Source organism: Cervus elaphus, chromosome 12 (assembly GCF_910594005.1).
Source record: "Cervus elaphus chromosome 12, mCerEla1.1, whole genome shotgun sequence".
NCBI lineage: Eukaryota > Metazoa > Chordata > Mammalia > Artiodactyla > Cervidae > Cervus > Cervus elaphus.
In genome coordinates, this window is record NC_057826.1 from 53,822,200 (window position 1) to 53,883,374 (window position 61,175).

General features: G+C 41.6%; 1 protein-coding gene and 2 long non-coding RNA genes across 5 annotated transcripts; all 3 read left to right on the plus strand.

Annotated features, from left to right (window-relative positions):
• The first annotated feature begins 2,995 nt into the window (after nt 1-2,995).
• Nucleotides 2,996-7,997, plus strand: LOC122705607. Its single transcript, XR_006344157.1, has 3 exons — nt 2,996-3,189; nt 6,757-6,920; nt 7,572-7,997. It is a non-coding gene; the product is annotated as an uncharacterized LOC122705607 (long non-coding RNA).
• An 885-nt stretch (nt 7,998-8,882) lies between these two features.
• On the plus strand, nt 8,883-39,980 carry LOC122705606. Its single transcript, XR_006344156.1, has 3 exons — nt 8,883-9,596; nt 20,648-20,780; nt 39,688-39,980. It is a non-coding gene; the product is annotated as an uncharacterized LOC122705606 (long non-coding RNA).
• Nucleotides 39,981-44,670: 4,690 nt separating this feature from the next.
• On the plus strand, nt 44,671-59,159 carry LACTB (lactamase beta). 3 transcript variants are annotated; one of them, XR_006343840.1, is made up of 6 exons: nt 44,672-45,121; nt 45,533-45,599; nt 47,121-47,311; nt 47,590-47,941; nt 48,822-48,983; nt 58,358-58,543. XR_006343840.1 is itself a non-coding variant. In XM_043918877.1 (6 exons), the coding sequence occupies exons 1-6, from the start codon at nt 44,759-44,761 to the stop codon at nt 58,887-58,889; spliced, it is 1,671 nt and encodes a 556-aa protein (XP_043774812.1). In that variant the 5' UTR covers nt 44,677-44,758; the 3' UTR covers nt 58,890-59,159. The 3 variants fall into 3 exon arrangements, 2 of the variants coding, with proteins under 2 accessions (XP_043774813.1, XP_043774812.1); XM_043918877.1 differs by having other exon boundaries at nt 44,677-45,121; nt 48,818-48,983; nt 58,358-59,159; XM_043918878.1 differs by lacking the exon at nt 58,358-58,543 and having other exon boundaries at nt 44,671-45,121; nt 48,822-49,152.
• The last annotated feature ends 2,016 nt before the right edge of the window (nt 59,160-61,175 follow it).

Here is a 61,175-nt window from a genome sequence, read left to right on the forward strand (position 1 = left end):
GAATGGAATTTTTAAAAATTGAGATATAGCTTATTTACAATGTTGTGTTCGTTTCTACTGTACAGCAAAGTGATTCAGTTATAGATGCATATATAATTTTTTTTTTTCATATTCTTTTCCATTGTGGTTTATTACAGGATACTGAATGTAGTTCCTTGAGCTATACAGTAGGGCCTTATTGTTTAGCTTATTTTATGTATGGTAGTTTGTATATGCTAATCCCAAACTCCTAAACTCCACCCCACCCCCACCCCCGCCATTGTCTTAGTTTTTTTTTTTTTTTCCCCATCTTACTTTAAAATAGTAGGGCCATAGGGAAGGGAAAGGATTAAATCAGCCAAAAACAAAACTTTGCCTTCATTACATTTTTGCGTTGGGAATTTTTATAAATCAGGCAGACTATCTCCTGTGGGCACTCTTCAAATCACAACCTGTTTTTATACAGCCTGAGAGCTAAGAATGGCTTTTAAATTTTTAAATGCTTGAAAAAAGCTTGAAAGAAGAATAAAAGTTCATGACATATGAAAATTATGTAAAATTCAAATGTCAGCAGTTTTAAGTAAAGGTTTACTGGGACACAACCACGTTCATTAAGTTCTGTGACGTCTGTGACTGTTTTGTGCTACAGTGATGGAGCGGAGTGGCTGTGACAGAGAGTTACCGGTCCACAAAGTCTAAACTGTTTACTATGTAGAAGAAGTTTGTTGACTCCGTACTCTCAAAGGAGGCTGTTTCTACTCCTATACTTAATCCATTTAGCTTGTTCCAGTACTTTTTTTTTACAAAATATATAAATATACAAATATATCGATATCACTAGATATAATCTAATTTTAGTGAGGAATCAACACTCATTTTAGAAGCTACATAGATTACGAAAAAGTTATGTGTAAGTAGAAATCTTATAAATAGACTCATGGTTTAAATTTTTTTTTAGTTTAAAAAAAATTTAAATAATAATAATAATTTTTATTTATTTGTTTTTGGCTGTGCTGAGTCCTTTTGGCTGTGTGGACTTTTCTCTGGTTGTGGTGAGCAAGGGCTACTCTCTAATTGTGGCTTCCCATTGTTGTGGCTTCTCTTGTTGCAGAGCACGGGCTCCGGGGAGCAGTGGGCTTCAGCAGTTGCGGCACGTGGGCTCAGTAGTTGCAGCTCGTGAGCTCAGAGCACAGACTCAATAGTTGTGGTACATGGGCTTAGTTGCTCCACCACATGTGCGATCTTCCAGGGTTAGGGATGGAACCCTTGTCTCCTGCATTGGCAGGTAGATTCTTTACCCCTGAACCACCAAGGAAGCCTAGTTTAAGTGTGTTTTATACTTCTACCTTAAATGGTTATTTAGGTGTAGAGAGAAGAAAATGTTCTGTGTCCGATTTTAGTGTCAGGTTGGTCTGATGCAGGCACTGCCTTACCGCTGAGGCACTTCCTCTTCATCGTGTCTTTTCTCTGCTCATAATTCTTGGAGCTCAGGCCATCGGCGCTGGTTGCACACCTCTCAGCTCCCTGGAGGCAGACTGCTTGAATTATGCTCCTACAGGAGAGGGACAATTTTTCTCAGGGTGGAGGAGGAAGTGATTTATTCCATGTACTGCCAACAACATGCCTGAGAAATCACCTGTCTGCAATGAAATGGTTTCCATAACTGCAAAAAGCAGGGTGGGCAGGAACAGGCAAGGATAGGAATTCCAGAATTGGTGTCCCGTGTCCCCTACCCCCCACCCCACCCTCCAGGTTAGCAGTCGGTATGAGGTGGTCGTACTGGCCCCACATCCTCACGTGGACTCTCTCCACAAACTTACGGTTTTGCAGCTAGTCGCCTGAAGGAATGTGAACTTGGGCTGAGTTGGTAGCAATGGGATTTTCAAGTGTGACGTCACCTCCCAATCGGGAAAGTTGATGAAGCCTGATCCCAGCCTGAAAGCCGTGATCGCCCCGGGCTCTCGGGAATCCTCCGTGTTCCTCGATTTGCCTTGGGGATTGTGTTGCTCTCAGCAGTGTGAGTCTTAAAGCTCCATTTTCCCTTCTCATCTCAGTGCCCTATGAGAATTCGCAGGACACTAGTAGCACGGGAGCCTTCTAGCCAGGCTCTGGATTGTTGGTGAGCAACTTGAAACCCAATTCCACCTTCAGGGTTTGAACTGAGGGAAGTTAATAGAAGGCTCCAGCCTTTCACTCTGCCTTTTCCGGTGAATTTTTCCATCTCCCATTTTTGTAGTGTCATGCTTCCCAGATGGCTCAGAGGGTGAAGAATCTGCCTGCAATGCTGGAAATGCAGGAGATGCAGGTTCAATCCCTGGGTCAGGAAGATCCCCTGGAGAAGGAAATGGCAACCCACTGCAGTATTCTTGCCTGGGAAATCCCATGGACGGAGGAGCCTGGCAGGCTACAGTCCATGGGGTCACAAAGGGTTGGACACAACTGAGTGACTGAGCATGCACACACCTTTAAACAAAGAATCCCCAATCTTTTCTTTGTGTAAAGAAATTTTGCCTTTGCCCAGAATCATAAGATCCAAGCAGTTACCACACTCACAACACTTCTGACACCAGATGAGTGGATTCTTCACTACCACAAGCTGATTGGCACTGGCCGAGTGGCCTACAATTCAGTTCAGTTCTGACACAGTCCACTTGGAGTTAGCATCAGATCTCGAAGGTTAAGGGCTCAGTCCCCCCAAAGGGAGAGGGTATATGTATACATAGAGCAGATTCATTATGTTATGCAGTAGATGCTAATGCAACATTGTAAAGCAACTATTCTGCAATAAAAATTAATTAATAAAAAAATTAAAATGCAAAAATAATTTTTTTAAAGACTCAGCTCCACAAGACTGCTCCCACTTCAGGTGTTAGTCCCAAGTCCCAGGCTGTCACCTGTACTTCTGACTCACCACTGGCTATAAATTAGATTTCCTTTGACCCCTCTTTGGGTTAAAATATTTGCTAGGATGGCTCACAGAACTCAGGAAAATACTTTCTTTTGTTTACAGGTTTATTGTAAAGGACACAATAAAGATTGAATGAACAGCCAGATGAAGAGATACAGAGGGTGAGGTCCAGAAGAGTCCTGAGTACAGGGGTTCTGTGCCCGTCGAGTGGCAACATGCCACTATCCCAGGATGTCAATGCTCACCCCAGAGCTCCCCGAATCTGGTCCTACTGGGATTTTTATGGAGGCTTCACCATATAGGTATGTGTGCGCTCGGTCGTGCCTGCTGTTTGCCATCTCTTGGACTGTAGCCTGACAGGCTCCTCTGTCCATGGGATTTTCCAGGCAAGAATACTGGAGTGGATTGTCATTTCCTCCTCTAAGCGATCTGCTCGACCCAGGGATCAAACCTGCATCTCTTGTGTCTCCTGCATTGGCAGGCAGATTCTTTACCACTGGGCCATCTGGGAAGCCAGGTTGATTATTAACTCCATTTTCAGCCCCAGAGAATGAGGGGTTGGGGCTGAAAGTTCCAAGATTCTGATCATGGCTTGGTCTTTCTGGTGATGAATGCTCATCGAGAATTTGACCACAGGTCACCTCATTAGAACAAATGACACTCCTATCACTTAGGAAATTAAAAGGTCTTGGAAGCTCTATGTTAGGAAGTAGAATCAAAGACTTAAGTATTAGAACAGAAGATTTCCCTAGGACCTCTGTTTTACAAGAGTTTTAGGAATTCTTTGTCAGGAATCAGGTATAGACATATATATTTATTTATTATTTCACAGAGGGTACAGATATGAAACTGAAGACCAAATTGTTGGAGCAAGTTGCCCAAGATTCAGCAGCTCAGGGGCAGCAGGGTTCACATTATAATTGAGGGTCCCTGAGCTCTTACCCAGATGACTTCCCAGCACACCACACTATCTTCCCTTGGCTAGTAGAGGTGGGTGGCAGACAGAACCATGAAGGCAGATTATTAATGGATAGGATTAGGTCATTAAAAAGGAGTGAGAAGAACTACTGTATGCCAGAGGAAGAACTGTCTTTGCTGCAGAAAGTATGAAAACACAACTTTAAGACATATGCCCTAGACTCTACTATCATGCTGCCAACCCTAGGCTCCCACTGGGTCCTCGGACTTTGCACAGGTTCTCTTGTTCAATACTTGAAATAACTGTATAAATAGGCAATGTTATCTCCATTTTAATTGAAAACAAAATTGAGGCTCAGAAAGCACACAAAGTTGGCAAGTACAAGAGCTGGGGTTGGAATATGGGGCTGACTGTATTAGAGTCAAGTATATGACTGTATATGAAGCAAAGTTCAAGCTGTTTTTTACCCTTTTCTGCCACTTCTCTGCTGAGAATGCTAATAAGCTTCAGGGAGGAGAGGAGGGGCCCGGTGGGAGTGGCTGGTTTGAGGATGGGCCAGGCAAGGCTCCAAGGCCTTCTAAAGGACGGCCTACCTGACCTTCAGGGAACCCTGGGTTGAGCTGTAACTGGAATGAAAGTCCAAGAGAGGAGACGAACTTCCCCCAGATGGAGAAAGCTGAGCCCCTGCCCCCAGAGAATGGTCCATGGCTTTACAACAGGATTGGGCTGCTGGCTCCAGTCCATGCTGACCCAGAAGACAGAACCAGCCTTGTGATTAGTTCTCTGGTTTACCTGACATAAGTGATGGTTGCTCATACTTCAGGAGGTGCCAACTTTCCATTCCCCAACCAACAGCACAACTTTAAATGGACTTTCACATGTAAAGTTCAGTGAGCAGACACCTGCCCACCAGGGCCACATTATAATTGCCATGGACCCTGGATACTCTTGCTTTTGCAGGCTACTTCCTCCTTAAAAAAATGATTAAATTTTATTTTATGTCTGTATTGGTATGAATACAAATATTATTATATATTGAAACATTTTCTTCAACCTAAAAATTGTGGGTTTTTTTCCTTCTGATTTTAAAAGAAATTAAAGGACTTCCCTGGTGATCCAGTGGCTAAGACTCTGCACTCCCAATTCAGGTTCAGGTTCTATTCCTGGTCAGGAAACTAGATTCTACATGCTGCTAAGCTAAAGAGCCCACTAACCGAGACACAGCACAGCTAAATAAATAAGTATTTTTTAAAAAAGAAATTAAACATTTTCATGGGCCTCCTAAGCATCATGGGCCCCAGGCACTGCACCTCCTGTGGTTAACAGAGAAGATGGACCTGTTGCCCACCCTGCCCTCTCTTCTCCATCCCATCTCCGTGGCCCTGTTTGCTCAAACAAGCAAAGAGTCTGTGTTTACTGAAGGAAATTCACAGTGAAGTGCATTTCTTTCATGAAGAAAGCCAAGTAATAAAAGACAGTCAAAAGGATAGAGACCCTGAGAAAGCCCAGGACTGGGAGTGGAGAGGACAGGGTATCAGTTGGGATTTTGTCACTTAACTCCTCCTTCATTATCCTGTGAAGACAGGGGTACGTTCTTTCAGGGGAATGTTGAAAGTCAGAGGAGACCATGAGGGGGAAATGAAGTTTCAATGAAGCCAGAACTTGGATTGATCTAGTTAGTTTTTTTTTTTAATTTATTTATTTGGCTGCAGTAGGTCTTAGTTGCAACGTGCAGGCTCTTTGATCTTCATTGCTGCACATGGCACCATGTGCGGTCTAGTTCCCTGAGCAAGGATAGAACTGGGGCTCCCTGCGCTGGGAGCATGGAGTCTAAGCCGCTGGACCTCCAAGGAAGTCCCATGATCTTATTACTTTCTAATGGTGAAAAAGGCAAGCAGAAGCTTTGACCTGAGAGATGAGAAACCCTCATCCAGAAAGTGGCCAGCAGGGGCTCCTGCCCAGGTGCTCTCCGGAAATGAATGCACCAGATAAATGCTTATGAAAGGAGACAGGAAATTCAAGGAGCCTGGGGAGTGCAATCCTTCCTGGCAGGTCTGCCAGGGAGCAGAGAGAAGTAGCCAGACAAGGGAAGGGGAGGGTGTGACCCTGGAGAGCCGCCCTGTGCAGCGTGGCCACAGGTAGATTGGAGGATGTGGGGTGAGGGAGGGTGGACAGGGGGTGGAAAGGGTAGCGCTGACCAGAGGTCAGAAAGCTGCGAGGTATGTGAGTGACCTCTGTCCACGGCCCTCAGAACTTATCGCATCTCCCTCTTCGTGGAAGATTCAGTGTGGTTGGATATTGTGTAGGAGACAACAAAGGAGCTGAGTTTGTGGCCAGTTTCAGTACCAGCTGAAGTGGAAACATGAGCAGATATGCAGGAGCAAGGAATCAGAAGATGCTAGAAGTGAGGTGAGGGACAGGTCAGTCTTGAGAAGGTCTTTTGGCAACAGGACTGTCTGGCCAGCAAGCCCCGGGAAAACAAGGCCCCTGGCAGACCAGCTTTTTCAAAAGCTTTTGAAAACATGTGAGATGAGAAACAAGTTAATGGACCTAAAACACAAGGATAAAAGTATAAAATTGGAAGTGATACATTTTAATGAAACATCTATAAGGTGTAATTATGTTGACTTCATTCATTTTTCAGTGTAGTATTTGTAGGTTCTTTACATTTGAAAGGAAACCTACGGTTTGATTTTCTCACTCTACAGTCCTGTGTATGTATGATAATAGCTCAAAAGTCATAGCCAATCATATAGTCAGTGAATGACTGGTACCTAAATAATTTCAAAAGCAAAATTAAGAAAACCCTTTATTTTTTTTCACAGCAAAAAATGTTGTATTTAATATGAAATGTGGGTGTATACTGATATGTTTGGTTTGATGTGGAATGTAGACTCTGTAATTAAAAGGCTCGGGGCCTGTTATGGTCTGAAACCAGTCCTGTTCACAGGCCCTGGAACTGGGGTATAGGCCAAGTTGAACCAGATCCCTGAGGAGTGAGATGGGGGCCTTAGATGATATCAGATAATAACTACGTTGGGTGAACTCAGAACCTTCCAGTTCAGAGTCCATCTACACACAAGTGCTTTCAACCCCGAAGAGCTGGTCAGATGTGTAAGTTTCTACTTTTATCTTTTATATACAATGTGTTATGCATTTTTAATCATTTTAAAAAAATTTATATTGTATACAATTTTGAAAGGTTACCCTCCATTTACAAAATATTGGCTATATTCACTATGTTGTACAAAACATGTATCCTTGTAGCCTTATACCCTATAGTTTGTACCTCTCACTCCCCAAGCCCTATAATGCCCCTCCTGCCACACTGGTAATCACTAGCTTCTTTGTATCTGTGAGTGTGCTTCTTTTCTGTCCTATTCATTAGTTTGTTGTAGTTTTTAGATTCCGCATATATGTGAGAGCACACAGTATTTGTCTTTCACTGTCTCACCCTTAGCATAATGCCCTCCAAATCTATCCATGTTGCTGCAAATGGCAACATATCATTCTTTTCTACATGCTGCAAATGGCAACATGTCATTCTTTTCTACATGCGTGTATGTGTGTGTGTGTTTACACCACCACTTCTTTATGCAGATGTATAAACTTTTAGATTGCATGTATAAAGCTCTCTGGAAGGAATAAGCACCTTACAAGTGAACTGAACTGTTATGTTAAGTCTCCACTAGGGCTAATGTAACTCATGAAGGAGAAAGTGAGCCAGAATGAGCAGGTGATAAATTACTACTTGCTTGGTGGCAGGGAGCCTGCCCAGGTGAGGAGGCCCGGGTGTGTTGCAAGGAGCTGCTGGGGGCCTGTGGCCGGGACTGGCTGGACTTAGCAGTGGTAGGTATCCTGATGGTAGCTGGGATGGACTGTCACCCTCCTCAGCACTCTGATCCAGCACTCAATGCCATTTCCCCCCTTTTTCCCCCTTAATGATTTCACTGTAATACTTGACGAAAGGGAGGAGGGAAGAAAACAGTGCTCCCCAGACTTCTTTCTCCCCCCTCATGTTTTGTCTTTGATCCTCTCTCCGGGCTCATGTTGTGCCAGGCCCTTTTCTCGTCACCAGCTGTGTCTTCTCCCTGTCCCCACCCTCCCCAGTCAGGTAGGTGTCTTTGCCTGCAAATCTCCTTCACTGAGGCCACGAAAGTGGCCATTAGTTAACCCCCTCAGAAGCCTTGCAGGCTGGGTGCAGAGCTGTGAGTGGCAGAGAGGAGAGAGGCCCGTTTGAGGGGCCCCGGGGTAACCCAGGCCCTCCCGGCCACCCCACCACCAGGGGCTCTGCACAGAGAGTCAGGCCGGAATAGCTGAGAGGACGCACTGGCTGTAAAGCCCCTGGTGTTTGCTCTTCATGGCGGGTGGCCTGAGGAAGGCAGTTTAATGGGTCTGTGTGTCTCTCTATCATGGGTACCAGTGGCCAGAAAAGCAGCAACCAGAGCAAAGGGGAGCAGTGGCCCTCTCCCCAGGGCTCCCCCCACCACACCAGGGTCACTTCAGACCCTGAGGCCCAATCATTGTGGCAACAATGAACTGGTATTCTCTAGTACTTCCCTCACCTTGTATGCTGGGAACCAGGTGGGGCAGGGGTCAGAACAGCGCCCGTCTTACAGGTGAGGAAACGTTTCAGGGGTGCGCTGACTACCCAGTGTTCTGGGACTAGTGATGCATAAGCCTGTCGAGGTGGGAGCCTCGTTCTTCTGACTCCAAGCTCGCTCACAGTGTGTGGGGCTTAGACCAAGAACCCACAGGAAGCAGGGGCCCTCACTAAGCAGCCAGTCAGCCGTGAGTATGTATTTGAAGTAGGAATATGCACACAGTGAATACTTGTGATCCAGAACCAGAATTTCTGTCTCAGGCAACTCTCAAGTTCCTTAAAATGCTGACAGCATGTAAAGCCGTTACACCATGTAAAGAATTTTAAAAAGATCGTTTCTATTATAGCAGAATTCAGTTTATTCATTCATCCATGTTATTTATTCACTCAATAAGTGTGTGTGTGTATGTATCTCCAATTCCAATAAAGCAATACTCCATTTCTAATAAAAGCAGGGCAATTTGCCAAAAATCAGTGCCCCCCCCGCCAAAACCCAATCTACGACATAATCAGTTCACTCGATTTGTCAATTTAATCACTTTGTCAACTGACTCATTTACTCATTTTACCAATTTTACTCATTTTAAGAGCTTGAACAGTAATGTTTTAATAATTAAAATGTTGGCTACACAGAAATACTAGAAATTAACATTTTTTCCACATGAAACACTAATACTTTTCCAGGCAAAATGCCAACTTTTAACTATATGGTAGGATTATTTTGGCTACTTCTGGTTTCTTTATGTGCTTTTGAATATAAGTGTATATTTCCAAACTTAAAACATTTAAATATTTTTTCATCAGCTTCTCAAAATGGATATAAGCCTTAACTTCTTAGAGGAAATACAGGGAAATGGCTACATAGGAAGGTCTGAACCCAGAGCCAGCCACCCCAGAATGTCAGCCCAGCTCTGCCACTTTCTTAGGGTCATCTCACTGGTACATGTGTGATGTGATCTCAGCCATGTTATGTATAGACACTATGGGGAAAAAAAAACACATCACGATAATAACAGGGTTATTTCTGAGTGGTAGGATCATGAGTAACTTTACTTGCTTTCCTTATAAATTTGTCAAGGAAAAAAATCAATCGATCGTCAAAGAAAGAAACAGAACGTTTTATTTGAGCCAGCCTGAGGACTATAGCCCAGGAGACAGCGGATACTCTGGGGAACTGCTCTGAAGAGGTAAGGGGAGAGGTCATTAATGTGCTTTTGATAAAGAGGTGCATGCAACCAAGTACACATCTCAGCAGGAGATTGTTGCTAGTCACGAGCAACAGACGTCTTAGATGATGTTTGTAGTGCTTTTCTAAGTATGGGAAGGTGTAAGAATCCAGGCTATAAAAAATTTTTCCTTAAAATATCTAAGGCCTTCTGCCTAATATCTGAAGGCCTTCTGCCAGATTTCCCAGAGCACAGAGTGCCTCATTCCAGATCTTCACCCTGAATTCCTTTCTCTGATATACCAAACTGCAACAACTGATGATTTGATTCTTGTAGAACTGGATGGTGAGCAACATTCTTTATTTTACAATTCCTTCCCTTTCGGTCTTAATTTCAACTGAAGTTTGGGAGGCATGTAGTAACCAATTTGTCTCACAGTGCTAGACATCTCAGGTCAGGCGAGTATTTCATTAAAAGACCACTCAATGTGCTATTCCTGGACCAGGCCCTGTGAAGAACAGCCCAAAGCCTCTGGACCATCTGTCTGTTATTGTTGAGTAAATGGTTCCCTCTTGTTGCTTCTTCCCATACCTAGAGTTCCACTATCACAATCTTTGATCTGTATGTGTGTGTGTGTATACATATACACACACACACATATCTTTCTACATAGAGAGAGAGAGAGAGATGTAAAACTTTATTTATTTATGGCTGTGCTGGGCTTTGTTGCTGTGTGGGGCTTTTCTCTAGTTGTGGTGAGCAGGGGCTGCTCTAGCTGCGGTGCATGGACTGCTCCTTGAGGTGCCTCTCTTGTAGACAGGCTTCAGGGAGTGCAGGCTTTAGGAGCTGCTCCCCTGGGACTCAGTAGTCGTGGTTCCTGGGCCCTGGAGCACAGGCTCAATAGTTGTGGCCCACGGGCATAGTTGCTCTGTGGCATGTGGGATCTTGCCAGATCAGGGATCAAATTCATGTCTCCTGCATTGGCAGGTGGATTCTTTACTACGAACCCCCAGGGAAGCCCAGTCCTTGATCTTACTGGACTATATATTTGGCCAATCATTTCAAGTCACCTAATCATTAATTTTACCTGAGGCTCAATCACATATTTGATAATACAGGAAATAATAATCTTATAAAATAGGCAAAATACAAGTAACATTGATAAGATCACAGGTAAGTATTTAAACTGAGAACTTCCGTTAGCTGGGGTCCAGTAGCCCCCCCCAGGTTGTCTGACTAGTCTGTTCTGCTTTAAGGGATGGTGTATGGACATCGTACATTAAGTTCACCAAAGACGCCTGCACGTACAAGGTGGGTGGTGAGTTATTGTGACCCCTTACAGGATTGAGAAAGGAATGTTATCTTCTAAGGAGTTATAGGGCTGGCACCAGAAGCAGAAAAATTGATTTTCATGGTTGAACAGGTATTTCTGCCCTTGCGAAGATCTGGTTAACACATAATGCAGAGGCACAATGTACCCTAGAGGGGAGGGAAGAGACCAAAGGGCAGAGAGAAAGTTTTATGTTTAAATTTCTCTTGTCTTAAAATGTGAATTTTATTTCAACACTTTTCTGTATGTTTTAAGATACCCTGTTAATAATTTTAAGTGTTACTGCATAAGAGGAACTATACTAGAGGGCTTCATATGTGTTGTTTTATTTAGTGCTCACAACAAACACACAAGATAGGCAATATTGTCACCATTCTACAGACAAAGAAATGGAGGCTCCAAAGCATTAAGTGACTTGCATGTGGTCTCACACCCCAGAGGAATCTGACTTCCTCATCTGACTGCAAAGTTCATGCTAGTGTTACTTCCTCTGGCTTAACCTCAGAGTCCTCTGTTCGGTCTGTAGTATCTACATCTCAAAATATGGAGGAAGGATGGAGTGAGATGCTGACGTATGAAAGAGCCCACTGCAGTGATAGAGCTGTCTACAAAGAACAATACCAATGAGGAGCATGAGTTGCATTCACCATGCTGTTGTAAGACTACGTATATATCTTCTCCGTTCCTTCAGTCATCTCAGTGACCCTGCAAGGCAGGTGGCCATTGTCACCCCATTGTACAGAAAAGCATGTCAAGGAGCAGAGAGGGTACCGAAGCTCACAGCGTTGTACAGGACATTAATGATCTCAGTGAGAGCCTTTCCGCTGTAAATGACCTGCAGGTCATGTTTCCCAGTCTCCCCTGTGAGGAACTCACAGGGAGACACAGCAGAGAAAGCACCCTTTCTCTACTAGACATCAAGACAGTCCCCTTGGCTCAGCCGGAGGCAGATGAGGGGTGGGAGGCAGGTCAGAGAGCAGAGGGCAGGTGTTAGGATCAGCTCCTTCCCTGGTGCTTATTGACCTTGCTTTCTAAGAACTGCAGGGGACAAGCACAGGCTCCAAGGACACTGCTGCCCCCTGCTGTCCACACATTCTTCATGCAGGGGCTTGTCCTCTGCCTTCCTGCACCAGTGTCTCAGGATCTTCACCCCTGTCTTCCCCAGACCCCTTCTACAGCCTGGGTAAGAGAATTTCCACCTTTGCTCAGTTTCAAATGCAGGCAGTGTATGCCTTTAGCAGAAGTAGAAGGGCTGCAATAAGAGGATGCAGAGATTTTTTTGAGGCGTGCAACCTGGGGACAAGACCTTGCTTCTTTGAGTCTGTGTCTTCACCTGTAAAACAAAGGTGAGCATAATATCTGCTTCATGCGACTGCTTTTAAAATGAGATAAGTTTTTTCCCTCTAAAATCTACCTTCTTACCAGAAAAAAAAAAGTTAGATATATAAAGGACAAGCCAGGATGGGGAACAATAAAACATCCCCGGATGCCTAAAATCAACCTCTGCTTATGTTAATATTTCTAACAATTATTTTTTACTTAATAAAGCACTTCCCTTTATATTTTACTATTGATTTTGAATTTATAAAAATTATGCCTCAAGTCATTTTCCATGCATTTTATTGAGTATCTGTACCAGAATACGAAATACTGAAAAGGGTATATGTTTTTTTTTTTTTTAAGCGAAAAAGTTTTTATCGTTGAAACTCTCTCTCCCATCTGAAACTGTCAGAGTCATTTCCAAGGTTCTGGTTCACAAGATTCACATCACTTCTTTCAGGCAAGGCATCTAGCAAATGGGCAACAAAAAACTGAGAAAACTGGAGGGGGCCTTTTCCACTCAAGTTCCCTTGGGAACCGACACAAACAGTGAAGCTAAGAGGCCTGGCTCCCTCTCAGCAGCTAAAAACATCACACCAGATTCTGTTTGCCTGAACATTCCTTCCAGCTGGATCTAGATGCTAGCAGTTGGATACCAATTAATTTTCATGTTGCCAATCTGATATTTCTTCTCAGAATATCTGGAATTTGTGTTGCTGGTTTAATAGTTCAGCAAAACTGAAATTCTTGACGAGTGATTTCCAGCAAATACCTGTCAGTGATTTCACGTCTCTCCACCCCACTCCACACTACAGGCCTGGCTGTGATATGGATTCCAGGGGCAGCTCTGGCTACTACTCTCGTCCTCTAAAAGGAAGTTTGGGTACCAATTATCTCTCTCACCTTCTTGGTGTGGACAGAGTACTCAATGAAGATATTAATACTGTCTGCTGCCTGGATTTCTCCTGTGAGACACAACTGTTTTGAGTACCTGGCAGAAGCATATAATGCCCTGTTGGAGAGCCTGATGGCCAGGTGGTTAAGGCAGCGTGTGGGACAGCTGATGGGACATGACCTGGGACCTGTGCACCCAGAGCAAGGAGGCCTCTCTGAGAAGGAGACAAAACTTATGAAGACGCAGCCTGATGGAGACTCTGGGAGGAAGAACTAAGGGTGGACCTGGACTCTGATCTTTGGTCTCTCAGTGATGAAGGAAACAGAGAAGAAAACACTTCAAACTGAGACCTGCAACATAGAAATAAGAAGAATAACTCTTAAGATGGTATTTAGGTACAGCTCTTAAGAAGCTACTCAGTAACCCATACAATAGGTGGTAAAAAGCAACAGGATTTCCAGTGACTCTGTGGTTCATTCACATGTAGCTCTGGGCCTTGCCAACCCACCCTCTGGTACCTGAGTGCTCTGTAAGGACTTCCACCTTCTGTCTTTTCACTTGATGCCTGTGTGAGATAAGATTAATGGTTGCAGATTCGGGGTCATATGTCCAGCCTCTGAATACACTAACACATTTTCAGTGTCTGCATGGGCACTCTGTTTAAATAGGATTGGAGGCAAGTAATGCTATTTGAATTGTCAGGACTAGAGGGGAAAAGAATAGAGATAGGGAATTCCCTAGCAATCCAGTGGTTCAGTTCAGTTCAGTTGCTCAGTCATGTCCAGCTCTACGACCCTATGGATTGCAGCACGCCAGGCCTCCCTGTCCATCACCAACTCGCGGAGTTTACTCAAACTCATGTCCACTGAGTTGGTGATGCCATCAACCATCTCATCCCCTGTCGTCCCCTTCTCCTCCTGCCCTCAATCTTTCCAAGCATCAGGGTCTTTTCCAATGAGTCAGCTCTTCACATCAGGTAGCCAAAGTATTGGAGTTTCGGCTTCAACATCAGTCCTTCCAGTGAACACCCAGGACTGATCTCCTTTAGGATGGACTGGTTGGATCTCCTTGCAGTCCAAGGGACTCTCAAGAGTCTTCTCCAACACCACAGTTCAAAAATATCAATTCTTCAGCGCTCAGCTTTCTTTACAGTCCAACTCTCACATCCATACCTGACTACTGGAAAAACCATAGCCTTGACTAAACGGACCTTTGTTGGCAAAGTAATGTCTCTGCTTTTTAATATGCTATCTAGGTTGGTCATAACTTTTCTTCCAAGGAGTAAGCATCTTTTAATTCCATGGCTGCAGTCACCATCTGCAGTGATTTTGGAGCCCCAAAAAATAAAGTCAGCCACTGTTTCCACTGTTTCTCCATCTATTTGCCATGAAGCGGTGGGACCCAATGCCATGATCTTAGTTTTCTGAATGTTGAGCTTTAAGCCAACTTTCACTCTCCTCAGAGGCTCTTTAGTTCTTCACTTTCTGCCATAAGGGTGGTGTCATCTGCATATCTGAGGTTATTGATATTTCTCCCAGGAATCTTGATTCCAGCTTGTGCTTCCTCCAGTCCAGCATTTCCCATGATGTACTCTGCATATAAGTTAAATAAGCAGGGTGACAATATACAGCCTTGACATACTCCTTTTCCTATTTGGAACCAGTCTGTTGTTCCATGCCCAGTTCTAACTGTTGCTTCCTGACCTGCATACAGGTTTCTCAAGAGGCAGGTCAGGTGGTCTGGTATTCCCATCTCTTTCAGAATTTTCCACAGTTTATTGTGATCCACACAGTCAAAGGCTTTAGCGTAGTCAATAAAACAGAAATAGATGTTTTTCTGGAACTCTCTTGCTTTTCGATGATCCAGCGGATGTTGGCAATTTGATCTCTGGTTCCTCTGCCTTTTCTAAATCCAGCTTGAACATCTGGAAGTTCATGGTTCACGTATTGCTGAAGCCTGGCTTGGAGAATTTTGACCATTACTTTACTAGCATGTGAGATGAGTACAGTTGTGTGATAGTTTGAGCATTCTTTGGCATTGCCTTTCTTTGGGATTGGAATGAAAACTGACCTTTTCCAGTCCTGTGGCCACTGCTGAGTTTCCCAAATTTGCTGGCATATTGAGTGCAGCACTTTCACAGCATCATCTTTCAAGATTTGAAGTAGCTCAACGGGAATTCCATCACCTCCACTAGCTTTGTCGTAGTGATGCTTCCTAAGGCCCACTTGACTTCACATTCCAGGATGTCTGGCTCTAGGTGAGTGATCACACTATCGTGATTATCTGGCTCGTGAAGATCTTTTTTGTACAGTTCTTCTGTGTATCCTTGCCACCTCTTCTTAATATCTTCTGCTTCTGTTAGGTCCATACCATTTCTGTCCTTTATCAAACCCATCTTTGCATGAAATATTCCCTTGATATCTCTAATTTTCTTGAAGAGATCTCTAGTCTTTCCCATTCTGCACTGATTGCTGAGGAAGGCTTTCTTATCTCTCCTTGCTGTTCTTTGGAACTCTGCATTCAAATGGGAATATCTTTCCTTTTCTCCTTTGCTTTTCACTTCTCTTCTTTTCACAGCTATTTGTAAGGCCTCCTCAGACAACCATTCTGCCTTTTTGCATTTCTTTTTCTTGGGGATGGTCTTGATCACTGTCTCCTGTACAATGTCACGAACCTCGATCCATAGTTCATCAGGCACTCTGTCTATCAGATCTAGTCCCTTAAATCTATTTCTCACTTCCACTGTATAATCGTAAGGGATTTGATTTAGGTCATACCTGAATGGTCTAGTGGTTTGTCCTACTTTCTTCAATTTCAGTCTGAATTTGGCAATAAGGAGTTCATGATCTGAGCCACAGTCGGCTCCTGGTCTAGTTTTTGCTGATTGTATAGAGCTTGTCCATCTTGGCTGCAAAGAATATAATTAATCTGATTTTGGTGTCAGCCATCTGGTGATGTCCATGTGTAGAGTCTTCTCCTGTGTTGTTGGAAGAGGGTGCTTGCTGTGACCAGTGCGTTCTCTTGGCAAAACTCTATTAGCCTTTGCCCTGCTTCATTCTGTATTCCAAGGCCAAATTTGCCTGTTACTTTAGGTGTTTCTTGACTTCCTGACTTTTGCATTCCAGTCCCCTATAATGAAAAGGACATCTTTTTGGGGTGTTAGTTCTAAAAGGTCTTATAAGTCTTCATAGAACCGTTCAACTTCAGCTTCTTCAGCGTTACTGATCAGGGCATAGACTTGGATTACTGTGATATTGAATGGTTTGCCTTGGAAACAAAGAGATCATTCTGTCATTTCTGAGATTGCATCCAAGTACTGCATTTTGGCCTCTTTTGTTGACTATGATGGCTACTCCATTTCTTCTAAGGGATTCCTGCCCACAGTAGTAGATATAATGGTCATCTGAGTTAAATTCACCCATTCCAGTCCATTTTAGTTTGCTGATTCCTAGAATGTCAGTGTTCACTATTGCCATCTCCTGTTTGACCACTTTCAATTTGCCTTGATTCATGAACCTAACATTCCAGGTTCCTATGCAGTATTGGCCTTTACCACATCGGACCTTGCTTCTATCACCAGACCCATCCACAGCTGAGTGTTGTTTTTGCTTTGGCTCCGTCTCTTCATTCTTTCTGGAGTTATTTCTCCACTGATCTCCAGTAGCATATTGGGCACCTACCCACCTGGGGAGTTCATCTTTCAGTGTCCTGTCTTTTTGCCTTTTCATACTGTTCATGGAGTTCTCAAGGCAAGAATCCTGAAGTGGTTTGCCATTCCCTTCTCCAGTGGATCACATTCTGTCAGACCTCTCCACCATGACCTGTCCGTCTTGGGTGGCCCTACACGGCATGGCTTAGTTTCATTGAGTTAGACAAGGCTGTGGTCCTGTGATCAGATTGGCTAGGTTTCTGTGATTGTGGTTTCAGTCTGTCTGCCCTCTGATGCCCTCTCTCAGCACCTACTGTCGTACTGGGGTTTCTCTTACCTTGGACGTGAGGTATCTCTTCACAGCTGCTCTTTACCTTGGACGTGGAGTATCTCCTCATGGCCTTCACTCCTGACCTTGGACGTGGGGTATCTCCTCATGGCCTTCACTCCTAACCTTGGACGTGGGGTATCTCCTCATGACCTTCACTCCTGACCTTGGACGTGGGGTATCTCCTCTTAGCCGCCACTCCTGGCCTTAGACATGGGGTATCTTCTCTCAGCCGCATGCTGCTCCAGCGCCGTGCAGCCGCCGCCCAGCGCTTAGGACTCCACATCTCCATACCAGGTGGCCCGGGTTCAATCCCTGGTCAGGGAACTAGATCCCCACGTGCCACAACTGAGAGTTCACATGCTGCACCTAAAGATCCGTCGTGCCACAGCTAAAACCTGAATGTGTGAGTCACTCAGTCGTGTCCAACTCTTTGCAACCCCACAGACTACAGCCAGCCAGACTGCTCTATGGGAGGAGTCTATGGGATTTTCCAGGCAAGAATATTGGAGTGGGTTGCCATTACCTTCTCCAGGGAATCTTCTCCACCCGGGAATTGAACCCAGGTCTCCTGCATTGCAGGTAGATTCTTTACCATATGGGCTACCAGGGAAGCCCAGCCTAATCAATTATTAAAAAAAAAAGAAATTGGGAATTCCCTGGCAGTCCAGTGGTTAGAAGTCCACACTTTCACTGCTGAGGGTCTGGGTTCAATCTCTGGTCAGAGAACTCTCATGGAAAAAATAATAGTAAATAAAAGAGTATGTCCACCAATTCCACAGGATAATACAGAGATTCACTTGGGAGGCAAAAGTATGCAACTGTTTTTGCCAAATGAGGTTAAGAAAGCATTTTGCTCTTTCATTCTCCTCTCTCTGCTTTCAAGAACTATCTTTTTAAGTTTATTCTTGAGCCTGGCTCTGGGCCCAAAGTTCTACCCTTCACTAACGATAGATCTTAAATTATTTAATCTCTCACTTTTCCAAAAGAAAGCAAATTTTCGTTTCCACCAACCTTGCCATGTAATTGGCTTTTGAGTGATCAGCAGCTGGACCCCACTCTCGGTTACACTCCCTCTCAGGGTTGTGCTGAGGAAAATGAGCTCAAATGGGATAGCTTGATAACAGAAGTGACAGAGGCGGGAATTAACCTCTGGTCTGCCAGCTGACCAGGTGGCACTAGTGGTAAAGAATCCACCTGCCAAAAACAGGGGACTTAAGAGACTAGGGTTCGATCCCTGTGCCGAGAAGATCCCCTGGAGGAGGGCATGGCATCCCGTGGACAGAGGAGCCTGGCGGGCTACAGTCCATAGGGTTGCAAAGAGTCAGACACGGCTGAAGTGAGTTAGCACACACACTGCTGGCTGAAGCCAAAGTGGACACCTTGAAGAGGACAAACTACAGGGCTTCTTTATCATGAGTTCTCACCCCTTCACCCATGCTGATGGTACAGAGTTCTGAAAAACTGCCCAGCTCATTGTAGAAAGTGACTCAGTTCCCTGACCATCTAAAATGTTCTAACTTTGCTTTCACAAGAGAGCCCTGCTGACATGGCTTCTTGAAAGTATTTTAGTAAGGGCCTCTTAAGATTTTCTCAGTGAGCCTAGCTTCTAACAACTTGTAACAACTTAATGAGAAAAAGTCTCCTTCTGCAATTTTCTGGAAGAGTTTGAGTAAGATAGGTGTTAGAAACCACTACAATATTGTAAAGTAATTACCCTCCAACTAATAAAAATAAATGGAAAAAAAAAAAAGCCTCTTAGGACAAAACTTGAAGTTCTGATCTCTCCTGAGGGAAGCTAACCCTCTGACCTCTCACTGTGGAGGATGCTGCTGGAGGCCATGGCTGTCACTGAGATGAGTTCTTCAGGCCTACAATTGGGGTTGTTTTCCAACATCCTCTTTACTTCCTGTGTAAAATGGCTTTCTGGTCTAGTCTGAAGTCATGTCTGACTTTGAGACTCGGTGTACTTTAGCCCAATCTGTCCGTGGGATTTCCAGGCAAGAATACTGGAGTGGGTCGTCATTTCCTTCCCCAGGGGATGAAAAGCAGCCCTGTACTTTAGTGTTTCTCTTAAGATGGGAAGATTGGCCCAGTGAACACAGTGTTGAATCCAGGGTGGAAGCCTGAGTCTTAGAATATGAGGCACTTTCTCTGGGAATCCTTAAGGCATTTGTGTGGATAAGCAACCCAAGGGCAGGAGAAACCCTGGAACACTTAAAGTCTGTTTGGATAAACTTTCCTGGAGCCTGAGGGGAGCAAGGTGCCCTTCTCTCATCTGTACCTCAGGAAAGGAGACTGTGCAGAGAAATGAGTTGTTGGGAAGGAATGTGCAAATAAAACGATGACCTTTGTGTTCTTTTTAAGATTTAGTGATTTCTCTAGAAACATGTTATACACTAACTTTAGTCACTCGGTCATGTCCGACTCTTTGCGACCCCATGGGCTGCAGCACGCCAGGCTTCCCTGTCCATCATCAACTCCTGGAGCTTGTTCAAACTCATGTCCATCAAGTCAGTGATGCCATACAACCATCTCATCCTCTTGACAGAGGATGTCCTTTTCTTCCTGCCTTCAATGTTTTGCAGCATCAGCGTCTTTTCCAGTGCTTCGGCTCTTCACATCAGGTGGCCAAAGTATTGGAGCTTCAGCATCAGTCCTTCCAATGAATATTCAGGACTGATTTCCTTTAGGATTGACTGGTTTGGTCTCTTTGCTGTCCAAGGGACTCTCAAGACTAACTTGTGTCCCCCCAAATTCCTAAAAGTGTGTTAGTTGCTTAGTCATGTCTGACTCTTTGCAACCTTATGACTGTAGCCGGCCAGGCTCCTCTGTTCATGGGTTTTCCCAGGCAAGAATACTGGAGTGGGTAGCCATTCCCTTCTACAAAGGATCTTCCCAACCCAGGAATCGAACCCAAGTCTTCTGTATTGCAGGCAGATTCTTTACCTTTTGAGCCACCAGGGAAGTCCCAAATTCCTAAAGTGAAGCTCTAATCACTAATACTTGGAGGTAGAACCCATTAGGAGATAATTAAGGTTACCTCAGATCATAAGGGTCCAGGGCCCTGATACCATAAGATTAGTATCCTTCTAAGAGACACATGAGGTCCACTGTGTGCTGTAACCAAAAAGAAAGTCTCACCTGAACCTGCCCTTGCTGGCACCATGATCTCAGAGTTGCAACCTCCGAAACTGTGAGTAAATAAATATCTATTGTTGAAGTCACTCAATCTACAATATTTTGTCATGACAACCAGAGTTGACTAAATACAAAACAACACTTGGGAGTAATATGCCCACCATTTAGTCAGTATCTCCCAATGACCCAAGCCTTGTTTATGTTAGTCTCACTAAATTTGCATCTGTATCAATTTAATCCTCACTCTCCAAGTAAGTGGGTAATAATTTTTGATGTTTTAACAACTGAAATTAGAACAATGAATTCTTTGTATTATAGAATCAAAAAGCAGTAAAGTCCAGAGCTGGGTGGTCTTATAGGAGCACTTACCATCTGAGTGTTAATTTCTCCAATTTCTCCTACTTCACAGATTGCTTACGAAGATCTTAGCAGGTGCTCACAGTCCCTAATGGAGGGTGTAGGCCATGACTAAGCAGGTCAGAGCCAAGTCATTTTCCTGGAAGCAGGAATTAGCAGAGACCAGAAAGGAGAGTGTCAAAGAGGTGAGTATCCATGTTCTTAAACCACACAAGGTTCCAGTGCTAAGACAGGCAATAGGAGCTGGACTCAAACAGGAAACACAGGTGAATGCCTTGTTTCAGGGGCAAATGTGCTGGACAGGTAGACAGATAACAGAGCAGAACTGCAGTGGTCATAGCTTGCCTTATAGGATTAGGTAAGGTACAAATGGAGTGAGTTGGGTGACTCACCTGTCATGTGGAAATGATTGAGAGCATTAACAAAGGCGTGTGTTTGTTTACTAAAACCCCCAACTCCCATACCTCCACCCCCATGATTCGAAGTGCAGGTTGAGAATCACAGATATTAATAATGAAGTAGCGGTTTGATGAAGGTCAGGGCTCAGATGTGCATAGATCTCAACTGAGATTTCAGAGCTTTAGATGTGCATTGGGTTGAATACGATAGTTTTTGTTTGTTTTGATTGGGTTTTTTATTTGTTTTTGACTGTGCTGGGTTTTTCTTCCCACGTGTGGACTTTATCTAGTTGCGGTGCATGGGCTGATCACAGTGGCTTCTCTTGTTGTGGATCATGGACTCCAGAGTGTGGGCTCAGTAGTGGTACAAGGGTTTAGTTTCCCGAGGCATATGGAATCATCCTGGACCAGGGGTTGAACCCACGTCCCCTGCATTGGCAGGCAGATTCTTAACCACTGGACCACCAGGGAAGTCCTGGATGCAATAATTATTAACTGCAAATTTGTTTTCATTATTCCTTCCCCTCTCATAATGTATAATTGAATGTAATGGCCAAGTTTGGAGCTCACTGACCCTACTTCCCATTTGGGAGCCTTCAGTGTTCATCCCAGGATACCCACTTCTCTCCCCACTGCCCCTCTGCTGAGCTCAGAGGTCTCAGATCTCTGACCCTTGGGTAAACAGAATCTGCCAGGATGTTCCATAAGGGCCCACTCACTTTAACAAGTGATTTTAATGAGAAACATCCAGGTGGTGCCAGCAGGATACTTAGGACCAGAGACTCAAGTTTAAAGTCTTAGAATTTCTCTCCCAGTGAAGCAACCAAATTCCCTGTTATAGAAAAGCATATCAAGGAAATATATCTGTGCAGATTCTCATTAGACCAGAGAATCTATTGTAAGTGAAAAGGGGCAAGGATTCAGAGACCTGCCCAATAAAGACATCTAATCTGAAACAATGAGCCAGAGATTGCTCTGGACTCTGTTGCTTTTGCACCCCAGAGTTATTTGGTTTGAATGACTGCCAAATCCTCAAGTTCAAAAGGCAGTCACAAGTGGGGAAAGAGGTTAGCATTCTTGAGGTTGGATTCCCAGAATTCTCCCATTTATTGTAAGCCTCTCCTTCTAAGGTCAGCCCGCTCTGCTAGTGGTTTGGTTTTAGAGACAGCCCCTCCCTCTACTATGAAGACTGTGAGAGAGAGTCTGATGGTAAAATCAGCAACCATATTGTCCATGCAAGGACCTGATCTTGGGTATGTCATTTTCTTCCAGAAGCCACCACCGTGGTCATGTCTCAGGTTCATAAGGATGGGCAGCTGTCTCACACTGAATGCATCTGTTCTCATTAGGCCTGTCAGAATAAACACAAGAGTGAGCATTTCATTCTTTTCAAGTGTTTGATTGCAATTGAATGTAAACACACATTCAGTTAATAGGAATTTATGTTAGCCATTAAGCTTGTTTTGTCTTTGAAGCCTTTCATTCTTTTGCCCTGCGTGTTAAACGTGCCCTGATGGGTTTTGCCTCCAAATGACCACAAGGAACCAGCCATTTCTTCTTTTTTTTTAATTTAATTTAATTTTATTATTTATTTGATTGCATGAGATCTCAGTTGTGGCATGTGCGATCTTTTCTTTCTAGTTTCTTTCTAGTTTCTAGTTTCTTTCTAGTTTCTTTCTAGTTTCTAGCTGCGGCATGTGGGATCTAGTTCCCTGACCAGGGATTGAACCCTGACCCCCTGCAATGGGAGCACAGAGTCTTAGCCACTGGACCACCAGGGGAATCCCATGAACCAGCCACTTCTGTTCTGCATTGGCATCACGCTGACCAAGTCACCTTCATGTCTCCTCTGTTACTGTGAGAGCCTCCTTACTACCCTCTCTGCTCCAGTTCTGCACTCCCTTCCCCAACAAAATCTGTTGGCCGTGATCTAACCCAAATCTGATAGTGTCAACACCCTCCCCTTGCTAAAAACCTTTTGCTCTTAGGCTAAGACCCAGAACCCTTCCCTGGTCTCTACCTGCCTCTGCCACCTCATCTTGACCCTTTTTTCATCCAGCCCTCCCTGCCTGCAGCCACATTAACCTCATGGCTTCCCCCACCTTTCTCCTCCACTCACCCAATGATCACAGTTCGAATGGAACTTCATAGGGAAGTTTCCCATGAGACCACTTATTTAGGGCCAGTCTCTTTAAGTTTTCACTAACCATGTTTCTTTTCTTAAGAGTAATTACCTCCATTTTTTAAAGGAGTAATTACCTCCATTTTTAATTACACATTCATGAGTGTGATTATTTGATAAAGATTCATCTCCCTACTGGTCTCTAGGCTTTGTGAGACCAGGAACACAGCTGCTCACTATCATATCCCTGGGCCCTTACCCCAGTGCCTGGCAGGTAAACAGATTCCCATGGGACATTCTTTGGGTGAATTTCAGAGGTAGACACTAAGTGGAAAACAGACAACTGTGAGTAAGAGCTGTTGTTTTAAAAGGTCAGTACATTTGAAGGTAAGGTTAATTATCCTCAAAACTTCGAGACAAGGTTACTCATAAAAATGGACACATGATGGATGAGGGACTTCCAGTGGCTAAGACTCCACCCTGCCAATGCAGGGGCCCCAGGTTCAATCCCTGGTCAAGGACCTAGATCCCAGATGCCACAACTAAGAATTCATATGCTACAATGAAGTTCGAAGATCCTGTGTTGCTGCAACTAAGACCTGGCGTAGCCAAATAAATAAATAAATAATTTTTTTTAAAAGACCTGAAACACATAATAGATGAGATTATCTGTGCACAGAATCCAGGAGAGAGAAAAGTCCTAACAGCTTGTCAAAACCACAGAGGAAAGGCAGAAAAGCCTGGAGTATATGATCAAAAGTCAGGTGGTGCTAGTGGTAAAGAACCTGCCTGACAATGCAGGAGATGTAAGAGACATGGGTTCAGTCTCCAGGTTGGTAAGATTCCCTAGAGGAGGGCATGGCAACCTACTCCAGTAGTCTTGCCTGGAGAATCCCATGGACAGAGGAACCTGTTGTCCATGGGGTCAAAAAGAGTAGGACAGAAATGAAGCAACTTAACACGCATGCATACAGAGAGAGGGAGAGAGAGAGCAGGGAGCACTGAGGTCCTGGGCTGACCCGGGTTAAACCCAGTCTCTGGAGACCGGTTTGTAGCATGGTCTGTCAGACCACATTAATAGGCACAATTAATGGGGACCAAGGGTGAGACAGGTCAGGTCCCATCAAACAACCAGAAGAAATGATTTGTTAATGCGCCATGCTGGGGAGTTGGGGTCCACCCAGATCTATAAGTAGAGAGTAGTAACTGACCAATGCCATGTGGTCTGTGTGATGAAAGTGCACGGCATCAACAAGGAGAAAGGCCTGAGTACCAGAGGTTCCCACTCCCTGTTTGTTGGATGGAGGATTGTTGCTCGGCTGGCTCATGTTTGACTGATAACTCTGACCACGGAGATCATCCACACCATGAGGCTCTAGACTCAGGTTCCCCAAGCAGTCACTGATCATAGACTAGACTTATATGGAGCCTTCCTGCTCCAGTGGAGAGAAAAACAGACCCGCTGTGGTTAGCTGAATAATGACCAAAGGATTGGTGAATTGGTTGAATATCGTTGGTTGACCCCCAAAGATATTCACATCTTAATCCCTGGAACCTGTCTCTGTGTTACCTTATGTGGTAAAACGAACTTTGCAGATGTGATTGGTAAGGATTTTGAGGTGGGGAGATTGTGTTGCATTATCTAGATAAACCAAATATAATCCAAAGGGGGAGGCAGGAGCACAGGGTCAGAGAGAGATGGGGAGATGGCAATGCTGATGGCTTTGAAGATAGATGAAAGGGCCAAAGAATGAAGGAAGGGCGTCTCTAGAAGCTGGAGAACTCAAAGAAATATTCTCTTCTAGAGCTTCCAGAAGAAACGCAGGCATGCCCACACCTTGATTTTAGACCAGTGAAACAAATTTCAGGCTTCTATTTCCAGAACTGCAAGATAATACATCTGTAGGGGGTTTTGTTGTTGTTGTTGTTATTATCTTATTGAAGCATAGTTGATTTACAATGTTGTTAGTTGCAGGTATACAACAAAGTGAATTAGCTCTACATATATATCTTTTTTTCGTATTCTTTTCTCTTATAGGTTATTACAAAATATTGATTATAGTTCCCTATGCTATACAGTAGGTCCCTGTTGGTTACCTATTTTTTAAATATTTATTTATGTATTTATTTGTCTGTCTTGGGTCTCAATTGTGGCACTCGGGTCTTCATTGTATCATTAAGTTGTGGGCTCTTTTGTTGTGACCCACAGACTCTCTAGTTATGGCATGTGGGCTTAGTTGCTCTGAGGCATGTGGGATCTTAATTCCCCAACCAGGGGGTCAAACTCACATCCCCAGCATTGCATGGTGGTTTCTTAACCACTGAAACACCAAGCAAGTCCCCTTGGTTATCTATTTGATATGTAATAGCATGGTGTGTATTTGTTAATCTCAACCTTCTAATTTATCCCCCCTCCCAGCCTCTTTTCCCCTTTGGTTACCATAAGTTTGTTTTCTGTGTCTGTTGCTCTGTTTTGTATGTAAGTTCATTTGTATCTTATTCTCTTTTGGCTTCCACATATAAGCTGTGTCATATTATCGTCTTCTTTCCTTTTCTGGCTTACTTCACTTAGTCTGATCATCTCTAGGTCCCACTGTGTGTTGCTTGAAGCCACTAAGCTTGTGGCAATTTGTTACAGCAGCAGTAGGAAACTAATACGCAGTAATATGAGGATCTGGCCGACAGATTGTTACCTCGATCATGCATAAGTCTCTGGAGAGTTTAATTGCTTTCCTTCAGTTCTCCTGGGCCAGACGCCTGCTAGAGGCATAGACCAAGTTTCTGAATCTGCTGAGAACCGGTATGACTGACCTCAACTTCCTGAAAGGTCCTTCCTTCCCCGCTGGGATGCCTCACCTCGCCTGGCCTGAGGCACTCCTGGCTCTTCTCTGTAAAGACCACACTGGCCACTGACAGTTACTCATTCGTGGGGGCTGCTCTGGGGACAAAGCACAGCCTATGGCACCAGAGAGGCCCGAGTTCAAATCCCTCCTCCAGGCCTGAGATGACCCCTTCTTGATTTATACTGTGGTTGTATGGATTGAGAGAGGTGATGTGTGTCTAACACCAAACACAGGATCAGTGCCAGAGTAGGCATCCATTCAAGGTTACCCCTCTCTTCCCACAGGTGCCAGCTCTACCATGAGTCTTTGCTGTCCTCAGCTTTTTTAATGTAGGTCTTTCCAGCTACTTTCTCTACAGCTTTGCAAACCTAGTGATAGCCCTGTCTCTTCTAGCACCCTAACTGCAGATCAATGCCCTCAGCATCACCCTCCCAGTGACTTGATGTCTAGTTGGAGTTTCCCCAGAAATGTTACCTGAGACAAGGATCCCAGTGGTGGTGTTTTGTCTGGGAGATGGTCCCAGAAAATACCAGTGGAGGAAATGTACACGTGTCTTTTGATTTGTGCTGGTAAGGAACACCGTTTCACCAGCAAACCAAAGGCTGCTTTGTCTGGTATAGGCTTTCTATTATACTTTCAAATATCCTACAAAACTGCCTCCATTTGGCAAGTTTCAAAGCCAAAATCTGCATATATTAAAGGTTTTTTAAGCCCAAGATAAACTTTTCATCACCTCTAAAACCTTTACTTCTTTCCCCCATTCCATCACCTAAAGGTTACAGCCTCCCAGGGTTACTGTTATTATTACCTGAGAATATTTCCAAATATCCAGATAATTGAGAAACTTAATTAATAAGTGTGGATAATAGGAGCGTCACCATATGAAACGTAGGCTGATCATTGCCTGAATGAAGTACAGAGAAGGCCTTTCAGATGTGCTCAGTCCTGAAAAGCCAACACTGACATGCTGATGCTGTTCATCATTAAGTGGTATGTATCCAATGCCCGCAAGGTGTAAGGCACTGCGCTGGGTGCTGGGAGGCACTCGGAGAGGCTTGAGAAGGCTTGGGGCAAAACAGAACTTTCCTTCCCTAAAATTCTTAGTCTGTTACAGCTTCCACTGTTAGAGTCTTTTTTTTTTTTTCCTGGCCTTATTCGGCATCCCCTTATACAATGAACCTCTCACTAGGAGGGACTGAAACCTCATATATCATGTGGCTGAGAGGGGCCCTGAGGTCCTACTGGTGTACAGACAGAGACTCGGAGGGGAGGTAATTATTAGCTGGGAGCGACCTAACCCACAGGTGGTACAGCTTAGTCCTGAAATCTTTGTCCCCAGTATCTGCTTTCTTCACATTTTAAGCAGTTTCCAGACCTTTGCACTTGTGGGTGGGGGAATTAATTAAGGGTTGGCGTCTGAGATAGCTTTCTAAGAGCATGTACAGGCAAAGTGGATTCCCCCAGCTGTACCTCTTTCTACTTGATAGCTGGCAAGCTCTGCTCCAGTGAGCCCAGCAGACCCTGTGCTGCCTAACCTCCTCTGAACACCCTTCTGTCTCAGTACTGTTTCTTCTCTGACCACTATGTGAATGTGAAAGACGCTTAGTAATGTCTGACTCTTTGCGACCCATGGACTTTACAGTCCATGGAATTCTCCAGGCCAGAATACTGGAGTGGGTAGCCTTTCTCTTCTCCAGGGGATCTTCCTAACCCAGGGATCGAACCCAGGTCTCCCACATAGCAGGCGGATTCTTTACCAGCTGACCACTATACCCAGATCCTATAGGAAAATCATTTTAAATGTTCATTCTTGAGCCCCTCCCCAAACCTCCTGAATCAGAACTCATCTATGGGGCTCCAGCCAAGGAAACCACACTTGTAAACAGGCTTTCCATGTGTTTCAGACCACACCAGAATCTGAGGACCACTCAGTGTGGCTTAGACAGCCGGCACCATCTGGCTGTGGCTACCCTCTGACCTTACCTCCGTCAGCCAGGTTGAACTGCTCCCTATTCTAGAAACAGATCTTGTAATGTCAAACCTCTGCATCTTTGCTCACTCTATTTCCCCTGCCTCGTTTGCTTTTCTTTCACTAAACAAGCAAATTCCTGTTCCTCTTCCAAAGCCCTCTTGAAATGTCCCTCAATCTCTGTCACTCCCTATAACTCCTTCCCCCAGAAGACTCTCCTGCTCCCTCCTCCCACCTCACAGCTATTGATATCTGCCTCTAGGACAGCACTTTTCTTATTTTACATATATTTTTAATATTTATGTATTTATTTGGCTGTGTCGGGTCTTAGTTGGATATCTTTTGTTGTGGTGCATGGATTATCTAGTTGCAGCACATGAGCCCCGGAGCACAGGGGCTTAGTAGTTGCCACATGCAGGCTTAGCTGCTTCTCGGCATGTGGAATCTTAGCTCCTCAACCAAGGATCAGACGCACATCCCCTGCATCGCAAGGCAGATTCCTAAGCAGCGGACCACCAGGGAAGTCCCACTTTTCTTTTTATATTAATGAACTCTAAGGCTGTACCTCCGGAGAAGTCACTGGCAACCCACTCCAGTACTCTTGCCTGGAAAATCCCATGGATGGAGGAGGCTGGTAGGCTGCAGTCCATGGGGTCGCTAAGAGTTGGACATGACTGAGCGACTTCTCTTTCACTTTTCACTTTCATGCATTGGAGAAGGAAATGGCAACCCACTCCAGTGTTCTTGCCTGGAGAATCCCAGGGACGGGGGAGCCTCGTGGGCTGCCGTCTGTGGGGTCTCACAGAGTCGGACACGACTGAAGCGACTTAGCAGCAGCAGCAGCAGCAAGGCTGTACCTCAGTCCAGGGCTGCGGGGAGCACACCTTGCCCATTTGTGCATATTAGAAACAGTCACCCCTTCCTTCAGAGCCAGACACACAGCTTGTCAACAGGAGCACAGGCCGCATCCCAGCTCCCTCACCTCTCCACAGTCTCCCTTGTGCAGGAGAGAGCCTGTCGACTGTGTGCAGAGACTCTCCACCTGTCCTCTCTGCTAACGAAGAGCTCCTGAAGGCCCTGGCACTTGTTCATGTTTATACATCCCCAGTGTAGATGTCTGGCCCTGTAATGACTCTCTGTGAAAGGTTTTATAAGCTGCAGTGAATTGAATGCAGCCTGTGAACACAGGCAAGCTGACTGCCCACATGTCATCAAATGCTGTGAATTGCAGAAGGCCCTCGGAGCAGCAGAGGCTGGATGAGTTATGTTGTCTATTCTGTTCTCTGTGGATTCTGGATATTTTAACATCTGCAACTGGAAATTGTTTAGAGCTGGGAGACTATAACAGATGCCTAAAGCAGTCTGTTAGCTCATTCTTTACTTTGTGGACCTGAAAAAAAAAAAAAAAAAACCCATATATATTTTGAATGAAAAGTGGAAGTGAAAGTTGCTCATTTGTGTCTGACTCTTTGCGACCCCATGGACCATACAGTCCATGGAATTCTCCAGGCCAGAATACTGGAGTGGGTAGCTGTTCCCTTCTCCAGGGGATCTTCCCAACCTAGGCATTGAACCCAGGTCTCCCACATTGCAGGCAGATTCGATTCTATTATGTTTTGAATAGTAGTCCTTTATCAGATATGTCTTATACAAGTATTTTCTCCCAGTCTGTGGTTGGTCTCCTCATTCTCTTGATACTGTCTTTCACTGAACAGCTTTTAATTTTTAGGAAGTCTAGCATAACAATAAATTCTTTCATATTTAATCATAATAACATTGGTGTTATTCCTAAAAAGGCATTGCCATATCCAAGGTCATCCAGGTTTTCTCCTATGTTTTCTTCTAGGTTTATAGTTTTGCATTCAGATAATTTTGAGTTAATATTTGTAAAGAGTGTAAGGCCTAAGTATCTACATATGTATGTGAATGTTCAATTGTTACAGCACCATTTATTGAAAAGACTGTCTTTACTCCATTGTACTGCCTTTTCTTCTTTGTCAAAGTGCAGTTGACTATAACTATGTGGGTCTATTTCTGCAATCTTTATTCTTTTAAACATTTTTATTTTATATTGGAATATAATTGATTTACAATGTTAGTTGTAACCATGTTAGACTTGTTAACATTGTAACACAATGTTAGTCTAACAATGTGTTAGTTTCAGGTGTATGGAAAAGTGATTCAGTTAGACATATACGTATACTCAGTATCCTTTTTCAAATTTTTTCCCATATAAGTTATTACAGAATATAGAGTTCTCTGTGCTATACAGTAGGCCCTTATTGGTTATCCATTTTTATATAATAGTGTGTATATGTTAATCCTAATCTCCTAATTTATTTCTCCCCTCCCCACCTTTCCTCTTTTAATCATAAGTTTGTTTTCTAAGTCTGTGAGTCTGTTTCTGTTTTGTAAGTAAGTTCATTTTTTTTTAAATTAGTTGAAGTTAATTTCAATCATTTTAAAAAATTTCACATATGAGTGATATTATATGGCACTTTCTGTTTCTGACTTATTGTACTTAGTATAATTTCTAGGTCCATCCCTGTCAATGAAAATGGCATTATTTCATTCTTTGTCATGTCTGAGTACAATTCTATTGTACACATATACATTTTCTTTATTCATTTATCTGTTGATGGATATTTAGGTTGCTTTCCATGTCTTGGCTATTATAAATATTGCTGCAGTGAACACTGAGGTCCAGGTATCTTTTCAAATTATGGCTTTATCCAGATACATTCCCAGGAGTGGAGTGGCATTGTTGGATCATATGATAGCTCTATTTTTAGTTTTTTAAAGAACCTCCATCCTGTTCTCCATAGTGGCTGTAACCAGTTTATATTCCCACCAACAGTGTAGGAGGGTTCCTTTTTCCCCACACCCCTCTCCAGCATTTGTTGCTTGTAGACTTTTTGATGATGGCCATTCTGACTGGTGTGAGGTAATACATCATTGTAGTTTTGATTTATATTTCTCTAATAATTAGAGATATTGAGCATCTTTGCATGTGCTTTTTGGCCATCTGTATGTCTTTTTGTTTTGTTTTGTTTTTGATATTGAACTTCATGAGCTGTTTGTATATTTTGGAGATTCATTCCTTGTTAGTCACATCATTTGTAAATATTTTCTCCCATTCTGTGGGTTGTGTTTTTTGTTTTGTATACGGTTTCCTTTGCTGTGCAAAAGTTAAGTTTAACTAGGTTCCATTTGCTTATTTTTGTTTTTATTTTCATTACTATAGGAGGTGGATCCAAAAAGATATTGCTGCAATTTATGTCAGAATCTTCTGCCCATGTTCTTTCTCTGAGGTTGTTTTTTTTCCTAATATTTATTTATTTGACTATGCCAGGTCTTTTTATTTATTTATTTATTTTTAATTGAAGGATAATTGCTTTACAGTATTGTGTTGGTTTCTGACATACAGCAACATGAATCGGCCATAGGTATACATATGTCCCCTCCCTCTTGACCCTCCCTGTCACCTCCCATGCCATCCCACCTTCTAGGTTGTCAGAGAGCCCCGGTTTGAGTTCCCTGCATCACACAGCAAATTCCCGTTGGCTATCTATTTTACACATGGTGGTGTATATGTTTCTATGCTACTCTCTCCGTTCGTCCCACCCTCCCCTCCCTCCCGCTAACCCATGTTCACAAGTCTGTTCTGTGTGTCTGCATCTCCATTGCTGCCCTGCAAATAGGTTCATCAGAACCATCTTTCTAGATTCCACATGTATACATTAAATATGATATTTTTTTCTCTTTCTGACTTACTTAACTCTGTGTAATAGGCTCTAAGTTCATCTGCCTCATTAGAACTGACTCAAATGCATTCCTTTTTATGGCTGAGTGATACTCCATTATATATATGTACCACAGCTCTGCACCAGGTCTTAGCTGCAGCACATGGAATCTTCAGTCTTCACTGCAGCATGCAAACTTAGTTGCAACATGTGGAATCTAGTTCCCTGACCAGGATCAAACCCGGGGCCCTTTCACTGGGAGCACAGAATCTTAGCCACTGGACCACCAGGGAAGTCTTCTTCCCTCCTCTAAGAGTTTTATAGGGTCCAGTTTTACATTTAGGTCTTTAATCCATTTTAAGTTTATTTTTCTGTATGGTGTTAGAGAATGTTCTAGTTTCATTCTTTTACATTAGCTGTCCAGTTTTCCCAGCACTATTTCCCTGTTGTGTATTCTTGCCTCCTTCATTGTAGATTAATTGACCATAGGCACATGGGTTTATTTCTGGGCTTTCTATTCTGTTGCTTTGATCTATAATATAAGAAGTATAAGATATAGACAGAAAAGTACACAGTTCATAAGTGTACAGATTTTCACAAAGTGAAAACACTTATGAGACCTTGTTTTGGAAAAAAGATTCCTGTTTCTCAAGGGTGGTATTTTGGGCAGAACAATTTTTTTGTGAACTGTCATAGATAAACACAGCTGGACATTAGTTAAATTTGTGAAAGCAGATTTATTCAGAAACTGACAGTAGAGGGAAAGCTGAGCACCAGTTCTATTTGTGCAGAGGGAACGGAGGAGCAGGAAGGAGGCAGTGAGCAGTGAGCAAGGAAAAACTACAAAGAACTGGACAAAGGTGTTAGTCCACATGAAAGCCATCTAGATTTGCTAACTGGCTTATTGACTGAAGCTTATTAATTGAAAGTTAGGCCCCTACCCTCCCACAGAGACTGAGAGACAGAGGCTCTATCGTCAGGTATTGCTGAAGCAAACAGCAAATGATTCTGGCAGCCTTGGGTTTTTATCAGGCAGACACTTTAAGTTGCCCTTGAACTGTTAGAAACTGTTAGTATTAGTTCAAGACTTTATAGTCAAAGTTGAGGCCTTACATCAAGGAAAGGGCTCAAGGATTTCTCTGGTGGTCCAGTAGCCAAGACTCCACACTCCTATGCAGGAGGCTGGGTTCAATCCCTGGTGTTGGAACCAGATCCCACATGCCACAGCTAAGAAAGAGTTCATGTGCCACAACTAAAGATAGTTAGATCAGTCTCTCAGTCATATCTGACTCTTTGCAACCCCACGTATTGCAGCACTCCAGGCTTCCCTGTCTATCACCAACTCCCGGAGCTTGCTCAAACTGATGTCCATTGAGTCGGTGACACCATTCAACCGTCTCATCCTCTGTCATCCCCTTCTCCTTCTGCCTTCAATCTTTCCCAGCATCAGGATCTTTTCTAATGAGTCAGTTCTTTGCATCAGGTGGCCAAAGTATTGGAGCTTCAGCTTCAGCATCAGTCCTTCCAATGAATATTCAGGACTGATTTCCTTTAAGATGGACTGGTTGGATCTCCTTGCGGTTCAAGGGACTCTCAAGAGTCTTCTCCAACACTGCAGTTCAAAAGCATCAGTTCTTCGGCACTCAGCTTTCTGTATGGTCCAACTCTCACATCCATACATGACTACTGGAAAAACTATAGCTTTGACTAAATGGACCTTTGTCAGCAAGGTAGCGTCTCTGCTTTTTAATAGGCTGTCTAGGTTTGTCATAGCTTTTCTTTCAGGGAGCAAGCGTCTTTTAGTTTCTTGACTGCAGTCACCATCTGCAGTGATTTTGGAGCCCCCAAAAATAAAGTCTATCACTGTTTCCATTGTTTCCCCATCTATTTGCCATGAAGTGATGGGACCAGATGCCATGATCTTCATTTTTTGAATGTTGAGTTTTAAGCCAGCTAAAGATCAGCTAAAGATCCCATATGCCAAAAGAAAAATCAAAGATCCCACGTGTTGCAGCTGAGACCCAGGGCAGCCAAATAAATAAAAAAGAAGGCACACAGCTGCTTTTAAAAATAGTAAATAAATAAATGAAGAGGGCTCAGAGGAGGCTGGCTAGAGTTTGGTTGAGGAGAGAATCTTTGTCAGCACAACTGTCCCACAGATTAAGGACTTTAAAAATCATCCCCACCACCACATTATGCAAAAGTAATTAGCTTCATGCATTTCCAAATGCCCTATCCCACAAAAACCACACTAGGTAACATCTAATATGCCTACCAGCCTTGAAATCCTACAGTAATGTCACTGGCTATTTTGTCTCCATTTGAAGATAGAGATAAAGAAACAGGCTGAAAAGACAGTACACAGAGTGCTAGACATGGGGTTGGAAGCTGTAGGAGGTTATGACCTTCCTCTGCAAATTTTCACATGAATGCACACTCCCTTGCCTGTATTACTTTGCACAGATTCCCAGGAAGACCAGGCAAGGAAGTGGGCAGACTATGGGGTTAACCCTAATTAAAATTCTGATTATGCCATTTAACTTTATTTCCATGAGTCACTTAGCTTCTTCTGGCCTTGCTGAGCTTTGCAAAGCCAGTCTTCAGTGGTTCCTGCTCAAGGTACACAGGCAGCCATACCCTCTAGAGCCGGTTCTCCGAGGCTCTGCCAGCTGCATGGCCCAGCAACTGGGAACCTGTACCAACCAGCATTCTCCAGTCTACTCCCTTTCCCCACACCTGCTCCTGACAGTGGGTGTGGGCCTGAAGGACTAGAAGGAAAGGAACCAGGAGATGAAAGAAAGCAAGCAGACAGCTTGGTTAAAAAAACTGCGCAACTGCCATTCAAACCCTGCCAGGGCCTCCATGCAAGAGGCACGCTGTCCAACTCCAGGAGAGAGGGCATTAAAATGGACTTGGCAGAGGAAAAAGTACCTAACGCAACTGAATATTCCCTAGGAAACACACTATTTTAATAGCTAGGAAAGCCTTAGAAGGTTTTGGACCAAGACGAGATGTCATAAAGTTCCCTTATACCCAGTAGGAAAGGGATTTGGCTGAGCAAATTAGATAGCTAGGAAAGACAAACCCTTCTCTGTTTATACTTTGTTGTTTTGAGAACTCTCAAAGGACCAGTTATAGTTGTTAACTACCTCCTGGTGGTGTAAGGAAAGTCCAGACCTTCAGGACCCAGAGGTCTGGCTACCATCTTGGCTGGGGAAAAAATGTGGTTCACTCTTTTGTGGAACTTTTCCCCCCAATAACAAAAATAGTTTTTCTCAATAGTTATCCACATGCCTAACCACAAGAGTCTGGACTTTCTCCTGTTGGTAAAGGGAGGTTTAAAGCATTTCACATGGAGGATAGATATGATTGAGTTTCAAAATACTCATCCTGGTTCCTAACACACCATTTACTGTTTTAGAAAAATTTTTGTATTTTGTTTCTTTTACTTTTAAATAAGCTTTTTTATTTTGAGATAACTGTAGATTCACATGCAGTTCTAAAAAATAAGACAGAAAGGTCCTATGTACTTCTTTCTCAATTTCTTCTTGGTAACAGTCTTGTAAAACTGTACTACATTAATCACAACCAGGATACTGACAATTGATGCAGTGAAAAAATAGGAAAGCTCCTTCACTGCAAGGATCTCTCATGTTGCCCGTTTAAAGCAACATCTACTTCCCTCTCACTTCTGCCCCCTCCTTACCCCTTGGCAAACTCTAATCTGTTCTCCATTTCTTTACTGTTGTCATTTCAAGGATGTTATATAAATGGATCATACAGACCTGTGCCTTAGAGAATTGCTGTTATCGCTGCAAAATTCTCTGGAGATCCGTCCAGATTGTTGTGTGTATCAATAGTTTGTTCCTTTTCTGGTTGAGTAGTAATCCATGGTATGGATGTACCCAAGGTTTTTTTGTTTGCATATATATTTTTTTAACTATTCACCTGTTTGAAAGACATTTGGACTATTACGAATACAAGTGATATAAATATTCATGTACAGGCTTTTGTCTGAATATAAGTCCTATTTCTCTGAGCTAAATGCTCAAAATTGCAAATACTAGGTCATATGATAGTTGCATGTTTAGTTTTTTTAAATAACCTTGAATCCTTGGAATAAATCTCATTTCATCATGAAGTATATTTCCATTTACATATTCCTGAATTTTATTTGATATGTTTTGTTAGAAGTGTTTGTATCCATTTTCCTAAGGGATATTGTGCTATAATTTTTTGTAGTACTTTTGTCTAGTTTTGATGTCAAGGTTGTTCAGTTCAGTCACTCAGTTGTGTCTGACTCTTTGCGACCCCGTTGTTGGTCCTTTAATGGACTGGAACCTGGTGGCCTGGAGTCGACGATAAGAAAGTAAGAGAGAGAAAGAGGCTGATAGCGCTTGTTGGTCCTTTAATGGACCGGAACCTGGTGGTTCGGAGAGTAAGAGAGAGAAAGAGGCTGATACCCCCTGGTTTACGCGGAAAGCCAATATAGCCCTGTTCTTAGGGCTCATGCTGCTGCACGTAGGCACCAGGCGCCCTCTCGAGTGGGTGAAGGCGCAGTGCGCCTTCTGGAGAGGGTCTTAGAAGCCAGGGCAAGAAAGTGAGCTCAGCGGGCCTCCACGCTCCAAGGAATTAGCCAGAAATAGAAAGAGAGAGAGAGAGAAGAAAGAAAGAAAGAAGGAAGGAAGGGAGGGAGGGAGGGAGGAAGGAAGGGAGGAAGGAAGGAAGGGAGGGAGGAAGGAAGGAAGGAAAAGAAAGAAAGAAAGACACGGGGACCAAAGCTCTGATGGAGCAAAGGTGTTTTAATCAACATGGCGTGGGCATATATACTGTCTTACAAGGTGGTTATTCTCAGCAAAGACAAAGATTAAAATTCCAGACTTACAAAACATAAGACGATCCCTATCAAAGAGAGAGAGTTGCAAACAATCACCTTTTACCATATGGCTCATAAAAAGGAAGAGGGTACTTACCACTGTAATGAGAAATGCCTGGATTCCTCAGCCCCGGGAAAGGCGTGCCTCGCCTCTTAATTCCTGAATATTCAGGAATCAATAAGGGCCAGAGGGTTCCTGACAGATCCAAAACAGCACACAGGAAGCCTCTTGTTAAATGCTTCCTGACACCCTTGAACTGCAGCACGCCAGGCTCTGTATCCATCACCAACTCCTGGAGTTTACTCAAACTCATGTCCATTGAGTCAGTGATGCCACCCAACTATTTCATCCTCTTTCGTCCTTTTCTCCTCCCACCTTCAATCTTTCCCAGCATCAGGGTCTTTTCCAGTGAATCCGCTCTTCACATCAGGTGGCCAAAGTATTGGAGTTTCAGCTTCAACATCAGTCCTTCCAATGAATATTCAGGACTGATCTCCTTTAAGATGGACTGGTTGGATCTCCTTGCTGTCCAAGGGACTCTCAAGAGTCTTCTCCAACACCACAATTCAAAAACATCAATTCTTCGGCGCTCAGCTTTCTTTATAGTCCAACTCTCACATCCATACATGACTCCTGGAAAAATCAAAGCTTTGAATAGATGGACCTTTGTTGGCAAAGTAAGCTCTCTGCTTTTTAATATGCTGTCTAGGTTGGTCAAGGTTGTACTACTATATAAAATGAATTCCCTTCTCTTCTATTTTCTGAAAAGGATTCTATAGAATTGGGGCTAATTCTTATTTAAACATTCAGTGGAACTCTCCAGTGAAATTACCTGGGCTTGGAGATTTTGCTTGGGAGAGTATTTAAATTATAAGTTAAATACTACCTTATAAAATTATAAAATACTACACTATAACTATTATCCTAACAGTAGTTTGTTAGTCATTCGGTTGTGTCTGACTCTTTGCAACCCCATGGGCTGTAGCCCATCAGGCTGCTCTTCCATGGGATTTCCCAGGCAAAAATACTGGAGTGGGTAGCCATTCCCTTCTCCAGGGGATCTTTATTCAAATTATGCTTTGGGTAAATTGTGTCAACTTTGTTGATGTTTTCAAAGAGCCAGGCCTTTTTTTCATTTATTTTCTCTCTCTCATTTTTTATTTTCAATCTCATTGATATATATTCTTTATTATTCCCTTTCTTCTGATGATTTGGGCTTCTTTTGCTCTTCTTTTTCTAGGTAGGCACTTAGATTATTGATTTGATACATTGACTCTTTCTTAAAGTATAGCAGCTCCCAATTTATAGGGAGTAGTTCTATAAATTTCCCCATCAGCACAACTTTATCTCTGTTCCACAAATTTTGATATATTGTATTTCACTTTCATTCACTTGAATGTATTTTTTAAATTTTTCTTGAGGTTCGTCTTTGGCCTATTGATTATTTAGAAGTAGAAAAATGTCAAAACAGAGGAAGCGAAATTCTAAACTGTCAAAGCAATTCCCTTGTGTAAGACTTTCTCCATACAGGGTGTTGTTACAGACATTCAGAAGAATGGTGTGTATCTTGATTCCAAAGATAGATTTGCAGGTCCTGGCATGAAGGAATAGGTTGCCACCTCATGTAGGAGACATGCTTTGTGATGGCTGGTTCTGTAGTAAAGGATTCTTTGATTAAAAGTTAACAGAAACCCATCAGACTAATTTTGGGGAAAAAGGAAAACGAAAGAAAGAATTGGGGAGATTATTGGAAAATTTAAAGGAATTCCTGTAGACATCCCCCCAAACACTGAGAGTCATGGTAAACTGGAAGCTGAGCCATCAAACTAAAGCAGCTCCTATTCTCAATTGTCTAACAAAGAAACTCCTCTTTGCAGACAAGTTTTCTCTATTTCTCAGTGCATGAGGGAAAAGGTAGCTATCTGGTCCTCCTGAATCTGCTAGCCCAACTATTCAAGAAAGACTGACCAGAATTTCTGTACCACAGTTACACAGTTCAGGTACAAAAAAAACTGATCTGGCCTACCTTGGGTAAGGATTTACCTGTCATCCCATCGCTTGTAACAAGTACACAGGCACATGGACTTCTGTCCTCTGCTCAGTAAAAGTTTCTGAAGCAAGCTCTCTCAGAACAGGTTTTGTGAGACAGTATAGGGATGGGATGAACATGAATGACAATGCTGACACAGTATGTGAGCCCTGCATCCACCTGTTGGATCATGAGAAGGTCCACTGGGAGGTATGCATGTTCCTGGATCCAAATTGTTTAAGTTCCACCAACCACTGCCCTTTTCTCTGATAAACAAGGAACTCCATGATGCAGTAAGAAAAAACAGCCTGGAATTTCTTGCTAGAGACTTTGAAGATATGGGTCAGAAACTGTAGGACTTAGGGACTAAAATGATGGGAACTTGGTAAAGGATTAAGCACGCTTAGCAACTAGTACAGTGCAAAGAACACAGCAGTCTTCACTAAATGTGACTGAGTGAATGACAGAATCTTCATAATGACCTGAAAGAACATTGTCAGGAAGAGACTCATCCAGAAATGAGCTTCTAGTGAAATTTGTTTTAAGTTTTTAATTTCACAGAATACATATAAATGTATTTTTTACATGAGAACCTAACAGATAAAACTAATATCCTCTCTGACTACCGCTTTGAATTACTGCCTCCTTTTCCACTCTCCAAGAATAGTCACTGATATGTTAGATGTATATACCTTGCTAATATTTCCACAAACATATGAACCCATCAGAAATATGTAATATTGTATAGGTTTGAAAAATATATGAATGTTATTAGTCTTACAAATTGCTCTTCAGTTCCCTTTTTTCATTCAAAAAAAAGTTTTTTATTTTTTCTTGTTGACCTAGAAAGAGACCTAGCTCATTCCTTTCAGTGAATGTATGTGCCACAATTTGCCCATCTCCTTACTGAAGGATACTTAAGTTGTTTTCATTGTTTTATCATCAAAAATACTGCAATAAACATCCTTATATTGTTTCTATATGCACACATGTAGAAGATGGCAAAAAAAAAAGTCACAATCTCTACCCTCCTTGTATCCACACACTTTGCAATATGATTTTGCAGCTCTTCCTAACAGATAAAGTCCTTTTCTCCTCCACTTGAATCTAGGATGACCTTGGACTTAATTCCGCCAGTGGAAGGCATGTCGGTGTGCCAATTTCAAGCCTAGACCTCGAGAGGTCTTGAATGCTTCTGCTTTCTATCTCTTGGAGCTTTGTCCAAGCACCAGGTGAATGCACAAACCCAGACCAGCCTGTTGGTGAAAGAGAGACCAAACAGAACAGAGTTGAGCTGTGTCATCCTAGAGCATCCTACACCAGCCAACCCCAAGCTATCTCAGCACCGGACTGAGCCAGAGGAAATCAGAACCTGCCTAGCTGAGTCCATCCCACGTTGCCAACCTGGAGACCTGTGAGCTAAATAAATACTTGCTCTAACTGTGAAATTTATCTGATACAATGTGTGCAGATATTTCTTTAGGGTAGATTTTTTTCAAACTTCAGCTTGTATCAGTATCAGCTGGTGGGATTTTAAACTCACTGATTTGCTGAGTACCACTCACCACTCTGATTTAGTAGATCTGAGTGGGACTTGAGCATTTGCATTTCTAACAAGTTCTCAGGCAATGCTAATAATGCTAGGGCCATACTTGGGAAGTCATTGCTCTAGAATATATAACCTAAAAATGGTGTTGCTGGGTCATGAACTATAAGCATGATTCATAGCTAATAGATACTCCCAAGCTACCATCCAAAGTGGATATATGCTCAGGGCGTCCCTGGTGGCTCAGTGGTAAAGAATCTGCCTGCCAATTCAGGGGACTCGGGTTCGATCCCTGGTCCGGGAAGATTCCTACATACCGAGGGACAACTAAGTCTGTGCGCCACAACTACTGAAGCCCACGCACTTAGAGCTCTGCAACAAGAGAAACCACTGCAGTGAGAAGCCTGCACACTGCACCTGGAGAGTAGCCCCCGCTCGCCACAACTGAAGAGGGCCCACGTACAGCAACGAAGACCCAGCACAGCCATAGATAAATAAATTTTTTTAAAAACACTTTAAAAAAACCAAAGTGTACCCTTATAGAAAACTTAAGGGGTAAAAGAAAAGGCCACTGAAACAAAATTTTTAAACCAGATAGTATGAGGAACAAATGTGAAAAAGAAAGTATCAGTGTGAAGGAGGAAGTAACCCAGTAATTCTTGGGGTTGGAAGGTGGAACAGGAAGCTGATTAACAGTAATACTTATGACCAAAGCACAGAATATGAATGATGAAGTAAACCTGAAATGTTAAGCCAAGAAAATAAATAGTATTTCATAATACTACATATTAGAGTATATGCTAGAGCAGGATGAGAAGCTGCTCTAGAAGAGAATTCCTTTTTCGAAGGAAGTGACGGGGGGAGAGAGATAAGATCCCGAGTGGTCATTCTGCAGCCTCATGCCTCACCTCACTTTCCTCAGTTCTCCATGCCAGTTTCCATGGTTATCTTTTACTTCCTTTCTTGAAACCTCCTCTCTTCCACCACAGGGCCTTTGCGCTTGTGCCTGGAACACTTCCTCTTTCTTTCTGCCCTTATTTAACCAAGTTAATTTCTATTTAATGTTTTAGATCTAATTTCACTTAATCGGGAAAGCCTAATCTCCCAGACTAGATGAAATTTCACCATTATAAACTCTCAACACACTGCATTTCTCCTACATGGCATTTAATATAGTTGGGATTTTGCCTTTATTTTTGTGTTTATGTGACTGATGACTGCCTTACCCTCCAGCCTGCGAGTTTCAGGAGGGCTGAAACTGTGTCTCTTCTCATCACCATTGTAATCTCAATATCAACTTTGGCAAAGAGCAGATATCCATAAATATGTGTTGCATGAGTAAAATAGGGCTTACAAAAAGCTTTTAGTGAACCTGAGGTCAAGAACCTGAGGTCAATGAGAAACATTCAGAAGAGGGGAAAAAAGAGGAGGAAACAGAAGTATTATCTTCAGGATACCACACAGTAGTGGGTCACAGAAGAGCAATGATGAGCTCCCATTTGTTTGAACAACCATATCAAAAGAGTACTGGCGAGTGGACCTCTGATCCCCTGGAGAGAAGTTTCCATTGGTGTACTAGTGGATCCTATCTAAGGGCGAGCCTTTTTCAGTATTTTTGAATTAGAAAGTTTGCCTGTACCGTGTTTGCAGATAACATGAGAGTCAAAAGGTTTATTTTGCCATAATTCAGATGAAAAATAATACCCAGAACTACAAAGTCAAAACCAATAAAATAAAGGTGAATAAAGATACATATTAAATCAATCTTGCAAGTACCTGATTATGGAAGAGAAGCTGGGTTTGACTACCTGGTTTATATAAAGATTTGATTGCTGACAACAAATTCATAATGAGGAAATGCTGTGAGACAATTGGTAAGAATGGTAACTGTCCAGAGAATGGGAACTGATGGTCTCACTTTACTGGTAGATTTTTGAGTACTCTATCCAGTTCTTAGAGCTAGTTTGAGGCCTGGAAACCTTGAGATAGGAAGAATAGCATCTGGAGACAATTAGCCTGCAAAAATAAACACTAGAGGAAAAACACAAACTGACCTTGGATAGAGACAGCTCAGCAAATGTGTACCTCCAGCTCAGGAAGAGATACTCTTTCTAAAGCTCTCATGATTTTTTATTTTTATGATTTCTGATAAGTTCTTTTTCATCTTATGTTATTTCACATCTTATTTCATAATTCCTTGTTTGTGAATATTATAATTCATTTCTCTGAATTTGAAAAAAGCTTTGTTTTCTATTAATCCATGTCTAACCAGTGAATGGCTTCTATTCTTTTAATTTAAATATTTTTGCCTGGCTGTGTCAGGTCTTAGTTGCAGCATGCAGGATCTTCCTTGCAGCACGCAGGCTTCTCTCTAGTTGTGGCCCATGGGCTCAGTAGTTGAAGTCAGCGGGCTTAGTTGCCCCACAGCATGTGGGATCTTAGTTCCCTGCTGCTGCTGCTATGTCCCATCAGTCGTGTCTGACTCTGTGCGACCCCACAGACGGCAGCCCACCAGGCTCCCATCCCTGGGATTCTCCAGGCAAGAACACTGGAGTGGGTTGCCATTGCCTTCTCCTTAGTTCCCTGACTAGGGATCAAACCTGTGTGTCCTGCATTGGAAGGCAGATTCTTATCCACTGGACCCCCAGAGAGGTCTCCCCTTTTTTATCTTTTCCTGTAGATGATTTTAATGCTTTCGTTTGCCTGAGCTGATTTCACTTCTTGATTACTGATTTTGGTGCCAGTCTTTCTTAAAAATATTTTCCTTATGTGTTTCAGAAATTTGGTTTGCAGGTTTACTTTTAGTGGAAAAATTCCCTTCTTCTTTTGCCGTCCTCTGCTTTTCCTGTCATCCCACTCCTCTTCCATCTCGTGGTTTACTTTTCTTCTATTTGGTTTCTGTGGCTCCCAATCCAGAGACAGCTGAAATATTGGAGCTCTAGGCTCCTGCCTCACAGTGATAGTAAAAACCCTGCCACCATGTCTGCCAGTTGCTTGATTAAGTTGCCTCCTAGGCCCTTGATTTTCACAGAGAACATCTATTCTTCATTACCTTCACAGAAGCCATACTTTGAGTGGCCTCTTCCTACTTCTAAAACTGTAGAAGTCCATCAGGATCTTGGCTTTTGCTTTCTATATGGCTCTGTGCTTCTGATTCAAGGAGAGGTGAAGAGTGCATAACATATATAGTATAATTTTTAAAAGAATGATAAAATGAGAATTTATTGTAACCACTATTGGCTATGTCTTTTACATTCTCTGTACTTTTCTCTCTCACTGAGATGTGCTTGGAGTAGCGGGGTCCCCTATAACAGGAACCTCCAATACCATCCTGCCAGAGTACACCCAGTCCACTCTAACAGCAGGTGGTGCTCCAGGGTCCTCAGTGAGTTTCACTGCAAAAACCTTTGGGTCCTAGGATACCCTGGTCTCTTCAGGGTTGTAGGCTTTGTAAACAGCCCGTCACTATATAATTATTTAGCTCCAGTATCTTCTGACTAGATGTGCTTACTATTATTGCCTTTTCCTTAAAATTAAATAATAGCTCAAGATGTTTGGGCTTCCCTGGTGGCTCAGATGATGAAGAATCTGCCTGCAATGCGGGAGACCCAGGTTTGATTCCTGGGTCAGGAAGCTCCTTGGAGAAGGAAATGGCAACCCACTCCAGTATTCTTACCTGGAGAATTCCATGGACAGAGGAGCCTAGCGGGCTGCAGTCCATCGAGTAGCTGAGTCGGACATGACTGAGCGACTAACACTTTCATTTTTTCAAGATGTTCACAACTTTTTCTCTTCACAATAGCTTGTCAAGTCTGTGAATTCTCTCTACAAATTCCACGTGTAAGGAAAGACAGGTTCATTTTATACATTGTGTATGCTGCCCCAGTGCTAAGGCTTACGAGCTTTCAGAAATCTTTGGGAAGTATATAAATATATTTATTATTTAGTTAAATAATTTAATACATAAAATAATATTAAATAGATTTAATACATAATATTAAATATTTTTATTTAAAAAATACTACAATATTTAAAATATACTATAGGTAATATGTAATATATAAAAGATAATTATATATCCCAAAGTAATGAATGTTTAATTATCTTCAAAATTAACATCTCATTAAATGTTGTTAGGATTATACACCTTTTACATTTTATGGTAACTTGAGGTTAGGTTTCTTATTTCACAAGAGCCTCTGATCATCTACAGCTGTCAGAGATCATAGCTAACTACAAATTACATGATACTTTCGGCCTGGTAAGAAATCAAATTAGTTGAGTGAAACAAAGTGTTGTGCACACTGGGGCTCCAGGTGTGGAAAGAACTCCTAGGGACCGGGCCTACGAACGCTTCTCTGAGGAGGCGACACCGGATCTAAGAGGAGGCAGAGGAGGGGAAACTGGAGGGCAGGGAGAAAGATGAAGAAATATCGAGAAAGAGACAAGACAAAGTTAAAAAAGGAAAAGAGGAAGGACTCGATGCTATCGGCGCTCCGCCCATCGGGCCTTGACTGCTAGGGCCTGAGCGCAGTCACCGCCCCCCTCCCTTCCCCTCCCCTCCCATCCCTTCTAGAGCCTCAGCCGCCTGCCCGGCCTGCGGGAGCTCTGAAGCTGCCGGCTCGCCAGAGACACCATGTACCGGCTTCTGTCTGCCGTGACGGCCAGGGCCGCGACCACCGGGGGCTGCGCCTGGGGCTGTGGGCGGCGTGCGGTTCATCAGCGCGCCGGGCTGCCGCCACTCGGCCCCGGGTGGGTCGGGGGCCTCGGGCTGGGGCTGGGGCTGGCACTTGGGGTGAAGCTGGCTGGCGGGCTGAGGGGCGCATCCCCCGCGCCACCTGCCGCGGCCCCCGACCCCGAGGCGCCGCCTCAGGCCGAGCCGCTGCAGCCGCTGGAACAGCCACTCGCCCCGTGGTCTCCGCAGACCCCGGCGCCGCCGCACGCCAGGCACTTCGCCAGAGCCATCGACAGCAGCCGCGACCTCCTGCACAGGATCAAGGTGGAGCGACCGGGGGCGTAGGCAGCCGGGAACCTGGCGCCCCACCCCCGGCGTCACCCCGGAATAATGAGACCCCTTGGTGGTTATCCTTCGGGGCGAGCGGACCCCAGCCCGGTGGCGAGAAAGACTTCCCGTTTCCCGTTCTCCTGGCCATGGTCAGAAGCTGTTGGGAGGTTGGCCCAGTCGGGGCGGAGGTCAAGGTCCGCCCCTTCCCCCTCAGGGTGCCTGGCAGGCACACCCCTCTCCGTTAGCGCCTGGCCAGCTGGCGCCGAGGTGGGCGGGGCCCGGACCGAGGGGGCGTGGTGGGGCGGGGCCGAGGGAAGCCCTCGAGGAAGGCGCAGGCGGACCTGCGGCGAATTTCGGCCTGTCTTTAACTGTGTTCTTGAACTGTGCTTTCCCCTTGGCTCTTAGGATGAGGTGGGCGCACCGGGCATCGTAGTTGGAGTCTCTGTAGATGGAAAAGAAGTCTGGTCAGAAGGTAGGCTCAGAATAGCTTTATTTATCGGCTTGTTTTCTGCCAGTCGGTGAATGAAATCTTGATGTGTTACTGTTCAGAATGAATCCCATGAAGTGGGATACATACTTTAGAGAAAAGTGCCTAACAGACTAAAGAATTGGACTTTATTCTGTGTTGGAATAGAATAGCAAGATTTAAAATGTGACTCTGATGAATAAATTGGAGTCTTAAAGATGCTTTGTTTTTACCCCCACTTTCTTAAAATACTGAATTTATTGCTTTCAAACTTGTGTATAAAACAGTCTGTTAACTGCACGTTTGTAGATAACCCTTATGATTAAATAAAACATCAGGATGTAGTGTTTTTCTTTTTTAATTCAGTCAACAATTTATTGAATCCTCCGTTGTGTAAAATGCACAGTACTAAGAACTGGGGATATACATGATTCCTTTTCGTCAATGAGTTTACAGTCTACTTGATTTGTTTTTGTTTTTGACTATACAGGGGTGTCAGCTATATTTTCAGACAAAAAGCTAGCAACTTGGGAAGATAGATTTCTAATTTTTATGATATTTGTATCAAAGAATTTTGTAATTTGATTTACTTTTCCATTGTGCACAAATTGGTCTAACTCATCACAGCAGGTTTTTAGAAACCCAGCTTTTAGGAAATGTTTCAAACATCATTTAAAGGAAGGAGTACTTTTAGAAGTTGATAGGAGCAGTAAGGTTTTGAATTTAAAGAAAAATGATTCTTTGTCCAAGTTTAAGCATAGCCCAATCAACATTTATGAAAGGTATTATAATAAAAATTATATAAATGTCAGCCCTGTAGGTGAGGGCTTTGTTTTTATGCAAGTATTTTTCTGCATAATCTACATTACATTTACAGGTGAAAATAATTATACCTTTTCATTCTTTTCAGGTCTAAGTTCTTTATATATCTTAGACTGCAACACTTTTATCCTACTGAAGATGAAACCAAACTTAAAATATTTTCTAGAAGGAGCTTTATTTAAATTAGTTGTTCAGTCAGTCGTGTCTGACTCTGTGAACCATGAGTTCTTAGTTTTCTTCTGACCTACAGCTGAATTTAATTGATGATCAGCTTGATTGGTTTTCTGGGGCATCTTTTCACATTTGTTTTATTAGTCTTTTTAAGGGGTTTTGTATAAACTCACTAAAAAATCAAGAATAAATATAATCTGAAGAACAATGATGTTTTCCTTAAAGAATGTAATTTATTTAAAATATGGAATAACCAAATTGTTTAGATAAGTTAAGCATTAGTGACTGAGTCATAACATTACTGTTTTGCACAGGGTACAATTTCAGTCTTGTTATAAGGTTAAATTGTTAGGCCTACTGTTGTCAGTATTGCTAAGACTCATCCTTATATATTCAGTTTTGATTAATTATGCAAGTGGAATAGCTTTTTCTTTTAATAAGCACATAGAATATTTTAAGATAGTATTATTTCAGTTTTTGAAGACTCCTTTGACCATGAGACCTATTATGACTTTTTGCTTTTTTCTCCCAAAGGTTTAGGTTATGCTGATGTTGAGAACCGTGTACCATGCAAGCCAGAGACAGTTATGAGAATTGCCAGTATCAGCAAAAGCCTCACCATGGTTGCTATTGCCAAACTGTGGGAAGCAGGGAAACTGGATCTTGATATTCCAGTTCAACATTATGTTCCTGAATTCCCAGAAAAAGAATATGAAGGTGAAAAGGTAATGAAGCTCATAGTTCATTTTTCTAATGACATCTAAGTGGTTTAAAAGGTTTCATAAGATTCTTTGATTTATTTTTAAATTTTGTTAATGGATTAAAGTTTTATTTTATCCTGATGACAACTGAGTGGATATTTTTCTGAAATTTGAGGCTAAAGATGTGTACATGATAGCAGCAGCTTAAAATGGAAAATTTTGCTGAAACATTATTCCAAGGCTACTGACTTTTTATTATGCAGTTTAATATCGTAGTTGAATTTTCATGTTTTTACTGTTAGGTGTCTGTTACAACAAGATTATTGATTTCCCACTTAAGTGGAATTCGTCATTATGAAAAGGACATGAAAAAGGTGAAAGAAGAGAAAGCTTATAAAGCCTTAAAGATGATGAAGGGGTTGATGGAATCTGACCAAGAAAAAGAGTTAAAAGAAAAAGGAGGCAAAAGCAATGAAAAGAATGACTTTGCTAAAGCTAAGGTAGAGCAAGATAGTGAAACCAAAGGCCGAAATTCAAAACCTTGCAAGAAAAAGAATGATTTTGAACAAGGTGAATTATATTTGAAAGAAAAATTTGAAAATTCAATTGAATCTCTAAGATTATTTAAAAATGACCCTTTGTTCTTCAAACCTGGTGAGTGTTAATTTCTTCTTTTTACAAAATCATCATTATTGAATGATTAATTTCCAGAAACTCCAAAATGATACCATCCTGAGTGCATTCAATGTGGTTGATGATGGCATGGTTTTGTTAGATGCTTGCCTTTGTTGTCTATAGTTCTTAACAAAGCCTAGCATTCAGGCAGTTAGTTAACTTCACTGGAGGCTACCTAGACATTTAATGGGTTCTCAGTATCAGGATATTCATGAAAAAAATAAGGTGTTGGAATAGCCCTCCAAATAAAATTTGGACCAAAGTTTGCATGATGAAGCACTGCTGACTTTTTGTATGTTGTTAGTATTTAATATTTAAATTATTCAATTTGTTTTGTGCATTCATTTCTTAAAGAAATTAGCATACCCCAGCTTAATTTTATTTCCCAAAAATCTGCTCTATAAAAATAATTTTTTTGTGTGTTTTTTGGTGTGATGCCTGCCAAAACCACTTTATTTTTAAATTTATTGCAGGTTTATGTCCTTGTATTCCATTTTCATTTTAAAAGTGGTTTGTGGAAATTTCCTAGAGGTCCAGTGGTTAGGACTCCACTCTTCCATAGCAAAGGGCAAGGAGTTCAATCCCTGGTCGGGGCATGGCAAAGAAAACAAAAAGACTAATAAATATATCGATCATTTTATTAACATTCTTGTGTTTGAGACATGGAATAAGCAGGGTCATTGCAAAGTTGACTAAATTTGTTAATATATCATCCATGATCTTCATCTAAATGCTTAAGTAAAATATTCTAGTTTTTAAAAAGTGCCAGTTTTCAGTAGGAAAATATTTTGTGTGTTTTTGAATAATAATGAAGCATTTTTTTTTTTTTTTTCCCCTTTGCAATGATGTCTCAAGGTAGTCAGTTTTTGTATTCAACTTTTGGCTATACCCTACTGGCAGCCATAGTAGAAAGAGCTTCAGGATATAAATATTTGGACTATATGCAGAAAATATTCCATGACTTGGATATGCTGACAACTGTGCAGGAGGAAAATGAGCCAGTGATTTACAATAGAGCAAGGTAAATGATTACCTTCTGGTATGTCTGGCTATATTGTGTCTTCACACTATGTTATCAATTTAAAGTCACACTTTGCTTGTCTCCATGCCATAATCAACTTCCCACATTTTGGGAGCTTTTCTTCATGTCTCTCTTTCCACCTATAATGTAAGTAAAATAAAATATATTTTACTTTTCATATATATATCCATATATATATATATATGAAGTAATCCAAGGTCCTTAGATAAAAGTTAACAATAATAATTTAAGCACATGAATAATTAAACTAAAATTGTACCCATCATGGGTATCTATAATTTGATTTTCCATCATCTCTTATGTTTTAGTTAATGTTTTATTTACCTTTTATTATTTTTAATTATTTTTTTAATTTTGAAGTTATCTTACACTTATAGAAAAGTTACACAAACTGGTACAAAGAATTTTCATATACTCTTCAACCAGATTCCCCACATTTTAGTTATTTTACCACATTTGCTTTATCTGTCTGTCTCTGTTATTTTTTTCTCAGCCATTTGGAAATCAGTTGGCAATATGGTACCCCTTATACTTAAGTGGTACCCATAAATACTTAAACATGTATTTTCTAAAACAGGGCATTCAGGAAATTAACATCAACATAATGCTTATATCAAATCTACAGACATTATTCAGGTTTTATCAGTTGCCCCAATAATTTCCTTTATAACACAAGGAAAAACATTTTTCTTTCTGGTGCAGGATCTAATCTAGGATCGCAGGTTACAGTTAGTCATCAGGTCTCTCAGAAGTCACATGAATTCATTGTATTCCTTTACTGGTGATGGTAATTTGAAGTGGTATATACCAGTTTTCTCCCCTGTAAAACTTTGAAAATCATTTTTTTTAAGTAATCAAGCTAAAATGTTGTCATAATTTTTACTAGTAATGTATAAAAAAGGGAGTGAAAGAAAATCTTGTGACTAAAGACTAATATGAGTTTTACAGTTATGGTGTTTTCCATTTTACTCTTACCATTTGGTTGGTTAGAAAGGTAACAACACATTTAACAAATCAACTGTTACTTTTTAAGTTTTCATTAGAGAACACACTTTACAAATGACTTAATGATCCTTGACTAGATGAAATGGTAGATGTTTTTTTAGCTTTATCTCCCCATACTAGCTTTGTTCAGTTTTCTGTTATATTTGGTTGAATTACCATTTTTAAATTATCAGCTTATTTAAAAGGATCAAATATGCATTGCTAGTCAGCCTGAAAGAGATTTTTTTGAACCTAAAAGAAATTAGGTTAGCAGCAAGCAATGAATTTTAATTTTTAAGTGACCTGTAGGTTTTTGTTGTTGTTTTGTTCTTTTTTTTTTAATTGAAGTGTAGTTGATTTACAATGTTGTGCTAATTTCTGCTGTATAGCAAAGAGGCTCAGTTATACACATACACACATTCTTTATTTAATCTTCTTTTCTATTATGGTGTATCCCAGGAGATTGGACATATTTCTCTGTGCTGTATTAGGACCTTGTTGTTTATCCGTTCTAAATGTAACAGTTTGCCTCAACTAACCCCAAGCTCCCAGTTCATTCCTCTGCCTCCTCACCTCCCCTTTGGCAACCACAAGACTATTCTCTATGTCTGCGAGTCTGTTTCTGATTTGTAGAGAGGTTCATGCGTGCAGTATTTTAGAGTCCATATATAAGTGATATCGTATGGTATTTGTCTTTCTCTTCCTGGCTTACTTTACTTAGTATGATAATCTCTGGTTATATCCATGTTGCTACAAATGACGTTATTTCTTTTTTTATGGCTGAGTATACATCGTGTGTGTGTGTGTGTGTGTGTGTGTGTGTATACACACCACATCTTTCTTTATTCGTCGATGGACATTTAGATTATTTCCATGTCTTGGCTATTGCAACAGTGCTTCTATGAACATAGGGGTGCATGTATCTTTTTGAATTATGGTTTTGTCTGAGTATATGCAGAAGAGTGGGATTACTGGATCATGTGGCAATTCTATTTTTAATTTTTTGAGGAACCTCCTTACTCTTCTCCATAGTGGCCACACTAACTTATATTCCCACCAACAGTGTAGGAGTGTTCCCTTTTCTCCATACCCTCTCCAGCATTTGTTATTTGTAAACACTTTAACGATGGAAATGACCTGTAGTTTTCAGACAATACTTATTATATCTAGGTCCACATTATATTCTCCTGGAAACATAAGAAAAAAATAACACCTGAAGTTATCAGTTGAATCTAGAAAAGATTCTTGTAATGTTGGCATAGATGCATAACCTTATTTTGAGTTAAATCTAGGCATTTGATAACAAATACCTACTCTTCTATATAAGGAGAATCACTGAGCCTCTTTTCTCAACTGAAAATTAAGCCTCCATGAATGTGCAGACTGCAAGTCAGCTGTCGTTTGTTGTTTTCTTAGTAAGTAATGTACAAATACCAAAACTTGGCATGTGACAGTGAGTTAATTTCATCTTATCGCCCATTCTTTGAGAAAAGGCAGTGGGTTTCTGTTTCTACCGTTAAAGGTTTCCATCAGCTCTGGGATTTTCTTTATTTTTGCTTGTGCCCAGTGGTGCTAAAGGAGTAAGTGATTGATTTTAGGTAGATTAAATGGGCTACGGAAATAAAGTAGGACACTAAAAGAAGGAGGAAATGTTATTACAAAGCAAAATGTTCTGTCCATTTTGTTTTTATTTCACTTGATAGAATTTATATTTGGGCCTCTAGAAGCTCAACTCTGATTCTTTTTTATTTTTGTAATAATTATTTCAAAAGGGCTTAGAGGCACCAGCTTCGAGTGGAAGTGCAGGGAGGAAAAGAAATCTTCTCAAAGATGTATGTTTAAAAAAAAATAATAAAAAACCTTAAAGTAAAACTTAGTAATTGCTTATGTTTCTATTTGTTTTATGGTACAATTTTACAAGAAATAAAATTTCGAGCAAAAGTTTGCAGCTTTGTTATCTAGTCTACTGACCCCTTGGTATAATCATAAATATGTTTGTATTATCTTGATCTAGGCTTTTTAGAGTTACTGTGTCCCAGAAGTAAATATTTTTTATCATCTTTATCACTTCTCTGCGTGAATGTGTGTGTGTCTTTAAAATAGTGCCTCACAGTATCTGTCACGTGTTTGAGGTATTTTCCCAGAATCCCACCCCCAAATACTACCTACATTTCTTTGGCCAGAATTTTAGTGTCAGGCAACATTCAGCTGTAAGGAATGCAGAGAAATCCGCTTTTAGCTGGGTGCATTGTTGTCCTGAGTGAAACTGGGGTTTCTTGAAGGATAGGAACATTGATTCTGTATATGCAAATAGATACATTTATTCTGTATTTCAAGTATACTCTGTATAAGCAGGTAAACTAAATAACCCTTTAAGCAAAAACCCATAGGGGAATGGAATGAATGTTCTTGCCACTCAAGGACACTGTTGATGGGGGAATCCTTAGTCAATGCATTAGCTTATTATTAGACACTATTCATATTTTCTCTGTGTTTGGCATAATACTTGCAACAAAGATCTCTTTCATAATTGGATAGGACCAAAATCAAATAAAATGTTTTCTGAAGTGTTTGCTGTATTTTGACAGTATAAGTATGGTCTTTACCTTCTCTTACTGTCTTTATTGTTAATTATTTTTATTTTCTCAATTATCTTCTAATATTAAGCATTGATCCTTGTGAAGCTTTGTTTTATGCCTTTAGCCTATGGACTCTCTGGTAGTAGGTTCAGCCCATGTTAATGCTAAATGTTAGAGTGGGATTGGTTTGTATAATATGCATGTTAAATTCTATGGGTTTTTTAACTTCTTAAAGCAATAAAATACAAAGTGATGCATAATTATTTGTAAAGGCATTTTAAAAGGATTTAAAATTATTTTGCATTTATAAGCTTCTAGATGTAGATTTCTATAGTACTATAATGTTGTTGTGCAGAAACTATAGAGATTCTTTAGGATGACTGTTTGTCATCTGGCATCATTCCATCAATTATTCAGTTACAAAGATACTCCAGTAATTTAAGAACTTGTGTCCATAATTCCATTCGTTTAGTGCAGAAATTCCTTAAGAATTTGAAATAGTGAAGTTATCATTCAGCTAATCAAGATTATTTTCATGAGAAGTCATTAATTTGTCCTCTATAAAAATGAATCAAAAGATTAAAGCTTAGAATTTATTTTAAAAGAGGAGTCATCCTAATTTCCAGCCTTGATGTAAGTGCTTTGAAATGCTGCATTAAGTTGTATAATGCAAGGCTGATTATTAACCAAAATAGATTTGTAGGTCTCTCCTAGTTTACAAACTTGGAGATCACTCTAACAAATATATTTTTCATTGAGAAACCTATTTTTATTATTCTATCGTGTGATTTTTTTGAAATTTGATTGACTGGAAATACAAGTGTAATCAGAGTTCAGGCAAAAAGTAACGAGGACCTAAAATACAAGAGTGGCTATAGGAATGAAAGGAAGGGAGAAAGATTAGACAGAGAGCTAAGGTTGAATGATGGGATTTGTCATTACTGAATGTGAGAGTTGAGGGCAAGAGAGGCAAGAAAGATCTTAATGGAGAGGAGAAATATGAGAAGGTTCAGAGGAGATCACTTCTGGACACGTTCATTTTGCAAAATGAGAAGACAATATATCAAACCATTGGCTCTCCGGGGAGTATACTTAGATCCTCTGTAGACTTTTTTAATCTTCAGAGCATATACCTGTGGTCACTCCTGCTTCACCCAATATTATGACTTGGACTTTTGGGAGACATATAGGAATCATGACAGAAGAAAGAGGAGTCATTTTTCAAATTACGTGCCCACTATCCTTCAGAGTTATGAATTTTGAAGGGAGGGATGAGGCCCCACTGCTCATTCTGGTAAACAACATTGAGAAACAAATTTGAGAATCATTAATGCTAGTAGAAAATCCAGTGGTAAATTTGGAACAGGGATTGTGGTACAGCTGCAGTTTTGTAGTTAATTCCTATAGAAAAGAAGACCTGGGACCCTGGAACCCCTGGTGATGGGAGGGATCTGGAGAATCATGGGACTGAGAGCTAGAAGAGAGAGCGCAGAGCAAAGTGGCCTGTGGGGAGTGGCAGTGATGTGGTGGGTCACAGTGCTACAAGGGAAGCTAGAATGAGGGGAATTAGAAGATCCTTGATAACACGCAAGAGAGCTGTTTAGTAGAGATGAGGGAACGAAAGCCATATTCTAAGGAACTGAATGAATGGAGAGGTGAGTGCATGAAAACAGCAGGTGTGGACTGTTTCATGTAGTTTGACGATATATGAGAGTGAAAAGACTGGAAACTGGAAGCTGTAACGAGGATAAGGAAAAAAAGTGTTTTGTTTTTTTCCCCCTTAGCATATAGAAAACTAGAGCATTTTGTGAACTAAGGTGAAGGTGTCAAAATTCCTATCATGGCAAGGAAAGCCTTTGTGACGTGTGCCCTGTCCCATGTCTAATCCTCTGGCATCACCTTTTGAAGCGCTCTCTGCTTCAGTCAAACTGAACTCTTGCTCCCCAGCAGAGTGAGGAACCATTTCAACAAGTCTTGCTGTCACTAGTGCTCAGGATTCCTCACATCCATCTTGCTAGTCATCCCACAACCTGTTACTCAAAGCAAGATTGGCATCACTTGGGAGCTTGCTAGAACTGCAGTATTTGGGGCCCTCCCCAGACCTACTGAAGCGGAATCTGCGTTTTAACAAAATCTCCAGGCGATTCATATGGTGCTCTAAAATTTTAGAACTGTCCAACAAGACTGTTTGCCTTTGAGAGCAGCCACAGTGTATGGTTTTTCTTTTCTCTCCAATGCCTTGCAAGGAGTCTCCACTAAATACTTGGCCAACAAATGATGCTTTCACGTGTTCAACATATTTCACAGTACTCAGTGGATGTCTAGTACTGTTCTAGATGGGGGAAATATCAATGAACCAGGTAGATAAGATTCCTGCCCTTGTGAAACTTACATTCTATGGAAATGTAAACTAAGAATCTCCTATATTGACATGAAGAAAATAGTACAGAGCACTGGGATATACAGGAAGAGGCTGTTAAGGGGAGGTCTATTTAAAATATATTGGTTTTAGGCCATGTCAGTTGAATTGAAACATGAATAATAAGGAAAGCTATGAAGGAAGACAAGATGTTACAAGTGATGAGATCAGAGAGGTAAGCAAGGGCTAAATTATATTGGACAGTGAGTATCAGTGCCTTTAGACCCACTGCCTGTTACTTTAACAACATGTTTTAACACTTCCCTTATTATCTGAAATGAAAATAGGAAATCATATAACCTATATTCAATACTCTAACTAAAATGTAAAAAAAGAAATAAAAGGAATATTATATAACAGATGAATATGGGGTATAATAGATGTATCAATATGATAATGTTTACTTACCACAACATGCAAAGACGTAACAAAGTCAACTGCAACTTAATATGTAAAATTATTTTAAATGTCACAAGTAAATGCAGACCAGTACAGGTTTATTGCATTTGGTGCTTCAACTCATGTCCTTAGTAGCTAACTCTGGCTAAAGTTTTGAGCAAAATACAGTGTGGTCTTCAATTTTCACAAAGGCTGCACTCAAGAATTTGTCTCAGAGTAAAAATGTGCCAAAAGTAGTTTGTATTTACATATAAAATGGAGGAGGTTCTAGGCTCAACTAGTTATAAACAGATTTTATTTTGCTTACATGAACATCTGGTAGGATGGTTGATCTCACAGGATATAGATACAGGAGAATGCACCATGGTATGGGACTTTCCCATACACCACAGGGCATTTAGGACCCTTAGGCCCCTACCCCGTAAGTCTCAGTAATAGCCATCCAATAATTGTGACAGCTAAAAAACATGCCTCTCACAATTTCCCTTGGGGAGCTAGTCCTGCCTCTACTGAAGGTCATTGACTATGTCATAGACTGTTGTGAGAAATTTGGGTTTTATTCTCATTACATTCATAACCATTGGAGGGTTTTTTAATGGCTGGGAAGAGGAGGCACAATCTGTGGCTTCTGCCTGGAAGGCAAACTGCAAGGAGATACTACAATCTAGGAAGTATAACTGGTGAAACAAGGTTGTAAAGGTGATAGGAGGTGGTCAAAGATGCAGGTAGTAGAATTACTCTTGAAAACAATAGGAAATTTTTTTTTATAGATTGCATCATGATGTAAATGCATTTTGAGATGAAGATGGGAGTTTCTAGCTCACTTTGGATGGTCTCAATCTTCTCAGTAAAACAAGGAATATAGTTATCTGCTGACTAAGCCTGAAGTAGGATAGGGGACTGAGGGTGGGATTGGGGGTCCCAACTATGAAGAGTGCACCAGGCAGTGGGGCTTCCCTGCTGGCTTAGCGGTAAAGAATCTGCCTGCAATGCAGGAGACACGGGTTCGATCCCTGGGTTGGGAAGATCCCCTGGAGAAGGGAATGGCAACCCAGTCCAATATTCTTGCCTGGGAAATTTCATGGACAGAGGAGCCTGGTAGGCTATCGCCCATGGGGTTGCAAACAGTTGGACACAACTTAGCAACTACAACAACAACAATACCAGGGAGTACCCAGGAAAAGAACAAAAGGATTTGAGAGCAACAGCAAAGACCCTTAGCACGAGCATGAATTTATAGCAGTCAGCTTTGTTGTATGAATTCCTGCAACCTTTCTTGGTAGATCCGGGGTACCTAGGTTTATTCAGGATTGATGGATTGGTATAGTGTAAGATCAGAACAGTGAGAAACCACAAGATGTGGCCTCACTAAAGACCACAACCGAAATAGTTGAAATGACTGATGATATAGTTCAGCCTAGAAGAGAAAATCAGAGGAAACCACTAGAAACTAAAAGACCTGGGAAAATTGAGAAGACTCAGTGGGCATGGATGAAGGTGCCATTGAGGGCAGAGAGCAGGTTCATTTGGAGAGCTGGAAGGGTTGGAAGTCAGTCATAGGAAGAAATTTCTGAGTTTGAGACCCTAGTGATAAAAACAGTTTAAAGTGATGGTGAGATTCAGGTCTAACTGTGCTTATGAATAGCCAAGGATGGACGAAGATGAGAGTCATTACAGGTGAGACTCTCAGCAAACTGAAAACCCAAGAGTACCATTTTATTATGAATCTTGAAAGGCTGGAGCCTCAAGAGATGTGTCCTTTATTTATTTTGTGATTTCATTTTATGTACCTAATGTTTATGGTACAGTCTCCTCATATTAGAATGGAAACCTCATGAGGTTAGTCTCTTTTGTTTTACACCTTATCCTAGCATCCAAACAGTGCCTGGCACATAGTACATGTTCCATCAATAACCATTGAATACTTAAGTGAGTAAACGTTTATTAAGTACCTATTAGAAATATGCATGGAGAAGGAAATGGCAACCCACTCCAGTGTTCTTGCCTGGAGAATCCCAGGGACAGGGGAGCCTGGTGGCTGCCGTCTGTGGGGTCACACAGAGTCGGACACCACTGAAGCGACTTAGCAGCAGCAGCAGAAATATGCAGAGTGCTTTATACATTTATTTTCTAACTCTGCCAAGTAGATGTTTTTGTCCCCATTTTAGAAGTTAGGATGGAAGCAGAGAGGCAACAGATTGCCTAGATTTTAATCCAATTCTGCCACTTATAAACTGTGTGGCTTTGGACAAGTTATGTATTTCTCTGTGCCTTAGGAATTGTAATAGTACCTATCTCCTAACATTGTTACAGGAATAAATTAGTTCATATGTCTATATTTCTTAGAACAATACCTGGAACATAGTAAGAAGTTTATATGTGTTTATTTAATCAAATAAAATAAACATAACTATTAAGGGTGAGGGTTGGGATTCAGGCTGAGATTTGCTAACTCCTACTGCTTCCACTACACCAAGAAAGTACCACATCCCATCATTATACATAGTATTTCTATGTTATTTTTAACCAGGAGATGCAGTCTTCTTATAAATATTAACCTTATTCCTGAACATCCCAATAGTATGTTTTTAGTTATAAAGTTTACGTGTAGCACATGGTTCCCTGAGCCCAGAAACTAAAAATATCTACCGAACATTAGGTGTTTCTGCATATGCACAGGGCAAATATATATCACGTGTACTAATCAGTACATCTTTTAACAGTATTAGAAGTTTCATATACTCAGCATGGGCAAGCCTTGCCAATAGAAAAAACAATCTGCTTTCTATACTCAGTAACTTGTGTTTCATTTTATTTGAATCATACTGAAAACTAGTGGTTACTTTCTGAGAAAATATATTCACTACAATGAAATACAATCTGTCTCATGTATACATTTTTCTATTCATCTTCATGTATGAAGTCAATACTAGGCTATCACATTTTTAATGACTATTCTTATTTCATTTTAGATTTTATGTTTACAATAAAAAGAAACGCCTTGTCAACACACCTTACGTGGATAACTCCTATAAATGGGCTGGTGGTGGATTTCTGTCTACAGTGGGTGACCTTCTGAAATTTGGGAATGCGATGCTGTATGGTTACCAAGTCGGGCTGTTTAAGAACTCAAATGAAAATCTTTTACCCGGATATCTTAAACCAGAAACAATGCTTATGATTTGGACGCCAGTCCCTAATACAGAGATGTCTTGGGATAAAGAGGGTAAATACGCGATGGCTTGGGGCGTGGTGGAAAAGAAGCAGACATATGGCTCTTGCAGGAAGCAGCGGCACTACGCCTCCCACACCGGGGGCGCAGTGGGTGCAAGTAGTGTCCTGCTGGTCCTTCCCGAAGAACTGGATGCAGACGCTCTAAATAACAAGGTCCCCCCAAGAGGAATAGTTGTTTCTATCATATGTAACATGCAGTCTGTTGGCCTCAACAACACTGCTTTAAAGATTGCTCTGGAATTTGATAAAGACAGATCAGACGTACCTTAACATCACAGGTGCAAAACAAGCTGTTACGGTTTTGTTTTTGTTTGTTGGTTTTTTGTTTTGTTTTGAAACATTGAAGTCCCCAAATACACGCAATTTTAAAGAATAAATTTGTAATAGAGTATAACTGAATGCAGAGAATTATGTACCTCTAATTGCCTACTTTTGTAATTGTCTTTTATTGGAGGATGAGTTCTTTATACTCAGGGAAGTAACTATATTTTTACTTTTTGAAAAAAGTGTTAACTCTTGAAATAAAATATTCTGATAAAAATGTACTTTCTGAATGTGTAATATAGAGGAAATCTCATTCAACAGCAGACTCAAAATATTGTTCTTTTAATATGACAGCAGATGGTCCTTCCCTTGTGGTCCAGTGGCTAAGATTACATGCACCCAATGCAGGGGAGATCCAGGTTCAATCCCTGGTCAGGGAAATAGATCCCACATGCTGCAACTGAAGATCTTGCATGCCACGACCAAGACCTGCCACAACCAACCAAATAAATAAATATGTTTTAAAAAGAAAAAAAAAGACAGCAGAAACAAGATTGTGAGAAATGGTATATTAGTTGTCTATTGCAGCTTAAAAGAACACACATTTATTATCCCATGGTTTCTGAAGCTTAAGAATTCAGCAGTAGCTTGACTGGATGGATCTGGCACCAGAGTCTCTAATGAGGGTGCAGACAATATGTTGTAGTCATCTAAAGGCTTTTCTGGTCCCAGAGGAAATGTTTCCCAAATGCTCATTCACTCACAGATTTTAAGATTTGTGAACTAAAGATGTTATTTGCTCCCCAGCCAGCCACAGGTTGGCAGGTGCTTGATTAGTGCTCAAGGCCTAAGAATAGTTCTTGGCTCTTGGCTGTGTTCTCTAAACTCTTGGCTCTGCCCTCTGAATTATTCTTTTCATTAAAGGCAACATGTGTTTGCATCCAAGTGGCTTTCTCAGCCTGCTTTCATTTTTGGCCACACCAAGTCACAGGTGGAATCTTAGCTCCTAACCAGGGATCCAACCCATGCCCCCAGCAGAGGAAGCAGAGATTCTTAACGACTGGACCACCAGGGAAGTCCTACAACCTGCTTTCCTACTTGTACAAGTTTGAGGGTCTAAAGGCCTCTTTTATATTCTCCTTTCAGTCTAACTTAACAGTTTTCCTGCTAATGTAATTTTTTAAAATTCTGTGAGTCCCTTACAAATCTCACTGGGGTTCATGGTAATAAACAGAAGCTGTGCCCCCAAATCTTTTCGAACTAAACCCCTCTCTAACTTGTGATTCTGCTAAGACAATTGGAGAAAACACTGTTAAACTTCTATTAAGACCTATTGTTAAAATAGCTCTCAAGACACCATCTTGCTTCTTTCCAGTCATAAAGGATCTCATATATCATACCCTCAGTTTCATCTTTAGACTGTTTTTTGTTTTGTTTTCTGGAAGTGTCCTAATTTTATCTTTGCCTTGAAGCCATTTTTTAATTTTAGCATCTTTTGTCACTTGGAGAGTCTGGGAAATTTCTAAACCATCAGTTATTGATGCATTCTTTTTTGTTGTTTAGTAGCCCTTCCTTTAGCTTGTCTCTCTCTTGCTTTGTAGTATAAGCAACAAGAAGAAGCCAAGAGTCAATACTGGGTCTGGAAATCTCAGCTTGATTACCTAGTTCATCAGGCACATTTTCTACTTTCTGTGGTCTTGCAGGCAATAGTGTTGCTAAACTTCCTGCCACTTCACAACAGTAATCTTCTTTCTTCCAATTTCCAGTAACATTTTCTCACTCTCCTTTAAGTCCATACCTGTAGCCTCCTCAAAGGCCATCATACTTCTAAACAGTTTCTTCAAGGCTCCTCAGGCATTCACTGACAATCTTTTCAAAATCCTTCCAACTTCTATTCACTGTTCTAAATTTACTCCCCCCATTTTGGGCTTTTGTTATAGCTGCACTCTCCTCCCAGGTATCAAAATCTACAATGTAAAAAATAAATATTTCAGATATAATTCACAATTCATATACTTTAAAAGTCAACCTTTCAAGTGTTCAATTTAGTGGCTTTAGTATATTCACAAGATTGTGTGCCCATTCAATTCCAGAATATCTTCACCCAAAAAAGGAATCTTAAACCCATTAACATTTGCTGTGCATTCCTCTCTACTCCCAGGCCCTGACAACCACCGATCTAGTCTCTGTCTCTTTGGATTTGCCCATTATGGGTATTTTGTAAAAGTGGAATTATAATATGTGGCCTTCTGTGTCTGGCTTCTTTAACTGTAATGTGCATTAATTATCTAT

Excerpts from the sequence above, each read along its gene's own strand:
- LACTB (XM_043918877.1), top strand. The coding sequence starts at position 44,759 with ATGTACCGGCTTCTGTCTGCCGTGACGGCCAGGGCCGCGACCACCGGG. Across the intron at positions 47,942-48,817 it reads CCCTTTGTTCTTCAAACCTG|GTAGTCAGTTTTTGTATTCA; the intron begins GTGAGTGTTAAT and ends TGATGTCTCAAG. Across the intron at positions 48,984-58,357 it reads GTGATTTACAATAGAGCAAG|ATTTTATGTTTACAATAAAA; the intron begins GTAAATGATTAC and ends ATTTCATTTTAG.